The following is a 63,780-nucleotide window of genomic DNA, read 5'->3' on the forward strand; positions in this document are numbered from 1 at the left end:
AGACAGAAAAACATAAGGTCAAGTCAATTACATAAAAGACCACAAAAGTCAACTACATATTCTTCATTTTGTAAAGTAGTTGTCCTATCATAAGACACTATTATGAGATTCTTTCTTTTAATTAACCCCAACTTTTATTTTATACTTTTTATTAAACTTTATATTACAATATTCATTAAATTCCCACCTGATTGTTATGTGATTTGGCAGTATTACTCCAAACTTGACAATGAAACTTTGGAACTAATGTTGACTTATTTCCATTGTACAACCACAATATGGAAGAACATTTTTTGTTGTCTACCCAAACAACTATGCAAACATATATGCTTGGGGGTTAAAAATTATAACAAAGTTTAGGGCAAAAAGACTCATGTGCCCTTCGCAATAAAAAAATAATAAAAAGAAAAAAAAAGAACTTGTGTGTGTTACTAGGTAGGTTAACTTTCCTGTTTAACTTTCCATTTCTTTAAAGTTAGATATTAAATAATTAGTAAAATTAATATATATTTATTATGTAGGAGCCTGCCGCCCTTATGCCCCTATACCTGGGATACAATATGCGCACTGTCTCCGTACTCATACATACGTGCAATGAGTCATTGTTTGGTGGAGTTGCGTTACATGTGACTTAACCCAAAACTTTAAAATATTTCTTAAAGCCCAAAGCAAGGTAAAATTAATATTTTGAAATAAGTAATTCTATTTTTTGAAATTTTTGGCGGGTATTTGGGTCCTATTCTTAGGGTTGGATTGAACATTTCAAAGCTAGATTATTTCAATATTTTTATAGTTGAGTCGGAGCATTTTATGGCTTGATTTTGAGTGCTTTCTGAGTTGAGTTTGATTTGATTATTGATTCATGGAAAATTTTTATTTTAATTTAAGAATGTAGTTTTATCATTTTTTTTTATTTTTTAATGTTTAGTTTTATCAACTTACTCAAATTTATCCCTTAATTTGATAAAAAGTGATACACAAGATTTTTAAGTTTTCATAGAAATTTTCATATTTACATAGCTTCAATATCGACACATGAAGTAAATCGACATCTCCATTTCATGGGACACCAATAAAAAAAATAAAGATATTATTTCAATAAAATATCACTAATGTGGATATAATATTAATAATAAAAATATTTTAACTTATGTTAAAAAGAAAAGATCAAAATGAATAATGTAAATATATCTTATTACTTTTTTTAATGATTTTTCAAAAAAAATATAGATTATTTTCAAAAAAATGATATCTCCGTATTTCAATTAATATTGACATTTAAAACTTCACGATGATAAGATATTAGTTAATTATAAAGTCCAAAAAACTTGTATTAGTAATTTGTAAATAAAATATGTGAAAATAAGACCTTAATTCACTTTTTTGTTTCAAAATGTAAATGCTATTGTATCGTATTTCTTGATGACTGGTGTGATTTTTATTTTACCTTTAGTAAAAGAAAGTAGCATAACAACTGTAAAATTGAAACTCATTAGTGGGATCTTTCCTAAATGTTTTCAATTTTATTAAAAAATAAATCCCGCGGCATAGTTTAATGGGTTAAAACATCTATATTTTCGATTAAATGGACGTGAATTCAAATCCCTACCTTCATATGTTATACTAAAAAACAAAAAAGAAAATTTCGGTATTTTATTATTATTATTATTATTAATTATTCGATAGTTTATATATTTAACATTTCTAATTATAATAAATATAACAAAATTGATCTCCTTTATGATGCGTGAAAAAACCATCATTAAATTTTAAAACCTATACTAAATTTGTTGTTGAATAGCATATATCAGTAGAAATATAATCAAACATTTAAAATTGATTTCTATTATAAATTAAATAAGCTAACAAATATTTTATTTATTGCATTTGCAAATATAAAAATATTGGACTTTTGACCAAAGGCAATTACACACCAAAAAAAACTAAAACACAATTTTTTCCTTAAATACAATATGTGAGGTGAGGATTTGAATTTAGGACCTTCTGATCGAACACAAATGCCTTAACCTATTAATCTATGCTCAGGTTAGCAAAAAAATTAAAACACAATTATAACGGTAGTAAAAAATATATATAATCTATATCAATAAAAGATTACTATGATTATCACAATCCAATATTTAAGTGACTCTATACTTTTTTTTAATGAAATAAAAAAATATATGATCCCTTCAAAATAAACTAATTATCACGAGGAACTGTATCAATAATGGTCAAGTTAACCTAACTTATAGTGAGTTAAGAAATATTATCGATCATAAAATCGAAGATTAAATCCTCAGCTCATTCATAGATTATTGAACTAAAGAAACGTAATAAACGAGGTGTGTTGATGTGATGGATGTCATTGACAATCAAAGAGAACCTTAACATCTAATTAGGTAGTGGATTTGAACTCCAATCTCATCATCCACATACAAATTTTGATATTTCTTCCCATTCATCAAATGCATATGAGATTATGTTGTTTATTTTTTTTACTTTTTTTATTTCACAGTTCTTCAGGTTAAAACCTATAATAAGATTAAAATTGTAATATCTTTTCAAGTTAAGATGTATAGTTTGATGGAATATAAAATTTTAGGTAAAAAATGATTTGTTCCAAAAGAAAAAAATATATATATCCAAAATTAATGAGTAATTAAATTTTTTTTTTTGGAGTTCATAAATAAAAGTTAATTATACACAAATACTTAAAAAAATCTTAGAAATTATTCTTCACCTAACTTAGGTTCGTTCATAATTGCTTTAAATAATCACCTAGAAATCAATTTCATTTATTAAACTCCGCATTCCATAAACTTTAATTAAATATAAACTTTTTTTTTTGTTTTTAATTTGCTCTTCCATCAAATATATTCCATAAAAAGCCGACAATGATGGCATTAAAATCAGCTCATATCATTGAATACTGATCCAAATTTTCCAAAAATTTTGCTTTAAATTCAATTTTCAAAAAAGCTATAAGATATATTAAAATGGGGGAACAATTTTAATTAATTAGATTGTTATGAAAAAAAGTGGGTGCAATTGCATGGAGGGTGTAGGTGAGTGTGTGGCTGGTAACTCAATTAATTGAGTTTGGAAACCCTCTTTCTATAATTTAGGTGGTTAAATTGTCAATTGAAAGAGAGGTTTTTTCAAACTCTAATTGACAACAGATTAGAATTAACCTACCAGATTAATTAAGTGCTAGAATGTACCACTCTATGTTCATATCAACACATAAATTCATGGGGTTTCATTTGTTTCTTTATTGTTTTTTAATTTTCTTAAATTGGTATGAGAAAAAAGAGAAAAAAGAGAAAAAAGAAGAAAAAACCAAAAACTAGCATTATTGTGCTCCGTAGCTTTGTTCTTTAATTATTTTCAAGTTGAATGGATTTGATGATTATTTGTTTTTTGTTATTATCTGTCTTTGTCAATTAAACATAGTTAGTGATCAGCAAATGCAGCAGACCTTGCTCGACTTGGCTTCAACCATAACCGAAGGGTTGGGATATATTTAATGGTAGATGTGAACTTCTAGTGCAAAGGGTTTAAAGATAAAATCAATCTCACATTTATTAAGCTTTATCAATAGTATATATATGCAGTATATATATGCAGTGAGTGGAGACCATAGCAAACCGTAACAGACTAATAACAAATATAACAGATAAATATAACTGCCGCTAACTAGTACACATAATAGTAGAGACGATAAATATAGCAAAACCTTTACAGATTGGAAAGGCTGCTTCAATCTTAACCAACCAAAAGGTTGTGAGATTATATAAAAAGAAATAAAAAAAAATGTTAACCAAATGGTTTAGTTTGACTTAACCATAAAGATAGATGGAAAGGACATGGCTCGACGCGAGCTGATCGGTTGGGTTTGATTTCATTGTAAAAACAGATATAGTGAATTTGATTCAACTAGAATTCGATATCAACCAAATGATTGAATTCGACTTGATTGTAAGAAGAAAAATGTGTTGGGATTGGCAGAGCAAAACCACAATCGAAAGGGAAAAGAATTGGAAGAAGAGGAATGAAGAACCGCATGGGAGCTGGATGGGCACGCTGGTCGAGGAGGCAGCGTCGAGATGCTACATCGCTGCAAAAGTAGGAGATTCACACTGAAGGAGTCGAAGCGTTGAGATGCTGTTTGCATTGGAGGTGCGCGTGTTGAGTTCGCGTCCGTAGTGTTGAGACACTATGGACAGCATCCCAACCCTGCAGCAATGTGTTATAAATACACATCATTTTGCTTCGGGTTTTCTAGCCGTGAGATTAACATCTAAGAAAAAATTCAAGGGTTTTTTTGTGGCATTTTAGAGGCGGCGGCTGAGGGTGTTGGTAGCAAAGGGGCAAAGCAAGATCGATGTAATTTGGGGTAATTGATCTTGTTCTATTGTGAGTTTTTAATTCACTATGTTGTTTTAGGATACTTAAAAGCTAAAGGACTTTTGTTGGGACCTCTAGAGGGTGAATATTTGGGGGAGATATTTGTGAGCGCTTGTACCAACTCTTTATTAGTGGAACCTGCATGTGAGCGGATGACTGGATGTAGTCATTGTTGGGCGAACCAGTATAAAATTATTTGTGTTGTTACTGTACTTCTCAATCTCTTATTTTTGTGTTGATTGGTTTGTATTTTGCTAGATAATTTTGGAAAGAGAAATTGTGTAGGACCTTAATCCTTAAAAAAAATGGTGCTTAAAAGCTTAAGGCATGCACAATTGAATTCTGTTGAAAATTGTATGCTAACTTAAGCATGGAGAATGGAGGCATCCATATGCAAGCTACCGAAGGCTTTATGAAAATATGGATGTCATCATGTATAAATGATGTACCAAAATTAAAATAATGTTAGATGAATGCATTTACAAAGGTGTATTTTGGCCCAATGTCGTGGATGGAAAATGATAAAGCAAAGATGCTCTTATGAGGCGATGTGTATGACAATACATATGCCTTCATTTTGCTTTTACTTAACCAATGAATTTGGCTTTATTAGAATGAGACTTTTTTTTGTTGTGATATAAAAAACAAAACCATGAGAGCTTATACCCAAAGTGGACAATAACATACCATTCTAGAGATGTAGTCGGCCCATTGTTTCCTAACAAATGGTATCAGAGTCATACCCCTAACTTAGCCATGTGGTTATCGAGAAATCTATTGTTGAGCTATCAGACAGGATGTGAGCTCCTAGTGAAGAAGTATTGGCCTTGTTACATGTGATGTGCTTCAGTTAAGCCGAATGACTTGGTAGTACTTTGTTCAAGGGGAGGATTTTTTAGTGTGCGACTAAAGTCACACATTGGCTAGATAAGGTGAAGTTCATGGGTATATAAGTGAGAGACAATATCTCCATTACCGTACTATAAGATCTTTTGGATAATACCAAAAGCAAAATGGACAAGCTAATTGAATGAAGTTTGCATGAAGTTTTTGCAATTGTTGGGCTAGTACTCAATGGTTGGGCTAGGAAAGATAAATTTCACAGGTATATAAATTAGAGATAACATCTCTATTAGAAGGATTTATGCCCAAAGTAGATAATATCATATCATACCTTTTTCTGGAGATAGGATAATAGCAAAGCTCTCAACTAGTTAAAACACTTATTTCCGACCAAATGGTCGTGAGTCCAAATCCCTACTCCCACATATATGATTAATAAAGAACAACCTTTTTTAGAGTTTTGCAACTTAAAAGAAGGGAGTGTGGGATTAAACTTCATCTTAAAAATACATATATAAGTTTGTTATTAGGAACCCTCAGAAGAAGGAAAAAAATAACACTAAAGTGCCTAGAAGTTACTTTGGTCTCTCTTTCTTTTCTTCTACATTTCTACATTACTCTCATTTAAGGCGTTTTGATCTGCCAACATGAACTTAGCTCAACGGTAATTGCTATCTGGCTTTGATCAAGACGTCATTAGTTCGAAATTTTTCCACCCCACTTGTTGTACCAAAAAAGAAAACAGCGTTTCGATCTCTCGAGTATTTTCAACAAAATCTAATGTAGAAAAATCTGGAGATTCATCCTATATAACACACATACATATACATAAAGTTTAGCTTCAATTTTTAGCATATGTTTTACCTTTTTTTTTTCTTTATCTGTTTAGAGCTTTATTAATTCTAATAAATTTCATCAAAGATCTATCAAGTTAAATACTTCTATCTTCAAACTTTCTTCGATGCTCCATCTTAGATGGTGTAACCATATTCCTCTTCAAAAACTTGGGATATGAAAAGATGTAAAAAGGAAGCAAAAACTTCATTCAGTTAGTGAGTTTCTCCTCCATTTTTTTCATTCAAGAGAAAGGTTTTATTGGATGATCATTTTTCTTTTGTTTAAAGTGTCTCGTTTTTTTTTTTTTATCTTTCTCCCAACAACAAAATTTTATATTCTTCTTTATTATTCTTTAATCATAGTGTGATTCATGTCTAAAAAATAAAAATTTCTTATTGGTGAACGATTACGACTAGTCTTCCTTCGAATAATCAATCCCTTCTTTTGTCTTTAGTCTTATGATTTTCAGACTCTTCTAAAAGAAGTTCTATCAGAAAAAAGTTTAAGACTTTTTTCCTTTTTCTTTTTTTAATGAATCGCATATGCTTTTAAGTAATAGATTATAGAAATTATGATTGTAGTTGAAAATTTTTAAATGAAGTGAATAAACCACGAGCAATAAGTCCTGAAATTAAAAATAAAAAAGAAATAACAAATTATTGTCGATGAAAACGATATAGATTCCAAAAGGAATAGTCAAAATAAAAACTAATAAAATTGTCACCTAAAAGCTGGAAGTTCATCTAAATTTGTGTTATAGATTCCATTCGCAATAAATTAGAACGGTTTTTTATATTCATTTTCCTAAATTTGTGAAAAGAAAATTAATTTAGTTTTCATATTTTGTGAATTTTAATTTTACCCTTATTTGTACTAGCATTTTACAATCACATCCCTACATTTTAATATAATAATATTAACAACCCGACAAGTGGTTATTTGGTTCACTGTTTTGCCATGGTTTATTAAGTCAGAGTTTGTATGTCTGTGTTTGGTTGGTGTTAAATATAGGTTTGTTAAGTCTGTGTTTTGTATTTTGTTAATCTGACTTTATTAAACTTGTGTTGGGTTGGTTGGTGTTAAGTGTAGGTTTGTTAAGTCTGTGTTTTCTATTTTGTTAAACTGACTTTATTAAACTTTGTGTTCGGTGGGTTTAGTTTTAATTTTCTTTTAAAAAAATATAATTTATAAATTAATTATTTAATTAAAATAATATAAATTATTTTACAAAAGTCAATTTTCTTATGAAATTAGGAAATACTATTTTGAGGATATATAAATTTTTTTTAATATATTTGTCATCTAATTTTTTTCTAATGATTAATTTTTAAAATAAATATTCAATTATCTATGAAAATACTTTTCAAGTATTCATCAAAGTCTAAATAAGAGAATACAAATTTATTCAAATAAATTTTACTGTAGAGAAAATTTTATCAACAATTTATTTAATTTTCACTATTTACTATCTTAGGTAAAATTGATTACTTAATTATGATGAACATTACTATTAAATTTCACTTATTTTTATTTAACAATTACATTTTATTGCATAGTGAAAATTACCTTTTAAATAATACTGGTTTAAAAACTATTAACTTGATATACAATTAAAATAAATAATTATACAAAATTATAACGTCTTTTACAAATGTGATAGTGATAACAAAAAGTAAATAAAAATTTGTCGATATATGAATTAATTATTTATTACATGTAATTTTAATTAAGTTAATTTACTTATTTATAATTAAAATTATAATTAATTAATTTCCTCATTTATTTAATATATTTTAAAAAAATTATTGTATTTTAGAAAAGGGAATAAAGACAAAATATACACTGTAACAACTTCGGAAGTAGGGATAAAATACCCTAGCAACCTAGGAAGTAGAATAATATTTACTATAACAAACTTTAGGATGAAATAGTATTTATTGTAGCAAACTCGAGTGTATAAAACTGTGAAACAAACCTGGATTTGCGTTCTTACTCCCCGTTTCGAAAACGAGAAACCAAACACCCCTAAAATTTTTAACCGCCCTTGACAGTAAGGAATTATATAAATATTATTTTTTATAGCAAAAAATTATTTAAGTATTTAAAAATAAGGGGTAAAGTCGAATCTACAAAAACATAAAGGTGAAATTGAAAAGAAGGATGTATGGTACATCAAGAAAATTTCTATTATTCACCTTTAAAATTATACCATACCAAATATTATCTCCTAGCCATTATCTCTTAAAAAAAAAGGGCACATCGTGAGTTGGTATCCTCACCTCCAGTTGTTGTATGATATATATATGGTCTCTAATTTTTTTTTTTTTCATTTAATCCCTATTTTTAAAAAATTTTTAATTTAATCTCTTGCTTCTTAACATTTTTCAATTTAATTCATTATTTGGTTCATGTTAAAATTGGTTGATGATAAACTTATCTAATATTTAGTTAATTAGCATAGACTTTAACGGGGGAGAAAGCTAATCTATGAGAGGAAAAAAATATCATTCCACCTCCAAATTTCTAAAAAATTGTTAGAAATTTTGAGTTTTTTTTTTCTTCTCAGTAGTTTTCTTCTCTTTTAAATTTTTGTAAATTCAATAACATATTATGTCATAAAAGTTTATCATCATCTAATTTTAAATTCACCAATAGTGATGAACTAAATTGAAAAATAAAACTCAAGACCCTTGTCATTGCGTCATTCCCCGAAGGATTGATTTGTGTGATAATTTGTTCCCTCAAATTTAAAAAAGATACATGGTATTAGCCAATTTATGGATCTAGAGATCTAAAACATCTCATTACAACTCACTATTAATATTTTCCACTTTTGGACTAAAACATCCCAAAAGTTTAAACTATAAAAATGAGATCGTTACAAAGTTTAAACTACAAAAATCAAATCGCATATTTGCCATTTGATGACAGTTTTTAACCGTCATTGAACAATAAATTTTTTTCCAATTTTTTAATAGTCTTTAACTATCATAAATTCAGAAAATGTGTATTTTTTTTTCTCGCAAGAAATACATCTAAAATAATTTATGACAATTTTTTTTACTTTTACTAGCATTTTTTACCCTTTATCACTGTCATTGAATCCAAGATTTGTTGTAGCCATTATTTTGACATTATTTTGAATTACAATTAATTTGAAATGTTGAAAGAAGTATAGCCAAAATTGTGCAATTATTTAGTATGATTAGTAAGAGAGAGAGGAGAGAGACGACAAAAAAGTTGGGAAGAAGAGAGAATTGTACATCGAAAGGTGGTTGTGAATAAAAGGGAAAAGTATGTACAAAAAGGCACTTTTTTGGTATTGGCGGTTGTTGCCATGCCCCAGAATCTCGTTTCCATGTTCCTTTCCTTTCCTTTTTTTTTCCATTGTCGTTTTGGAAAATACAAAATTACTCATAACTTATATTGAAAAGTTATAATGGATGGTGTTGGGTCGCATAGGGAGACTTTCTACGATGTAGCACCTTCCTACTTCAAGGTTGATGAATTATACTTCAGAATTTTACCAGCTAGACTGACGGCTTTAATAAAAATCGAGTTGAGGTATCAACTGGAACTGGTTTCAACTCACGCCTAAAATCGTATGGTCGTGCGTAGTGACTTTTGAGTGGGTTTCGCATGTCAATACATCTATAAATATAAAAACATACTTTCTATATAGGTACACGATCGATTGGACTTCTTGAACATATTCTTCGAATTCTTTTGGCTTGAGCATCGGAGCTCTTTTTTTTTTTTTTTTTCTTTCTGCATGTTCGTTTGCACCACTTCTTGAATCAAATATCTTGATTCTCTCGAAGATCATAATTTACCACAAACATATGACAACTAATGAACGTTTACCATGTACCATTTTTACATCTAGTCTATCATAATGATAGTCATGTGCAGTTTATACATTCGATCGGGGTCTTTCTAAATTTAAAAAATATTTCTATCTTGTGTTAGATTTGTTAAGTTAGATTGTTATATATGCAATTGCCTCAATTATATATACATAGATGGTTATTGCATGTGCTTTCTAATTTTCCATTCGAGGAATTGTCTATCAAATTGAAAAAAACATTTTGGTTCTTATTTGTAAAATTTAACTCAATATATAGAAACTCTTTTAAGAAATTTAGTTAGGTGAAGAGTCATGCTAAAATGGTGATGAAAAAAATGAGATAAAAATTAAAATGAAGAGACGAAGAAAATTGGTCACTGCTAGAGAATTACAAAATAAAGTTTCATATTCAATTCAATGTCTTAATCTGATACACAACATATCATCCTATTTATAATAGAATGATTCCAAATCATAATAGAAATAAAACATCTAAATCAAAATATAACCAAAATTAAATTCTAAATCTAAAATCATATCAAATCAATTCCTAAATTATATCCATCTCATAACAGACACTTTAAAAAAAAAAGTAAAATAAAATTAATATTCAAACAAACGGATAATATATAAGGTTAGATTTGTTCAAATTTCACCACCAATTCCATTAATTTTCACAACCCACACGAACCATTTCTATATATTGGAATTAATAGCATACAGCCTACCTAAATTAATAAAAATGGACTATCTTCTATTTCAAATTAGCTAATAAACAAATTACTCTTTTTTTTTTCTCATCATTCTCTCTCTTTCTTTCTCCAACTACAATCCACTTTAGATTTCGTCATAAATTGGTATCTTAGTTTAGAAATAAAAAATCTTAGTCCCAATTTTATGGTCCTTTTTCCCAAACTTTTGTCTTTTACACAAAGCGTTTCCTTACAAACAAATTTTGTATTTTGTGTTCTTCCTTTTTTTCTTTCGGAATTTCTTTTTAACTCCTAGTCAAAGTTTAGAATCTGAATAATGTAAATATTTTGGAAGTTTTGTTTAAAATTGTTTTAAAACCGATGTTGATGTTTAATGAATGAATAAAACGACAAAACCAATATATCTTTTAAAACAGTTTGAAAAAAAAAATAGAAAATAACAAAATTTGTTGTTATAGGAACAAAAACGATCCAAACGAGATGAGAGGTCGGACCACGAAAAAATAAAAGCTCGAGATCATCGACAATTGGGGGTCGGCCTATACGTAGCGGCCGACCCAATTTGAAAGCCGACCCACCTTGGCCCTGAGGTGCCGGCCGCCTGTCTTGGCCTTCGGGTCAAGACACGGCCCGATCTCCTCCACCCGGTCCTTACACCAACCGATCGAATACCTCTGCTCTGGGCTTAGTGGACAGTTTCTCTCTGCCGCAGTCTACAAGTCAATGGGCCTGCACAATTAACGTCTAGGGCTCATTTAGAAGGTTCTGGAACCTTCTAAGCGACTATAAAACAATCATGTTGCCTAACCTAAGGTAAGCCGAATTCGACCCTTAAATTCTATTACTCTACTGCTCCCCTTACTAACTTACGCATTGGAGCCCGAGTGACAAGAGTCACATCGGTCTAGCCTTGTTGGGTTTTACAGGTCTTCGAGCCCTGATAATCAAAGTTGGTGCGAAACTCGAGAGGAACAGAGAGAGTATAATCCATCCATCAACCCTTCTTAAAAATACACCCACAATATCCTATCGGTTTCTAAATATACAATTTTCCATATTCAAATTTGATAAATTTTAAAATTTGTTTTTTTTTTATAAAAAGAAGAAACATAAAACAAAATAATTATTTGGTGTTTTGTTTCAAAATAGTGTTGAAAAAGCTTGTCTAATAACTCTAACAATTTTTCCCTTAAAAAAAAAAAAAGCTAAAACGACCAACTTGTTAACATATTGAATTAATTTTAAAGTTGGATTACGATGAGTTTTTGTTAAAATAGGCCTAATTAATTAATTTGAGAGAAACCATCGATATTGTTAAAAGCAACCAAAGAAAAGAAAAAGGGTTGGTAAGTTTTTTTTTTTTGTTAGAATAAAAAATTACGAAAATATAAACTTTTGAAATTATTCTCGAGAATATTTTAATTTTGAAATCATTAAATGATTTTGTGACATTAAATAACATGCTGAAATTGTATTTTTAAGACACGATTTTAGATGTGGTGTTCTACGCATATATAATCTCTTCAAAACACAATTGCTCCAAATAATAATAACTAAATTTCTTGTTGGTTTGCAGTGGCTGTACAATCTTTTTTTGAATCTCTAAAGAAAAAAATGATTAAAAAAGAGAAAAAAAAATTTAACCAGCAAAGAAGCACGGTGCCTCGTACGTTTTAAATAATAGCTTTTAAATCTACAAAAATATTTTTAAAAATAGTTTGTAAAATAAATATTTTTAAAGTATGTATTAAAAATTATAATAAAACAAATCTACATATTATTTGTGCACGGAATATCCTCGACAAACGATCACGCGAATCTTGTTCAAAGAATAGAAGAACTTGCAAGACAAATGGTGAATACTCCTATGCTTAAGTCAGTATAGGTTGGAATAAGTATCCAAATATTCTCGTCATGATTCACTTACCTCTGTTTGTGCTTACTGTTTCGTTTTATAGGTAAGTCGGGAGAGCGTTGGTACAAATCTTCGCGCGATGTACGATGCGTATCAATGGACATAAGAAAATTCCGGACGACATTAACCGTATTTATTTACTTACTTGAATTACAACATCGTAGGAGGTGGTTGGAGACCAAGGATACTTCCCTCGTACGCATCAGTTTCTTCGTTTGAGTGATCGATCAGATCGGGGTACTCTCCTCGTGACAACACGTGGCCGCCAGTCTCACCCCACAACATGTATATTACCATAGCGGCCGACCTATGTAAATTATTGTATTTTTTGTAAACACAATTCTAAAAAAAAAGGAGGTTTTTTATTTTTTTCATGTAGGAAAATTAAACAACTTTTTCTTAGAAAGAAAAATTACACAACTAAACAAGCATTTTTGGTGTATTTTCTTGAAAAAATATATATTTCAAAACAATGTGCCTTTCTATGATTGATGTCCATTGAATGATGAATGATTATAAAATGAATGGTAAATTTAACCACATATAAAAGAAACAACATGAAATCTCTAAAACATTGTTTTGGTTAAAAAAAAAATTCAAGTAACGATTTTTAATCTATAAACTTTAACATATAAGGATGTAGTTTTTGTAGTTCAAATTTTGTAATGTTGAGTCTTAAAACAATTTAGTGTTTATAGTATAAATATTTAGTAAGTAATGATTTAAAATTGGTAGACTAAGTGGTTATAAATTTCAAAGTACTGAAATTAAATTGTCATTACATATTAAAGTTTTAGGGGTATTGGGTAAATCATTATTTTTTTAAACTACAAATACCAATTGTGTTAACTTTAATCTAATAATTTAGTTTTATGTTGTTTTTTTTATTTATTTTAAAAATGATCCTATGTAACAAGGTTTTTAATATTTGTTCTTGCATGAAAATGTTCGTCGAAGCAATCAGGCTTATCCTTTCCGTGAGTCAAGTGACCTGCAAGACAAAGGTGAACACTTCGATGCCTAAGTCATTATTAGTTGGAGAATGAGTATAATATATTCAGAAGGGATTCGAACATATCCGGAAACAGCTTACCAACTAATTTTTATAGGTGAATGTGGGCAAATCAGTGAATTTCAAATACTGAGATTCTCTTGCCAATCTTGGTGGCCAGACTAGTGATGTCCGCTGACCACGCTCAGTCAAATATGCCCTTCTCGTGACTGATGGTGGCAACGGTAAAGCGAGGACGACTTGGTTCATCCGCATGGCTTCACTAACACCTATAGGTTGGTATATCTCACTCGGTTGCTTGTCACATGGATGTCCATTTTTTACCCTCACGACATCAGCCCTCACTTTGTGAGTTTGAAAGTTCCTTTCCCAGCCCTGCAAAGGATTGCTGGTGTTCGAAATGTAGAGTCTTAGGGTTGTCACGTATTGGGATGCATGAGGCGTTCGTAGGGCCATGACGCTTCCTTTAAGCAATAGTGGAGATGTTTGAGGAGGTGATGATTATTAAACTACAACATATGGGTTGTTAACTGTTTGCGTATACGATGACGGTCGGTGTTTTGAGCATATGGATTCGTGCGACTTTGATCTAGGTCGTTCACCGCACCCTAAATTGTGCGGTCCCGGTCTGTCTCCTTCTTTCATTTAAATGCTTCCTCTCCTCTTTTTGTGCTTGTGCGCAATTGATTTTCCCCAAGGAAGACCCCTTCCTTGTCCTTTGTCATTGCTGCTTCCTGCACTTCAAGTTAAGTTATATTCTTTGTTCAGTTGTCTTTTGAACTTCCCCAATCCCCCAACCTGTTGAGTGATGGCTAGGACTAGGATCATTGATGTCTCGTCTCGTGGCGATGGATTATTGGGCAAGGTGGCACCATTCTCCATGAGAGAGTCGTTGAACGTAGAATCCAAGTGTACCAAACTGTTCCTTACCCAGCTTAAGTTCCGATACGATGTTTCAGCAAACGTTAAGATGCACATGCCCCATGATGGTGAGACTATTGAGAATCCCCCTTGTAATCGTCGGATGTTACTCCAAAATGATCAAATTTAGAGTTAGATTACCTCTCTACCCATTCGCCCAACAATTTCCAGGGGACTACAATCTTGCCCCTACCCAATTATGACCAAATGGACCGAGAGCCTTGATAGGCTTTTGGTACCTCACCCGTGGTAAGGAGTTGACACTCTTATTGTTGAGCAAATGCTTGCTACTCACATGTTTAAAAAGATGTCAAAGTATGACGACTTCTTTTATTCGCTCATTTGCCCAGATGTGGGTAACTTGGTTTAATGGTGCTGAGAAGATGAAGGGCTTCAATTCTATGGCAAACGATCCTACTTCCTTAAAGGACTAGCGGGAGAAGTGATTCTTCATCTTGAGGAAATGGTTTGCCCGAAATGCCGACGGGGTCTGATAACTTTCCATAACAGAGTGTTTGTGGATCAAATAGGGAATAATTGTGTGAAAATATGGGGGTCCTTGTTAAACTATCATGAAAAAGAATAGAGATCAAGAAGCTCGAGTATTGAGCTGTTAGAATTCTCAGTTTCATTCATTTGAATTAAGTTGTGCTTAAATAATGATATTTGGAATAGGAATTACAGAATTTGGATGCTGCCAAGTCCTCTGGTGGCGATGCTAGAGCCGGAATGAGAAGAGCTTATGTGTTGGAGCCTAATACCATCGAGTGCACTAGCACCTCTGATTGTGTAATAACTCGTCATATAAGTTTTTACCGTGTCTGTGCATCTTCCAAGTATTGCCCTAGTTTTAAAAGCTCAATATAAAAGGAATTTATGACCTAGACTCAAAAGGAGAAGATATGACACATAATCAAATTAGGACATCAAATTCAGAGAACATTCCTTATCCATTTTTCATCGAAGAAGGGGTTGGAGAGATGGTTGACTTCCTTTTACGTTACTGTTGTGCTGAAGGAGTTTTCACCATTTTTCTGCTGTCTTTTTCCTTGATGGAATACATTTCTTTGTTACTCATTGTTTTCTTTTCTTCTAGCATGAACTAAACCCCACCTTTGGGGGGGGGGGGGTGAGCTTGTTGTATCTTGCTACGGATTATGTTTGGGCAACCCTTAATTTTTGATTTAATAGAAATGTTTTTATTCTTCCATCTTCAACTTTGTTTGGCCATCATTTTTGGGTTGCTAGCTCGTTTAAGGCTCGGGAAAGTCTTTACGTTGCTTGATTGCTAATATTAGCAGTATATTCCTCTCTTTGAACAAGGATGGTGAGTACTCAAGGATGAGACTCACCCTAATGTGTCTATAAACTGGTTTATTGCCTGTTTGAATTACAACAAGATTTGGGTTTAAACATGTTTAAGTATCTCGAGAGAAAACCATGTCTGGTTGGGCAATAAATATTATGGGTCTGCTAAAGCATAGTCGGTAGTGATTGAAAGCATCAGAGAGAATCCTCCTTGATTTGCATTCATATCGCTTCTTATTCGCATTCTGTTTGTTGTTTGAGTTGGATGCTCCAGCATATTATCGCAATCATTTCTATGTTTGGTTATTTCCTGTCTTGTTGATTTTTTTTTACTGCATTTACAAAACTTTAATCAACTTTCTTTTTATTTTGCTTTTTGGTATTTTGATTTGCTAACTAATGATAAAGCTGCAGTCCCTTTGGAAACAACATTGTTTTATATTACAATCGATTAATTAGGTGTATACTTGCACCGATTTTCATATAAGTTGTGGCAAGCAAACAAGGACTCATCTACGACATTCGAATAGACTTCGGTCTTCTAGGTAAGCAGACTTGTTTCCTTTATCTCTATTGTGTTCTTCTGTCGTTTACATGTTCTTCTACCTTTTGTAGTCCAACCCACTATGAGGTCTTGCAAATTAACAAGGAGACACGCTTTGTTCTTGATGAGGCGTTGCACTTTAATAGTACTGATCAATTTGTGTGCCTGATCCTTACTTCCTAGAATATGTAAACTTGTCATTCTCCTTTCTTATTCGAACAGATGAGGTGTTGTCTGTGGCTCATACCATTTTGAACATTGTAATCAGCGATACGCAAAGCCGAGATTTGCCCTTCATGTTTGCCTTACATGGCAGGTGCCTCCTTTAATCGTTAGACTTGATGGTCGATGTAAAATTTACCCCTCCCTGTTTTGTTTACGCTGCACAATACGCAACTAAATCAATTATTTCTACATGTGCTTATCTTTAACTGTCATGGCGTGGCTATCATCAGGTATGAACTTAAAAGACTGGGTAACCGTCGTCAACGTGAGGCTGACCAAGCTGGTGGGAGCGCGGACCTTGCTGCTAGGGCAGAGAAGACCTGACATGCGAACTCGAGGTCAAGCTTACTTCGGAAGACATTTCTGCTAATCTTGAAGCGGATGCTGCTGTCTAGAAGACGGAGGTCAAGCAACTCTAGGCTGGTGCACAAAATTTTGAGTTAGAGGCACAATCGTTGATTGAGAAGGTCTTGGGAAAGAAGTTTAGCAACTTCAAGTTACAGATCGGGATTCTAGTGAGCAAGTAAAAGCACTGACTATCCGGATGGGGGACCTGATTGAGGAAGCCAAGAGGCTCCAGGCTGCGACACTAGACACCGGGGGAGAAGTCTGCATGCTCACGGTTGACTTGTTTTCAAGCATCGGGTTGTCGTAGAGGCTTTGTAGGAGAAGACGACCATCCTAGCCAATTCCCAATTGCTTTTGAATGAATTTCGTTGGTCTATCGATTTGCACAACTATGCTCGAATCTTATCAGTCAACAACTTCTACTACTTGGTGAATTCGCTAAAAGAGAAGGAGTTACCTCAGGCCGACTTGTATGCTCTTATCAATGTGCACATCGCAGAATGTGAGGTTGGTCTTGACTCTCTTCCAGTCATCGAGCCCAACAATGGGGTGTTTTCCAACTTTTCTGTCGACCGACCTAATACCTCCTAGAACGGAAGCGGTTCTCTGTGACTTTTAAGCTTTGATGACATCAATCATTTTTTTACCATTTTTTATTTTAGCAGGTTAACTTCGAGGCACAAACGTATTATATATTTGGCGAGATGGTAGAAATTAGTGACATTGCGATCTTCCGATTGTCGGTGATTAGTGCATTTGGGATACCAAACAAAATACAAGGTTCTTCCAAACAAAGCTGGTGATTTTGGTCTTCGAGGCGCCGTCTTAGTCTTCCCTGACCTGGATCGCTCCCACACCTGTAGCGTTCGTGATCGAGTAAAGCCTTACTTAAAACTTCAAAAATAAATTATTTTATTTGTGACGAACAAGTAGTTATTTATAGTTTATAGGAATCAAAGTAAAAATTCGTAGAATGGTCACTAGGGGTTCAGTTACTACCAACTTTGTGAAATAGTCAACACCCACCATAACGAACTTGGTCTGCCCCTTACTAGTCAGAAGAGACCCAATGAGGATGATTCCCCAATGGGTGAACGACCACGAGCTTGAAATATGGTAGTGTTCTTCCAGCGAGTATCTCAGTACATTTGCGAACCATTGGTACTTTTCGCATTTTCGAACGTAGTCCTTCGTGTCGTGGGGAGGTTTGGCCAATAATACTCCTGTCGCATGACCTTCGCGACCAATGATCTTGTTCCTAAATGATCTTGTTCCAAGAAGACATATTGAGCAGCTCGCTATTGCGTCCTCATAAATGTGATGAATACAAGTGCAAATGTACACTATATTCGTCAATTGTAGTACGAACGAGATCAAATCCATAGGGATTAAGTGTAATAGTTAAAGTTGATGCTTAAGAATACCACAAATACAAGAAAACAAAATAAGATTGTTTTGTATTAAAATCTGTAATGAAAACACCATCAACAAAAGCAGTAAACCATTCCAAAAGTGAACACAACCTACAGATGCTAGGGTAAGAAAATGCTCTATCACAATGAATAAAGAAGGGGTAGCAAATATAGGAAAGATAGGGAAGACTCTTTATGCTCTCACTAAATCTTAACCTCTGCTCTAGCCTAAAATCTACTGTTATTGCTCAACTCGATACGGTTCCCTTTCGAGATACCTAAACATGACTACCAACAACTCCTGCTGCTAGATACCCAAGCAATAAAAACGAGTTCTAAGCATGATTAGGGGATCTCATTCTTGAGTATCCATAAACCCACTAAAAAAAAGTAACTAAATCACAAATAGAGCTGATCAACTAATCTTACATCCTTCCGGATCATACAAAAGCTAGAAAACTAAATAAAGTGGCTAGCAGTGTTTAATAAGATGAAAGTAATCAACACAACTCTATTTAATAGCAAAACGAAATCAGCTAGAATATCAATTGTTAAGAAGTTATAGCACAAAAATCTCCCCCAAAATGGGGTTTCATTCATGGGGGGGGGGGACGAAATGGGTAGGTAGAAGATACAACCCATTTTAAAGAAGAAGACAAAAATAGAGATGAAGAGACACCAGCATGTGAGGACCAACAACAACTTCTCTCAGTCGTCAACTCTCCTTCCGAAAAGGGTGTAATTCTGCTCGTTGTCTTTTCCAGCATGCAAAGAATGTTCTCTATTGGGATCTGTGTGTGTCAGCTAGGTTATTATATCCCTTTTATATCGAGCCATAATTTTAGGGCATCCAACTGGAGCTTGTACGGGCATGGTAAAATATCCCCGCGTGGGATAATTACTACACTGTGAATCCATGCTCCAGCATCTGATTGCTCTAGCTTCTCAAACTTCCGGCTTAGCAATGCTTAACCAACTCCTGACTGGGCTTTACGCTTTCCTCATGCCTTAGTTCTCAACTTTCAGTTATGCACAAAAGAACCAATAATAAAGGAAATCAGCAAGAACTTAAGCCAAAGTATCCAATACAAGGGAATTAAACTCATTTCACATAATCTATTTCCATTTATGATTTTCTAGAGCTAGAATAGACACACAACAACATAAATTAGCACAAGACTATAAATAATGCTAGAATAACTCTATTTTGGAGAGTTATCACTCGCCACCATAGTTTTCGCGCCTCCAGGCAATATTTTGGTAGTCGTCCTTGTACTACCTCAATTATAGAATCCATCCAACATCTAGGCCTGGTAATCACCTGGTAATGTTCGAACTCATAGATGGATGACATATTGAGGATCTCGACCGAAAATGTTCTAGCCAAGTCGGTGTCATAGGCCGATGCCAACTTGGCTAAGACATCAACGCTCAAGTTTTTCAACCTCGGGATCTGTCGTTTGGCGAAGTTCCTGAACTACGCAAGTATTTCCCTTAATACTTGCCCATTCGATCATCTGAAACTCCTCCATTACTAGGTTGACTATTAGTTTTGAGTCACTCAAGACAAGTAGAAAGGCAGCACACATGCCTCGTGCCATGCGCAATCTGATGGAAAAAAATATAGATCAATCAACCCTCATGTAAGTTCTTCAACAAGAACCATTTGATTTCCCCCTTTCACAATCTAAAAGCAGATAAGTAAGTAACAATAACAACGGAATAAGAGATAGGGATAGAAAAAGCTTAACACTACATGGATTATACTAATTTACCCCAATTTTGGGACTACGTCCAGTCTTATGCAAAAAGCAGATTCTACTATAGTTGGAAATGTTACAATGGAAATCTAACTAAAGATATTCAATGACTATTTTGCTTCTAAATACCCTAACAATGGCTACCTAGGATTACATAATTGAAAACACCCTCACTAAACCCACGAGATACAAACTTCTTTTCACACACTACCCATAACCACTTAAATCTCTTTTATTTGGATTCTATACAAATGAAACCTTAGCAAAAGGGTTTTATTTATAAGAGGCCAAATATCATAAACCTTGTAGGAAACAATATTGTAATCTTTATAAGACAATAATATCCTACTCCTTGTACGATTTGGTAGTAGTGTTTAAAATCATTTTCCTTTTAGGACACGGGTCATCTATTTGACTCAATTATCCCAACAATCTTATTAAGGACAACAGTACCTCTAGTACCCAAAATATCTCCACAATGGTATGATATTGTCTACTTTGGGCATAGCCCTCCCGACTTTACTTTTGGTTTTAGCCAAAAGGCCTCGTACCAATGGAGATAATTTCCCTCATCTATATACCATGGATCATGCTCTTCTCTAGTCAATGTTGAACTTTGTTTGCATTACTTTTACAAACCCAACACAGTCCTACAATAAAACACCTAATATTCTGCCTCGTTGTTTAAGTATGGAAGCCAAAATAGATCGCGTATTCGTATCGCACGCCATCCAAAGATTGCAGTAACACACTAGCTCCACATCCTCGTTGATTGGATGATCCGTCTACGTAGTCGATCCATTGCTACTTTGATCCCTCGTTGGTCGTCCATGGAGTGAGTTCTGCCATAAAGTCTACCATGACTTTGAGGGATGTGAATCCTAGAGTGGAAGCAGTAGAACGCGTTCTTAAATTTCTTTTGAAATTTAAAACACAGAAAAATATAAAATAGGGAAGAATGTTGGATTTTACCTTTGAATACTCTTCTTTGTGTAAACCCAATGAGACAACACCACTTGATCTTCCTTGCTAAGTCTCTCGGTCGATAATCCGGATTGTGGGATCGAAATGCAATGGATTCAAAGAGTAAGAGAGTTGAGAGATTTTTAGCCATTGCTTTAGGGTTTAGCTTACTCTTTTATTTATTGAGGGAAAATCCTAAAACCATCAGGATATATTTTCCTTTTGGATATAGGATATCGTCTCCTGAATCTAGGGGAAATTTGAAGACCATCGAGATATCTTCTTCTTTTGAATTTCTGGGAATTCAAAATGTAGAAAATATGGATTTTTCCCATCCATAACATTAGCCTACACTCTCAAAAAACATAGTATTAATTTTGAATCTTTATCCAAAATTAACATATATTTATATAATGTATCAGTATTCATTATATACATTCTCTTATATAATTTGAACATTTCAAATTATTTCATAATACTTGATCCTCGTTTTAACCGTTGTAAGCTAGTAGGGAAACCTAATAGAGCCATAGATCAGAAGTTCTAACAATACGAGATTAATTAGTCAAACTCATTAACCAAGTTAATCAACGTTCGTTAATTGTGGGTCACTCAACTATAGACTCGCAGCTGTACTATTTTCACTGCAGAATATTTTTGTGTCCACGGATGTACGACCATTAACGGCACCATCCATAACATTAGCCCCCACTCTCAAAATACATAATATTAATTTTGAATTTTTATCCAACATTAACATATATTTATATAATGTATCAGTATACATTATATACATTCCCTTATATAATTTGAATATTTCAAATTATTTCATAATACTTGATCCTCGTTTTATCAGGTGTGAGCTAGTAAGGGGACCTAATGGACCTACAGATCAGAAGCTCTAACGATGCGAGATTAATCAATCAAACTCATTGATCGAGTTAATCAACGTTCGTTAACTGCAGGCCACTCCATTAAAGACTCACAGCTGCACTATTTTCACTGTAGAATATTTCTGTGTACATGGATGGTTGAAATCTGTGGCCACAGAAATATTCTATAGTGAGAAGAGCGCAACTGAGGGTTCTTAGTGGAGTAACTCGTAGTTAATGTATGTTGATTAAGGTGGTTAATGAGTTTAACCAATTAATCTCGCAACGTTGGAGATTCTGATCTATAGGTCCATTAGGTCCCCTTGCTAGCTCGTAAAGGGTAATTAAAAACCTTAAATCTTAGAAGGAATTTGAATTGTTCAAATTTAATTAAAGGAAATTTGAGTTAATTGTGTATGACACAATTTAATATAATGTATGATGATACATTATAAAACTATATATTACGAGAGAATAATGTGAATATGATTTATATTAAAACTATAGGTTAAAGTTTAATGTGAATTAGATTTATATTAAATACTATAGATTATGAAGGAAATGTATATTTGAATATGGTTCAAATATTAATTGATTTAATTAATTATTAATTAAATAAAAATAGTTTTAATTTGATTAATTATTTAATTTATTTATTAAATTAAATTAATTAACTATTAAATTTAATTAATTAATTAATTAATTAAATTATTTATTTAATTAACTAACCACTCCCCAGTAACTATTGGGAAGTGGTGAGGTGGAGAGTGGGAGGTTACTCTCTCCCTTCTCTCTCATCCATCTTTCATTGAAAACATAGAAATGCTGTATTTTTTATGTTGATTTTTCCGTGGCAACAGTTGTACATAAAACAAAATTTTCTCCATCTCATAATCACACAAACTCAATTCCCTATGGTTTTCTTTTCCAGGAGATAGGATCCCACAATCCAAGTTCTTATTCTTGAATAGAATAGCAAGGTAACTTCATGGTGGTATCTAACCTTTGATTCATGTGTTTTGTGTTTGTTTGTTTGCGCCGAATCAAAATCCGTGCTTGAGGAAGAAGACTTTCCAAAGGTCTCCAAATGTAAGTCGTCTTCTTCCCTAAGAGGCTTAACCTCTATTTTAGAATAGAAACTGTTATGTTTTAACACCGGTATTGTATTGTTTTTGAAAATCGAGTCGAATCACAAGCGATCAACCGCTTCCACAAGGATTTGATCCCTTCAATTGGTATCAGAGCCATATCATGAGTCAATTTCGTTTAGGACACTACGATACTTGTTTTTGGTAGGTCAATTTTATGCATTTTACGTATGATGGTTTACTAGTAGATGGTTTCGGTTTGTGGCATATAGATTTACAATTTATGCTGATTCTATCAACGTAAGGACCCGTTGTTTTAGGCATTTTTGTTGTAAATCGAGTCTGTACAGTCTGGGTCGTTTGTGGAAAAGTGTTATTGTGAAGAAGGGCAGATTTTCAATCATATTGGAGCATTTTCGATACTGGAACATAGTGCAGGGCAGCAGACCTGCGACAACTTGTTTATATTGGCTAGTTTTACACTTATATTTTTAGTTTATAAAACGATTTAATAAACTAAAACATTATTGCATGCTTTTATACAATATTAACTAATTCAACCCTCAGTTCAGTTCCCAGAGCTGTTCTCTAAACGGTTTGCTTAAATACCTCAACCTATACAGAACCTTGCTAAGATAGGGTTCTCTTATAGGCAATATTTTATAATTAAGTTTTTTTTTAATGAAAAAAACTTTAATCTTATTATAAAAAAAACGTAAGGTTTAATTAATTAATTTTAAAACCCTTTTTAAAACAAATTAATTAATACTAAGCTTTAAAAATACATATAACAATTACACATATAATTAAACTTATAAGCATGCATCAAATAACATTCATAAATATAACAATTATATTTACTAGAGAAATGTCATGCTTAATGCAACTCATTTTTCCATTAATTAACATAACAATTATATCAATTACAAGAAAAAAATACATCATGTTTCATATAATATAAGACTTATATTAATACAATGCATGATCATGCTTTAACCTATGTGGGATTTTAATCTAAATGGCATACGTTATGCATCATATATTTAATTAAACATACATTCATAACGCATAATAATTAAATAGCAAAATTGGACTGAATTTTGGCATCCTAAGAAACCAAAATTAAAAAAAAAAAAAACCTCGAAACAGCTCGAACTCGCGAACCGACGCCTCTGAACCACTAAGGAAACTGTCGTGGTGCGGCGTTGCTGTAGCATACTCCATCACACACTGCACCATGGCACTGTAGCATAGTGTCATGGTGCTGTAGCATAGAAGCGTAGTGCCATGGTGTTGCCGTCGCAAAACTTTGTCGTCTTCTTCGCTGTTGTCTGGAAAAACACGTCTAATTTGTCGTCCCGAATACCTTTAGATCGACCCAAGCTTACATACTCGATACATTAAACGAATGCCTAAAACAACGGGGCGTTACATGTTCAAAATCAAGCAAAATTACAATTCTAAATGCCAAAATTCAAGAATGCCCAATTTGCAAACCCACATTCATTATGTAGTGGAAAACCCCCCAAAATCTATGTAAATTTAAACAGAAAATTCAGAACAAAAAAACCGTGCTCTGATACCAATTGAAGGGATGTGAATCCCTAAGCGGAAGTAGTAGAACACGTTCTTGATTTTCTTTTGAAATTTAAAACACATAATGTATCAATATATTTATCTAAAATTAACATATATTTATATAATGTATGAATATACATTATATACATTCGCTTATATAATTTGAACATTTCAAATTATTTCATAATTCTTGATCCTCATTTTACCTGTTGTGAGCTTGCAATCGAACCTAATTGACCTATAGATCAGAAGCTTTAACGATGCGTGATTAATCAGTCAAACTCATTAACCGAGTTAATCAACATTCGTTAATTGCAGGTCACTCCATTAAAGACTTGCAGCTGCTGTCATCTCACTACAGAATATTATCGTGTCCACGGATGTATGACCATTAACTGAAGTCAATCCTTCACGAGTGCTCGTAACTCTTGGTAGGGTCAAATTATCGTTTTACCCCTAAGTTACATCTTGCTTCTTAAATACTACTGCTCCACTAAATGAACAATCCGGTTATGGTCTGACCAACAACCGACAGTTCCTCTCAGGCCAGTGAGAGTGTGAGACCCCTTATTCAAGTCCCAGAGTCAGCATGTAAGGGAACACTCATCTACTTCCTTAAAGTCGGGAATGAATGAATTTCATCTTGCGTAATTCTGTTCCTAGCTCTCCGGTTGGTCTCGTCCTCAAAATGGTTGGATTATTAAGTCGGCAACCTAGGCCACTCTTACCCATAAAATTAAAGGACGATCCCTTATAGGCAGGAGTTCATAACTCGCTCAAGATTAAAATCGAGTTATCTAGTCATCGTATGAGATAACTATTGACTAACGGTGTTAGAGCCAATGATTAATTATTTCGCAGTCCGGTCTTATACAAACTCATTGTATAAGATACTCCTACTTGCATGTCTCTATATGAACGACCTGGATATAGTCGTTTGTAACTATAACAAAGCGGGTCGTATCCATAGTGTTACCAGGATAAGGTACCCAATCTTATCCATATACTATAGACAATTTAGGTTAATTACCTAAACATGATCCACTTGTATATCGAACATATACTGTATATATACTGTATATCAAATATATACATTGTATATTAAATATATACTATTCTAGTTACATTAAAGAACCTTGGATCTGAGTTTATTCGAATACTAGTAATGCAAAGAAATAATAAAATAACTTTTATTAATAATAAATAAAATATTTACAAATTATAAACTCACGAGCTCATGGCACTAAACCTAACAGGCTTGTCCCTTCAGGGTTGTTCTAGGTTTGAACTAGATGTCTTATTTACTAGGCTGGATCACCCACTTCATGAATCGCTTGAGGCTTTGGGCCGCTAGAACACCTGCCTCAAGGGGAAGTTTGTTAACAGAGTTACGAGATGGGCTTGGAAGTACAGCCACAGTCATTGAGTTGATGTCACCAATGCTATGACGAGCTTTTAGATGCTACGGTATCGGGTATCTGCATCTGTCATAGATTTATTAGAATAATATATCAGGCTCTACCGATTGTCCACTGTCTTGACTAAAACATAGTAGACTGCCATTCTGGATATTACCAAGTTGATGAGGAGGTGATCGCCTAATGAGGTTTCACTAAGAGTGGGGAAGAACATAGATACTCTTTTAATTGTTCGAACTGTTGAGGTTTATGTCCTAAACTCGTAGTTTGTAAATGTAATTACAAATTTATTTATTTCAATAAAATTGTTATTGATGTTTATTTTAGACTGGCAGTAATCCAAATCTAATAAACTAACATCCTAGGTTATTTCATGTAGTCGGGACAGTATATATACCGAGTATATAATTGATATACTCTCGATATATAAGTGGATAATATTCCGATAATAACCTAAAGGGACTATAGTATATGGATAAGGTTGGGTACCTTATCCTGGTAGCACTATGAATACAGCTCACTTTGTAATAGTTACAAATGACTTGATCCAAGTTGTTCGTGTGGAGACATGCCAGTGGAAGTATCCTATACAATGAGTTTATATAAGACCAGACCGCGAAATAATTAATATTTAGCTATAACACTGTTAGCTAATCGATTAATATTTTAATAGGATGACCAGGTAACTCGATCTCAATCCTAAGTGACTTATGGACTCCTGCCTATTAGAGCTCCTCTTTTGATTTGTATGAGTTAGAGTGGCCTAAGTCGTCATCTCAACATTCTTACTATTTTGGGGACGTGACTAAGTGGGGAGTTGGAAATATAATTTCACAAGATAAAATTCACTCCTCCCCGACTTTAGGAGAGTAGATGAGTGTTCCCTTTTATACTGACTCTTAGACTTGAACAAGGTGCCACACTCTCTCACTGGCCTGAGAGGGACTTTCAGGTTGTTCATTAGAGCACCAGTGGTACTTAAGGTACAAGATGTAACATAGGGATAAAACAGAATTTTACCCAGCTTTGGTTATGAACACTCGTCAAGGATTGACTTGCTATTAATGGCCGATATCCATGGACATAGAAATATTTTATAGTGAGATGAGTGTAGCTGCGCGTTTTTAGTGGAGTAAACCGCCGTTAATGTATGTTGATTAAGGTGGTTAATGAGTTTAAACAATTAATCTTGTAACGTTGGAGCTTCTGATCTATGGGTCTATTAGGTTCTCATGCTAGCTCATAATGGGTAAAACAAAGATCAAGGTATTTTTTTAAAGAATTTGAGTTGTTCAATTTAAACGAGGGATTGTAGGTTAATTGTATACGATACAATTAACATAATATATGTACATTATAATATAAAGTTAATTATGAATGACATTCATAATTAAACCATATATTATGAAAATTATATTGGAATAAGATTCAAATAATAATTAGTACGAATTGAATTCATATTACAACTATAGGTTAAAATTAATGTGAATGAGATTCACGTAACTATGGGTTATGAGAGAGATATATATATTTGAATATGATTTAAATAATGTTTTAATGATGATATTTGATTATAATTATTATTAATTAATTAGTTTAATAACTAATTAATTGATTAATTAAATTGAAATTAAGCTAATTTTAATTTAATTAACAATCCATTTCCCTGCATTTTGCAAGGGAGTGGGAAGTTGGTGGGTGGGGAGGTTGCTTCCTCCCCACTCCTCTCCCTCTCTATAAAATGAGAAAGGTTGCATTTTGGAATGGTTGAACAAATTCTCTCAAAAGCTCTCTCTTAAATTCCATCTCTTTCAAAAAGACGGTTCTCACAAATTGATCCTTTCTAGGAGAATAGTGGGGAATACTTTTTGGTGTTGTTGTTGAAGTACGGAGAAAAACGGTCTTCAAAGGTAGGTTCCTCTACATCTTCTTCTTTGCATTGCTTATGTCTTTTCATTGTTGAATTTCTAAGACAAAATCAAAGCACAAGCTTTCACGTGATTCCCCTGCGAGATTCGATCATTTCATGAACGCCTAGTGGCATTCTACTCCCCACTCGAACTACCCTTTCTTCCGTAGGACCTTGAAGAAAAGTAGGCATTTGTTGGTCGCTCATGAGACAAACTTATTTAGGGCTACCAGGCGATCATTGAGTGGTGCTTGAGCTTCGTTGATGGTTTCATGTCCAGGATAACTCTAATTTTATATGGATTTGTTGTGATTCCTCTTTGGTTTACGAGGAATCCCAATAATTTGCCTAAAGAAATTCCAAAGGAGAACTTCGTCAGGTTAAGCTTCATTTAGTACTGGGGCAGGACTTTGAATGCTTCTGCTAGGTCCACGACGTGCTCCTAAGATGTTGTACTTTTCATAAGCATATTATCGACGTGCTCAAAAATACCAATATGCAAAAATAAAATAATATTAAGTAGTACGTTGGTATTTATAAACGATTAAACATAAAAGTGCAAACAAATTACTCCAATAGAAGAAAACATAGCCTAACAGATGTTGGGGCAAGAAAAGCTTTAGCACAGCAGGCAAAATAGGGGAAAAGATAAATGATATTAAGATGGAGGAGATCCCTTAACTTTCATTTCCTTAAAGCCTAATGTTGTTACGGTTTAGAACCCTTTGTGCAAGTGTACACAACCATTGTAGCAAGTGATAAAAAGATCATATCCAGAGAGATTTATAACTAAACCCTTCAACAATTACTTAAGAAAATAAGAAAATTAACAAAATATGTTTTGAACAAGAAAAACTAAAGGAACTCAAGCAAAATAGTGCATATATGAGTTGCTGAGTAAAAACAAGTAAGAACCAAGCAGAACCAAATCGATTAAAGAAAAATATGCAAACAAGAGATTAACTACTGATATTTAAAAGGGTAAGGGGGAAGAGTTTATGTGACTTTTTCTGGGCTACTCTAACGATGCTGCAGCATTAACGATGTTGATATACATGCCAAACAGTCACAAAATCTTCCCAGATTTCCAAATTTTCTACTATTCATGTTTTTAGACAAACTTGACAGCATATATACTCAGTTTATAACCTTGCTAAGTGAGCCTTATTCCTAAGTACCCACACTATAAACTCAAGTAGATCTAGCACGAGTTGAAGCTAAACACTTCCTATTACAATTTTCCAAGAGTTAATAATAAGATATTCCAATATGTTGGCCAAGCACATTGAAAATAAAACGTTAAAAACAACTTCAACTCAGTATATATATCATCATTAAAGCCAAAGCAAAGTTTATAGCCCAAGAACAAGTTCACAACATCCTCCCCCTTACAAATAAACTTAGCTACTCAATACCATACAAGAAAAGAGAAGAAGAAAATACAAAACCCGTGTACTAAATAGTACAAAAGAAAAAGAAAATGAAGAATAGCAATAACCCTCCTCTCTTTGTTATCTTCTTTAACGGTTTATTGGGAGCTTTCTTCAAGCGAGAGTGAAGTGATGAGATGAGGAATCTTGGAGGCAACCCTAATTGCAAGCTTTTATACCCCTCTTGATTTTAGGGCAACACAAATGATAAAGTGGGGCCCAGCTCAAAATATAAGGTATTTTACCGTTTTACTACAGTAATTTCTCGGGTAAAAGCTGTAAATATCAACTCTGTCTTTTTCTGCCTTTTTGACTCTGATGCTGCAATATCAACAATGCTATAGCAAAATATTTAAAATTAGGGTGTTCTTCATAACTCTCGACATTATCATAAAAAATAAGGAGGATAGTGAATTTATAAAATTCTTTATACAAAATAAGTGTAGATTGGGTGTTAGTGATGCTATCCTTAGCTAATTTATATGGAATTATTGCACAAATAGCTCTCTTTTGGAGAGTTATCACCTACACTCTAGTATAAGATTGCGGCTGATGCTTAAGACGACGTGGTTCTCTTCTGAGACACCCAAACATGAATATCTATAACTTCCGTTGTTAAATAACCAAGTAATAAAAGTAGTTTCTAAGCATGGTTAGGGGACCTTATTCCTAAACATCCACAAAATCTACTAAAGAAAAGCAGCTAATCCATAAATAAAGCTATTCAAGCAACCTGTATATTCTTCCGAATAATACAAGAGTTAACAAACTGATAGAAGTGGCCAACAAAAATCAGTAAGATTAAAATATTATCACAGCTCTATTTATTAGCACATAAAATCAACTAGAGTGTTGTTATTTATGAATTACATCATGGAATCTCCTTCGAAAATGGGGTGTAGTTTATTGGGAAGGGGAAAAATACAATGGGTAAATAAACGAAGTAACCCATTTCAAGAGGAAACCAACGCAAGCTCCTAAAGGTTGCCAGTTAAATACAAAACTAGCAGCTCCAGCCCTGGTTGTCAGCTTCTTCCCCGAAAATGAGTGAATATTCTATTGTCTTCATAACCATGCAAGGAATATTTTATCTTTTGGGATATGTGTGTTTATCGACTAGAGTACCTTTTTCCTTTTATATCGGGTCCTAATTTTAAGGCACCCAATTAGTCCTCGTACGGGCATGGCAAAAATTCCCTTGTGGGTCAATTACTACGCTATGATCATATGCTGCTGCATAAGGTTGCTTTAGCTTATACGCTTGGCACAAGAATGCCTCTGTACTCTGTTGGTTCGAATTATGTGACCAATTCTTTATACGTGCAAGTATACACAATTGTCGCAGAAAGTAATAAAAAGTTCGAATCCACAGAGACTAAGTGCCCAAACACTTAATATTCACCTAAGAAATCAGTGTATTAAACTAACTAATTTTTCTTCTGAATATATGCTAAATAAACAGTAATGAAGGAGGTTTAGATATATTTATAAACATACTGAGTATTCGCTTAAACTACCAAACATAAATAATCAACTGAATAACTTTCTTCTAAAAGTAAGGATGCAAGGGGGAGAGAATCGTGCTCTTTCTGGATTACTCTAACGATGCTGCAACATTAATGAAGTGAATCTGTAGTCGAACAGACATGATGCTTTTCTAAACACCCCATATTTTCTGCCATTAGGGTTCTTAGACAAACGATAACAACATATATGAACATTTTATAACCAAGCTAGGTGGTGCTTATCCCTAAGTTACCACGCTCTAACTCAAGTAGAATCTAGCTCGAGATGAAGTTTTTCGCTCCCTAATACATTTTTTCAAAAGTTAATAAGGAGATATTTCAACATGGTGATCAAGCACATTGAAAATAGAATGATAAAATAACTTCTACTCAAAACACACTATCATTAATAGATAATAACAAAGTTACGGCCCTTGAAATGAGTTCACAACATCACCCCCTTACACAAGGTGTTTAGCTAGAAAATGTCATAAGGGGAGTAAAAAATATAGGAAGAAAAACAATACAAATCACTTAAAAGATGAAGAGAGGGAGCTGAAGGTCAGCTCCCAACAATAGTTCTCAGCTTCTTTTCAGCTACGTATGTCTGGTTTTCTTCTCCTCTTGACTTCTTCGAACAGTTGGAGGGTTTTTTCAAAGTGAAGGTTGAGTGATTGCAAGAATGAATGGAATTATCTTGTGTGTATTGAAGGCTTATCTTTATTGTGGCCTTTATATCTCCCTCCAATTTTAGGGCAATAAAACAAGTCATATGGGTCCAAGCTCTCACTCCTAGGTGAAACATTCAATTACTGTGGTAAGTTTCGTTGAGAAGTCTTTTCACTGCAAGCTTGCTGCTTTTTGTTTCTTTTTGGACCCGATGCTGTAGCATCATCAAAGCTGCAGCAAAATGCTCAAAGTTAGATCATTTATGTAACTGCTAGCATTATACAGAAGACCCTTGATTTCTTTGCTACTTTAGGCACAACTCAGTGAATATAGGGGCTAGATGAGGCTATCTTTAGCTATCTTATGCGAATTTTAGACACAAATAACTCTTTTTAGGAGAGTTATCATGCTCCCCTCTGGCTCAACTGCGCTCCCCTCGATTCAATTCTTCACGTTAGTTTCCTGCACACAAGAGGAAAAATAGGGGAACTAAAAAGGAACTTATGCCCAATTATCAAATCAATGAACTAAGACATTACCCTTTTAGTTTTCATTCAATAGATCACTCCTTTGAGCAAATTTAGACACACAGCTTCACTGTCTTGCTCATAGTTACCCAAATAATTACTACAATAACTCTCTTTTGGAGAGTTATCAGTTGGTAGCTGTCCTTTGGAGGACTACATCTTCAAGTTAGCAAAGTCTACACACATCTGCCACTTTTAGTTTTTTTTTTTTCGAGGACTACATTAGAAACCACTCGGGATACTAGACTTCCTTTATAAATTGAGCTTTGAGGAGTTTATTGACTTCATCATCAATTACATTATTGCACATGTCGTCCACAGGTCGACACTTATGCTTTATAGACTTAAACGTCGGATCAATATTCAACCTATGAACCATGACATTTGGGTTGATACCCGACATATATGTTCGTGAGACCACACAAAAAACATTGGAGTTTGCAAGTAGAACTCTATAATGGTTGCTTTGGTTCTAGCCCCTAGGTTTTTGTTGATGTTGACATGTTGTTCTAGTCTAAGTTGGGGTATCATCTTAAGGTAGTGCTTCTCTCGAGGACTGGAGGATCTATGGTGACCTGAGCGATTTTGGGTTGCATTGCCTCTTATGTTGCTAGTGCTTCCTCCACAACACAGATGAAAGTACATTTGAGCGTCATGGCATATCATTCTCGAGATGCGATATGCTCTCCTCGAATACGACCTACCCCTCCCGGGGTCAAGTAATTCATCATTTAGTGATATGTCGAGGGGATCACCTACAACATGTGCAAGAAAGGTCGACCAAGAATGACATTGTGTGCGAATGCCCCGTTGACCACTATGAACTCGATAATCCTTCTCACCTACATATCCCCCTCCTTGATTTTGAACGGTAGCTCGATGCACCCTTCTAAGCTTACGTTTTCCACTGCAAAATCGACTAGAATTATGGGACAACGATTAAATTGAGATCTTTCCCACTCTAATGCTGTGTACGTGAGAATGTTAATTAAAGCCCCCCTATCGACTAGGATTGGGAAGACCTTGACATGGTTGATCAGAGGAATTATGACTAGTGCATCATTGTGCGGCTAATGAACCCCTCGAGGTCCTGATTAGTAAAGTGAGCTTCTCACACACGAGGTGTTGACTTTATTTTTAGATTCCTACATTAACACACAGGCCCATTGTAGATAGCAGGTCACCAACGAGTGGTCAATCACGATAGAACTCGAATTGATAGAACCCGAACTCTAACTGTATATAAAAGATAGAAGAACTACAATAACTACCAAGTAATTCGAGGTACTTGGACCCTCAATTATCTTGAGAATTCTTACTCAAGCCTAAATCATACTCACTAATTGCCTACCTACATTCTTACACCGTCACTCTATTTATAACAACGTTTCTAACAACTTTCCTATCTAATTACTAAGGTACTCTCAATACCCTAATAATATCCCTAACTACCCTAAGGGCCATTCCTATCATTACCGGCCCCTAAAAACACACCTCTTCCTCAAAGTGTGGGTAAACAAAAACCTTATTTTTTTACAACCACAAAAAGAAAAAAAAGGTATCGGGATTCATCCTTCAACAAAAAACTGCAAAAAATAGCCCTAGTTGTTGGCAGCTATTATTATGAAGCGCTTGTGGGACGTCGGTGGGTGGTAGTGTGTGGGGATGCCAACATTTGAAGCGTTAGCAATGTAGGATGAGGAAGATGGCAGCAGGGCGGCGATGACGTTTTCACCGGTGCATGAGATGACAGTGGCTAACAGTCGATGATTGCGGTGGCTGATAATTGGCGGTGGCACGTGGCTGGCTGTTGATAACTTTCCTAAAGAGAGTTAATTGTACCTATAAGTTGCATGAAATAGCTAAAATTAGTCTATTTTAGCCCCATTTATTTAGTGAGTGTGCTTGAATTACAAGATAAATCGATATCTCACATTACTAACAGTCTATATTAGCACTAAATTAAATGATCTAATTCTAAGCATTTTTGCTGCAGCTTTGAAGATGCTACAACATCTATTCCAGATAAAGACAAAAGACAAAAAGTAGTAAGCTAACAATGAACAGGCTTCTCAGCGGAATTTACCACAGTAATTGGAGATTTTACCCAAAAGTGAGAGCTGGGTCACTCAATGCTTGTGTTGTTGCCCTACTATTTAAAGGGGGTATAAATGCAAAAAAATAGGAGAAGCCTCCAAGACACGACACACACATCAAGAAACATTCCCCTTGTTCATTTTTGAAGGAATCCATCCTCACTCTAAGAAACCCTCTCCAAAACCGTTAGAGAAAGTCAAGAGAAAAAGAAGACTCTTCAGTGGCATTTGGGAGCTGATCTTCAGCTCCTTCTCTTCATTTTCTCATCTTTGTATTATTTTCATTCCTACATTTTATTTGACTCTCCTTATGGCTTTGCATAGCTAACTAACTTGTGTAAGGGGGAGATGTTCTAGACTTATTTTCTGGGTTGTAACCTTGCTGTTTGCTTTAATGAAAGTTTGCTTTGAGTTGAAGTTGTTTTATCACTCTATTTTCAATATGCTTGATCACCATTTTGGAATACCTTTTGATAATGTTTGGAAAAATGTATTAAGGAGCGAAACCCTTCATCTTGGGCTAGAGTCTACTTAGAGTTTAGCGCGTGGTGAGTTAGGGATAAGCATCACCTAGCTTAGTCATAAAAACGGTGTATATATGCTATTGATGTTTGTTTATAAATGTTAGTAATAGAAAATCCGAGGTGTTTGGAAGAACACCTTGTCTGTTTGACCACTAAAATACTCCATTAACGCTACAACATAGTTAGAGTGGCCCAAAATAGTCGACTTCCTGTCCCCTTTACGCCCTTATTTTTATACGATGTTATTAGGTGATTGTGGATGCGTGGTACACTAACGGATTTAACCTTGTGTTTCATTTAAAATAATCGCTTAAAATAGTTTTTACCTCAGTATATTTTAGTTATTAGTGAAAGAAGAACTCCTTGGCTTATTGCATTGTTTCCTTGAGTAAATATTGAGTGTTTAAGCATTTAGTCTCTCTGGATTCGATCTTTTATTACTTGCTGTGATGATTGTGTACTCTCGCACATATAAGAATTGGTAGCAAAATTAGTGGACAACAGTTATCGATAACGATAGATAAGGGTAGTGTAGACCATCGGAGAAGGCGATGGCTGATGGTGGTCGAATGGCAGCCATGCAATGGTGGCCGTCTGTGATGGATGGTGACGAGCGATGGCCGTGCATGGCCGAATAAATAGAGGGTGAAGACAGCGGTGGCTAGGGCTACTTTCTTCCCGTGGGTAGGAGATGGCGATTCGGGTCAGCTTTTATGTTATACATAGATAAAAACCCAGCCCAAAACCCATATGCCAAGACCTTCACCTTTAAAAAGAAATGGACCTCACAAACCATATTAAAATTTAGCCCAATTACTCCATTATTTTTTGGGCCCCATTCTTTTTGAGTATTTTCTTCATTCACGTGGGTCACGTGATTAAGGTTTCTTTTACCTTATTTCTTTTACGACCTGACCTGTGACTTGACCCCTTGAACAGTTTCTACCCTCGTTTAGCTTCCATCAATCCCTCCACCACGCTCCTTCTCCGACCACATCTACATTCTTCAACGGTAGTGGTCTCCGTCATTCTTTTGTCTCGCTTTTTTATTCCATTTTCTTCATGGTTATTCACCTCGTAATGAACGTGTCGTCCGCTGAAGCGACTTCTCCCTTGATGCCCCTTTCTCCTTATTCACCTTCTTCTAGCTTTCACCTTCTACCACAGAGTCGGCAGCGACCATCGATCTTTCCACATTACTCTAGCATTCTCCTTGTCTTACGTCTTCCCAGTCTTCTAGCGCCATATCATTGAATTTCGGCGGTCTTCTCTTATTCGTAACACTACAACAAATTTGACTTTTGATGATGAGAGTTGCCCGTCATAAAAAGGTAATGATGATGGCCAAGTGATCGTCATCTATGCGACTGTCCTTGTTTCTTTTTCAATGACGGATAGTTTTAATGATGAGCAACGACCGTCATGTAAAGTCTTTTTTCCATAACGGGCATGCCCATCATGAAAGGGTAACAATGACAGGCAATGACCGACATCTTTACAAGTGTCCTTGTTTTGTTTAACCTTTTATGGTGGTTTTTGCCCGTGTATGCGCGTCATTGTTTGTGCATCATTGTATGTGCATCATTGTTTGTGCGTCATCGTTTTTATGTCATTGTTTGTGCATCATCGTTTCTACATTATCGTTTGTATGTCATTGTTTGTGCGTCATTCTATCTACGTCTCGTATGTGCGTCGTTGAATGACTATATTTCATGACGGGCATTGATCGTCATTACTTCGTGAATAATTTAATTAAAATAATAGTCGGTTGCCGAGACGTGACTAACCAACTATATTTCCTTCAAACCTATGATAATATCTCAATATTGCAATCAAAATAAGCTAATTAGTCTCTTTGCGTACTTTTCTTTCGGTACAACATGAGGGAGTAGGACATTCGAACTCATGATTGTTTAGTGAGACATAGGTGTCTTAATTCATTGAGTTATACTCAGCTTGAAAGTTTCTTTGCTTACTTAATGAAGAGAAATTTTGTCCTTTAATTAATAATGTTTTGGGTAAACTACTTTATATTTGGGTTAAAAAAAAATCATCGCGTTTGGTCTCTAGATTTAAAAATTGTACACTTGGAGGAAATATTTTATTTTATTCATTCGACACGAATCTTATATTAGCTAATAAAAATATAATGTGGCATATTTTATAATTAAAATAGCCAATACGACATTTGAAAAAAAAAAGAATAAAAATCTCTCTCTCCCCCATCCATTTTATACTACATATGAATTCTTAAAATCTAAGCTTTCGTAAATTTTTCCAAAGCAAGCATAGCTCAACAGCAATTGGCATATATCTCCAAGAAAGAGGTTGTGAGATCAAACCTCCACTCCTACATGTTGTACTAAAAAAAATAAACTTGAATACCTTTATTGTGTTTGTCGTTTAGGTGTTGTGCCTTGATCTCCGGCTGTGCAATCTTCCGTTGTTTTTTTCCTTATATTTACCTTTGGAAAAAAAAAAAGCTTAAATTACAAGCTATATTTTTTTCTCCAGCAATAACGATTTGTTTTCAAAAAGTAACACTCTCGTGAGTCAATCTTCGTGTGGTCCAATTTGCTATTCGGGATCCCAAGACTTCTTCCGTCTTCAATTTGCTAGATTCTCTCCCTCTCAAAACTCCTCGCATCGCCTAGGTTAAAATCAGAATCTAAAAACAGAATTTGTTCACAACATCTAGGTACCCAACTTAAGCGCTTGGAAAAACTCTGCTTGAACTTCATTATATTTTCCTTTAAGTTTTGCAATGCCTACACGCCACCTGCAGGCACCCAAATGCCCAACATTATGTTTTCCACTTCAAGTACGCCTACACGCCACCTGCAGGCACCTAAATGCCCAACATTATGTTTTCCACTTCAAGTTCGTAGCATCTTGGTGCCACTTATAGGCAATCTCCCTCTCATTAGGTTAGTCATATTTACGCAAAATCCTCCTCTTGTTCCCTTCCCTTTGTTTGTTGCAGATGGTCTGATACATCTCTACCGTAATCCAAAAAATAGTACTTATTAGATACAAAATAAAACTTATAGATTAACCTTGTTTTATAATGAAATCCAAACATACCCAATACAAATTTAAAATTATAAAAATGATTAAAATTAGTTAGATGTCTAGTTTAGATCTCTCTCTCTCAAGATTGACATCAAAAAACAACTTTTTCTTTTGATGTACTGTCGTCCCCTTGCCTTTTTCTTGGGCAGTCATTCCTGTCCAGGGAGCGGAGCCCATCCCTTTTCCACCCATGATTGCACAAAAACACACCACAGCCTTTGTCTTCTTAATTTACTTTAATTTCCTTTATATAACTCGACAGACCACGTGTCCATCACTTACTTAATATATGCATTTTTCTTCTTCTTCTTCTTCCTCATCATCTTAATCCTTACAACATATCGCCAAAAATACGCCTTATTTAATACACTGTCTCAAAATGGGTGGTTATTGTATCCAAATCCCAACAGATTCTAGAACCACACAAGGTTATAGGTTACACATACAGACAAAACAAATCCCAAAAAAACAAATCATGATTAATTAACTTCTATCAATTAATAAAACAAAAAAAAAAGAAAAAAAAAGAAAGAAAAGATCAATTTGGGATTTTCACACATCTCACCCCATTTGCTTTTCCACTTATTTGTTTTACTTGTAATTTCTTCTCCCCTAATACTAGTATGTAAAAATACGCTCATCACATATGCGTAACCATTTAATTAATTAATTAAAAAAAAAAAAAAAGCTTCTTGTTTCTGTTCTTGTTGTTGCTCTTCTCAAACTTTATATTGGAGTGTCGGACACGTGGCACAATGGGTCGGGGGAGGACAGGGACGACGACAACCTGGCGAAGCTCCACAGCTGATCCGCGTCGGTGGTGTAGTCCACTGCGGCGGCGGCATGGTACGGAGAAGACGACTTCGAGGAAAACGACGCCGTTCCGCGTAGCGCCGTCATCGGCGGCTGGTCGCCGTAGTAGATCATGTTGGAAACTTCCATTTGGCCGTTGAGCTGGGAGGCGACGAGGCGATCGAAGGCGGCCCAGTTGGAGGAGCAGGCCGAGTCCAGTTGGTAGCTCGAAATAATTTGATTGGTGGACCCCACCTGGTTGTTGTTGCTGCTGTTGTTGCTGTTAATTCCCATTTCTGGGTTGATTGGTTGGTAACAGCCGTTCTGGCTGTTTGTGGAATTTGGGCTCTCCAGGCTCGGAAGTTTCGAGAACCTGCCGTCGGGGTAACCGCGGCTGTTAACGACGACGGAGGAAGTGTCGATCGGCCGTAGCAGCAGCCTTCCGCCGCCGCCACCGTCGTCGTCTTCTTCGATCTCCTTGCACGTTCTTCCCATGTACTGAATGATCTGCTCCAAAGCTCCGTCGTTGCAGGAGTCAAGCAAGAGAGACGACGTCGTTTGAGATGATGACGTAGTAGTGGTAATGGGAATGGGAGTGTCTCTGTCTAGGGTTTTGTGGTGATTTTTCTTCTTGAATATTCTGCACACCACCCACCCCTCTTCCTGCCCCCCGTCTCCCATCACAACACTACTCGCCGAACCCTTCATCTAAACGAAAAAAGTAAAAAGTTTTAGACCAAAAAAAACGAGGAAAAAGTTTGGGAATCAATGGTAATAAAGGAAGATATATATACATGAATATTATTTTGTTGTTGGTAGTGAGAGGTGGAGTTTTCGTCGAGGCGATATTCGTGCATGATCCAATCAGACTTCTGGCCGTGAGGGGCGCGACCTTTGTAAAACACAAGTGTCTTCCTCATTCCGATGCGGCGGCAGTTGCTGTAGATGACTTTATCGCGGCCGGTGGCCTTCCAGAAACCGGCGGCGGTGGCCCGATTGGTGCGAGTTCCGGTAGGGTACTTCTTATCTTTGTGGCTGAAGAAGTACCAGTCATTCTGCGGGGTGCTTCCAATCTTGCATTTCTCTGCAGAAACAGAGACGAAAGATTTGTAATGAAAATTGAGAAAAAGACCGATCGAGATCAACAAGAAAATGAAAAGGATCGGACCTTGGATGTCCCATGGCTCAAGCTTGTTGAGATCGACGTCGCGAATGACGTCCAAATCAATGGTGTGGAAGGAGACCTTCTTGCGGAGGTAGTAGTGGAGGAGCTCCTCTTCGGTGGGGTGGAAACGGAACCCCGGCGGGACTTGGGACTGCCCATTTACGGAGATGCTCATCTTTTGCTGCATTCACACATCAAAATTTGTGTGGGGATATTTTTTTGTTTTGGAACACTACGGGAGGAAGGACGTGGAATATATACTAGCTAGGATTTTTGATGGGGAGAGGGCCACCCCAAGTAGTTGTCGCCCCAAATTAAAAAATAAAAAAATAAAATAAAATTTAGGTACTCATCGATGAGTAGCTAGTCATACCTCATTTCTAGAATTTGGACCAAAATTTTGAATCTTCATTCGGCACCTCGTGGTCTTGACATTCTCCTACCACTTGGTTGACTTGGATTGGATGAGAGAGTGAAGAGTGTTCACCAAATCCAAACATGCTTAAGTTTGTAGTTTTTATGGCCAAGACAACTAAAAAAAGGTGTTTATATGTTCCTATCTTACCGCCATTCAAAACTTGACAGCGGTTTATTTTATTTTTTTAATCTTTTCCTTTATGTATTCATCTCTTAATTGTCAATTTTCTAATGGCAAATACTTAGTTCATTTCCAACGAGAACCAACCATTATCCTCATTTCTATTCAAAAATTGACACCTCATTATTTATTTACTTTTTTAAAAAATAACCTCTATTTTTTTCATATTTTTTTTAGTTGCGAAACATTTAATAGCGATTCTAAAAAAAATTAGCTACTCAGCACGTAATAACATAAGTTTTGTGCCACCCAAAATCATGATTTTTTTTTTAATATTTTTTTCTTTAGGGATTAAAAGAAAAAAAGGGGAAAAAAAAAAGAAAAGAAAAGCAGAGTGGTGGGTTAGTTTTTTTACTATGCCTGGAGAAGAGCCAGCTACCTAGAAAGATGGGGAAAGGAAAGGAAAGGGGAAAAGGGAGGAGGGGTGGGCCCCAGTGTATATGATTATAAGAGGAATGGGCCCCACACACGGAATTTGTGGGTACCAGAGTGTAAGGGCGCATGCCCACATCTAAAACTACGACCCTCGACCTTAATATCTCCTTGGAAAACCACCTCTCAAACAACCACTGACCTTTTTTCCTTCTCTCTCCCCCTTGATTAAATTACTATCTTACTCCTATAATTTATATTTCATTCTAATTTTAATTTTTTAATTCGACCCGATACGGGTAGAGACCAAACTATTGACCTTCAAATTAGCAATACACGACTTATGATATCTACTGAGTTATGCTTGATCAACAGTATGTAGATATAATTGAAGATGTCACAGAGAATATGAATTGTGTTGTAAATTAAATTATTGCCTACGTGATGTTAAGAAGTGGGTCACTCCTTTTATTGTTAATTGATTTTGAAATTGAACCCAATGAATTATGATAAACGAGTATTCAGTAAAAAAATAAGATTTGGTCAAGAATTGTGAACCCAAAAGATGCAACATCTACGAGACATGTTAGGAGTGATCTGCTTCTCTAATTGCCAATTGATTTTGAGATAACACTCCATAAATGTTGATATGCGAGTGTATTTTATATGATGATATACACTAATTTTTTAGATGCCAAAATCATCGTCTCTCTCTACAATACTCATAGATTGATATCAATATGCCACTATCAATATGTACATAGTTTAATGGATACAATACTACTTTTACCATCTCAAAGTTTGATGGTTCGATCATCCACGCCTATCAATATTAAGCATTATTGGGGATATTTTGGAAGATTTAGGAAATTTATATGGATTTAATTGATATCCAATGAGAGAAAATGAACTTTATCTTTTTGGTGTTGAAATTCTCTCTCTTGAGGCATCCACAACCACCGCAACAAGAAAAAAGGTGATGGGGTAGGGATTGCGCTTTCATGGCCCGTTAGATGGGACGAAGAGGAAATAAATGTGATGCATGGGAATATATTTTGACAATGGCCTGGATTCTATCACTAATTAAAAAAATAATAAAATAATAATAATAAAAAAAAGAGAATTAAACCCGCTCAAAAATAAAAGAAAAAAAAAAGAACTCGATTATTTAACGGGTGGCTTTTTGGACTATTATACCGCAATTCTCAACTCAACACATATAATATCAACTGTTTTCTTTCTTTCTTTTTCTCTCTTTTTTTTCTCGGGTCTTGTCAGCCCATCTCAAATTTGTACCAAAATTTATATTTACTATAGTTCAATATCTCGCTTTGGTGATGTCAAAAAAAAAAAAAAGAAATATATATATATATATATATATCACTTTTGTGCCCACCTCAGCATGGTTAAGTGATCATATGCCTCGTTTTATGGATGGTAAGTTCAAATAGTCAGATGATCTAATTCGTTCATAATGTAATATATTTCATATTCAAGTAGAAAGAATACAAATATTAGTATCCTAAATTTTTTTAAGTTTTTAGTCTAGAAATGGTGGGACATGAGATAGAACTATCATTGACTTTTGAAATGGTAATACATAATTTACCTCAAAACACTATAAGTTTTAGAATTTTTATTATTATTTTTTAATTTCATTTGAAGCATTTTAGATGTAGTTAGTATATAAACTTTAGCCGATTAAAAAAAACAATTAGAATTTGTATTTCTTTTTTATCATTTTAAAACTGAAAATTTATCTTATTCTTTTGTAATCTTTTGTACGAAACCTTTTGAAATTTTTTAGTTTTTAAAATTTAATTAAGGATTTTTTAATAAGTAGATAAAAAAAACAGAAAAAGAAAGTGAAACGACAAAGTTAATTTATTTTTTTTCATTCTCAAATAATTATTTTATTTACTATTAATAATTTTATTATTACTATATCATTTTCTAATCATCAGTTCAACAATGACATCGCACCATCAATTTTTAAGATAGTAATAGATGTTTTATCAACTAGATTAAAGCTTGAATTGACATTATTATTATTATTTTGTTGGAAATAATACAACGGTCGCGATAGTTTTCCAAATTATATTAGATGGGTTAATTATTTTCACTTAAACGTCACTCTTTTGAAATAAGTCGAAATTTGATTCCCTCAAAAGCGACTGTTGATATAAATGGGAATTGATGAAGAGAAACTCCTCACACCTAGAAGGAAACAAATATATATTCACATGCACAATAAAACTTGATTACCTTTTAAATATTTGCAGTTATATCAAAAAAACAAGCAGCTGGATTCTTGATTTTACATTTTACCAGCAGGTAGTGGTATTGGTATGACATCTACGGTATGAGAAAAACGAGCGAGTCCCTTGATCTTTCTTTTACCTTTTTTGTTTTACTGACAGTAATATATATATATATATATATATATGGGTAACTCTCCTTTTTCAATTCAACTTTGTTATGAAAATATTTAAGTGTGGATCATTTAGGCACGTCCGATAACCATTTTGTTTTTGGTGTTTGGTTTTTGGTTTTTCAAAAACAGGGTTGTTTAATAATCAATTCAATTTTTTGTTTTTTGTTTTTCAAAAACCATTTTGAAATTCTACGTAAATTTCAAAAACAAAAAAAGTAGTTTTCAAAAGTAGGTCTTTTTTTTTCAAAACCTGATTTTTTTTTTAATACTCAACTTTTTTTTTCTTTCTCATATTTATCTTTAAAAAATTTATTTCTCACTCCAAACTTTTTTTATTTTTAAATTTCTCTCTACAAACTTTACTTGTCTCTCTCCAAATTTTTCTGTGTTTTTGTTTTTTTCCAACAGATCAGTTTCATTTCTCTCTCTAAAAATTTAATATTTTTCATAATTTTTTTCTCTCTAAAATTTCATCTTTTATAATTTTTCTTTCTTCTTTTTTTTTTCTCTGTAAATTATATTTTATTTTCTCGTTCAATTTTCTTTCACTGTAACTTTTATTTATGTTTGTATTTATTTATTTTCTCTAAAAATTATATTTTGAATCGTGTTATTATCTCTAAATTTATTTCCACTATAATTTTTCTCTTTCTTTATAATTTCTTTTTTTTTCTCTTTAACATATCTTTTCCTCTCGACTTTATTTTTTTTCTCTTCAATTTTTCTCTTTTTGTCTTTAACTTTTCTTTCACAGTTTTTTTTTCTAAATCTTTATATTCATCTCTCTAAAATTTATTTTCAAAAAGTTTATTTACCTCTCTCTAAACTTGTATTTTCATGGGGGAGACAAAAATTTCCCAAAAATAGGAGATGCATGTCCCGACCCCGTCCCCATCCCCAATTCCATTTTTTTAAATAATTAATATATATTTATTACACTTTTTTTATACTTAAATTCTAAAAATACTTAAAAACAATTATAAAACCGATAATTTTTCTTGAGAACATCTCTCGGACCCAAGGAGTCCGAGATGGAGACGGAGACTAAAAATTTTCATAAGTATGAGAATGGGGGAGAGCATCCTCACTCGCACCCACACCATTATCATCTCTACTCTACATAAAATTTTCTCTCTTATTTTCAATTTTCGAACTTTTTAAAAACAAAAAACTAAAAATGGTTATCAAACATGTATGGTTTTTGTTTTCTAAAAACAGAAAACCAAAAAGCAAAAACTAAAAACGAGAAAAACCAAAAACCAAAAACTAAAATGGTATCAAACGGGCCCTTAGCAGTTATTTCGTGATCACTACTAATAAAGATTTGATAGTTCTTTATTAAAGGAAAAAACGTAAAATTATCAAAAAATGTAAAATTATCAAAAAACGTAAAATTATCTCATTTTTTAATTTCTTTCTCCTATTATTTGTGATACGCGACAACCTAAGTGTATTGGACTACTTGAACCACAAGCCACTTAAATCCAATCGTATAGATGATTTTAACCCAAAAAGCTAAGGGTTAAATGGATTACATTTGCAGTCGTTAACTTGAGTAGACAGAATACTCACTATGCTAAAAGTCGGAAACACTCCACGAGTTTGATAACCAATCAAACAAGCATGTTCCGATAGGTAAAATACGAAAGCCGAAGTTCTACCACACAAAGGGAAACACTCAAATTCTAAACTTCATAACTTGATTACAATGAAGGGAACACACCTATTTATAAGCTAGGGTCCATGACCTTTAGAAGAAACATGTAAAATAAACATAAATTTAAAAATAAAGTAAAACAAATAATTGAAAGATCTTTCCCTTAATTTGCCAACTTGCTAATGAAGTAAGACAATTCTTTTCTTCAACTAATTTTGATAAAAATAAAATAAACTAAGAGAAAATCAAATAAAGACCATCTTTTCCAAAATTGAAAATATTTGCTAAAATTTAAAAGCAAATAATAAAAAGATAATTCCCTCAGTTGTTTTTGGAACAAATTAGGAAAAAAATTTCCCAAAAGGTTCAAAGAGTGGGCGGCAAGGCAATGATTTTTGTGCCAAAGGGGGATGGCGGCATTGATCGATTGGGGTGCCCATAGGGCTAGCGCGGGGGGGGGGGGGGGGGGGGTTGGGTGGTGCTTGACCATTGGCAGTAGGTGGGGCATGACGCGGGCCATGGGGATGCTGGCGCCAGGTGGGGGCGCACTTGGGGGCGTTGGTGGCATGGCGTGGGTGCGCCGGTGTGAGCGCTTGTGAGGTTAGCGCTGCAGGGGGGCGTGCAGGCTCAAGTCGCAATATGTGCGGCTAGGGCACATGCAAAGGGGCATGAGTGCTGGAGGGTGCGTGCGGCTAAGGCAGTAGGCGTGCGAGCATGCGATCATGAAGGTAGAGGACATGCACTAGGACGGAAGGGTGCAGGCGCACACGAGCTGGACGCTGGCGTGTGCGCAGGGGTTGTTGAAGATTATGGTGGGCACCGAGGCAACGCCTTGTGAGGTTAGCCCACTGTTGATGGCGTAAGCGTTGTGGGCAATTTGCGTGCGGTCGAGCTCTCCTCTTGGTTAGACTTGGTTCAAAAGACTTCAGGCCAATTATGATCATATCTCTCCTCCTTTTTGAAAATGATTCGTCCTTCAATTGTCCAGCAGCTTCTGCTTGGTTCGTCCCTAAACCTCATCGTACTAGGAGAGCTTCCGCTCTGATACCATTCTGTAACACCCCAGTCCTAGGATTCAGGCATGTGACGCCCGACTAGAGATGAGGGGTATATAAAGGAACCGATACCACATCCGAATGAGAGAGATCTTGAGACCATGGAAGAATGGTTAAGAAATGGCTTAAAAGAATTGATAGTCACAACCTATACCAACAAGCTGCACCTTCATTTTCAATAACTCAGTCGTAAGAACTCCAAAGTTAAGCGTGCTTGATTTGGAGCAATATTGGGTTGAGTGACATCCTAGCTGCTTTACTAGGAGAGTAGCTCCGAACTTGACGGTGGCGTAACCAGATCACGAATCCGGATTCCAAATCCTGGTCCGAATCCTGGGCCTGAGGCGTTACAGGATGGTATCAGAGCATAAGCTCTCCTAGTACAATGTGGTTCGGGGATGAACCAAGTCGAAGTTGGTGGGCATGTGATGCCCGAGTAGAGAGGAGGGGTACATGAATGAACCGATACCACATCCGAATGAGAGGGATCCTGAGGTTATAGAAGAATTGTCAATAAAGGCTTAAAAAAATTGATAGCCACTACCTATACTAACAAGGTGCACCTTCCTTTTCGGTGGATCAATCGTAAGAACTCCAAAGTTACTCCAAAGTTAAGCGTGCCTTTGAGCAATCTTGGGATGGGTGACCTAGTTGCTTGGGATGGATCAATCCTAGTTGCTTTACTAAGAAGCATGTGAGTGAGGATAAAGCATGCTAGAAGGACATGTGTTGGTCTGTAGGGTAGTCTACGCTCTTGTAAGTAACTTAAAACTAGAAGGTGGTACGGCCGGGTCGCAGGGGAACGCCGGGGCAAAGAGGTGCAGAATCCTGGTTCGAATCCTGGGCCTGGGGCGTTACATATGGTATGAAAGCGAAACCTCTCCCATTAAGATGTGGTTTGCGGACGAACCAAGGTGGAAGCTCGTGGGCATGTGACGCCCGAGTAGAAAGGAGGGGTACATGAATGAACCGATATCACATCCGAATGAAAGAGATCCTAAGATCATGGAAGAATGGTCAAGAAAGGCTTAAAAGAATTGATAGTCAATACCTAAGAACACCAAAGTTAAACGTACTTTACTTGGAGCAATCTTAAGTTGGGTGACCTCCTAGTTGCTTCGATTCTTTTTCCTACTAAAAAAAGATGCTGTCACTCCAATGGTGTTTTACAAATATGTTCTCAACTTAAGCATAATATAAGATCTTCTTTCTTGTTCTATAACTACAAAAGACAAGGTGCTTGCTTGGTTATCTCTCTTTCTTCTTTTTCTCTCTCTCTTCTTCTTCTTCTTCTTCTTTTTTTTTTTGAATAGGGGTCAATGATATATGTGATACCAAAGACAACAAAGAAACAAATGATATTAAAGATACCAAATGATACTATAAAGAAAGAATGAAACAAACAAATGATATATACAAGAAATACAAGATGCAAATCTTGAGCGTAATGCTCTTGGTAACTAAAGACTTGACAACAATGTACAACTTGAAGTCAAAGCACAATAAAGAAAGAACCTTGCAATACAAATATATGAAAACAAATATAACTTTAAAAGATGTACAAAATCCTACTCGTAGTGCAAACACACACAAAAAATTTCTTACCAACAAAACAGTGGACTTTGTGGCAAGAGGGGTAACTTTGGGTGAGGGGTGCGTGCTGTATACGACTCAGATGAGGTTTAAACCAGTGTCAAATGAAAGTACAATGAGTTTAATTGACGCGTGTGAACTGCCAAAAAGTTTTGAATTCATTGGAGGGGCTGCTCTCTCAAAAAGAACTTTGAGGCTGCTCTCTCAGGGTAACTAGTGGGCTTTGCGGCCGTTCTCCTTCTTTTGAGCTGTTTAAAGTTGATAAAATAATCCACAAATATTTTTAGTTTAGAGTTAAACCAATAGGGGGAATACTTGCAAAAAATAATTTGATTTGAGCCAGATTTGATTGCCCAAAGAAAATCTCCAAAATCGTCAAGCTCCCAATATGGAAAGTTTTCTGTCTGAACACTCCGTCTTCAAATGTTGATAACTTTTGTTGCAGACCACGGATAGCTGTGATTTTTATGTGCCTAGAAAGCTCTTTCAAAAACCTTCAATTTGGCATTTGATTTGACTTTAAGGAGCAAAAGGTTAGAGAGATATAAATCATTAAATTTGGTACAGGAAACTCTCAGATGCTGCAGGATTTTTCCAAAAATAGTGCTCACTAAAAACTAGATAACTTCCAGACCACATATCAAAAATTATCGATTCTGGTCTCTCTGGAAAGCTAACTAAGAGTTTGAATGACATCGATTTCACTCAGTTTTGACTTCAGAGTGAAAATTTATGGTATTTTAAAGTCGGCTCTCAGACTGGTGCTCTCTTTAGGTTTCTCACAACTTCTAGGGTTTGAAGAAAATATGATATCTTTGGCTATGAGGCTTGGAGTAACATGAAACTTGGCTTGTTGGAAAGCTTTTGAGGTGTTGAACACAAACAAACAAGTTTTATACACTTCAAAGAAATTTTCGAAATAAAAAACTGGTTAAAAAACACATTTGGTCCCTCTACTTTTAATAAAATAACAACTTAGTCCTTGAACTTTAGTTTGTAACGATTTAGTCTCTGTAATTTCACTAAAGTAACAATTTTGTCCCTGAACTTTAGCTTGTAATGATTTAGTCCCTGTCGTTTAAAATTTGTAACAATTTAGTCCCTATAAAACAAAATTTATTAAAATTAAGTGTTAAATTTTATCATATAACAATTTAATCATTCTAATTTATAAACATATTTGGTCCCTCTTTAGTTTATACATCTATATATATAAGAAACTTAACAAAAAAGATTCACGATAAGGACTAACTCGTAACCAACTTTAAATTACGAAGACTAAATTGTTACATATTAAAGTTCAAGAACTAAATTGTTATCAATTTTAAAATACAAGGACTAAATCGTTACAAACTATAGTTTAGAGACTAAATTGTTACTTTAGCGAAAGTACATGGACCAAAAGTGTTTTTTAACCTAAAAAGTTCTTACGCAAGAGTGATAGATCAAAAATAGCACGCTGAAGAACAAGAACAAGGGGATGAATTTTTTTATGATTTTCGAATAAGATGAAAGTAAAGACAAAACAAGAAATTTAAATGCAAGAAAATAACATATATCCTGATCTAGAGCCTCAACTCTGATACCAAATGATACGCGACAACCCAACCGTATTGGACTACTCGAGCCACAAGCCACTTGAATTCAATTGTATAGATAGTTTCAACCCAAAAGGCTAAGGGTTAGATGGATTACCTTTGCAGTCGTTACCTTGAGCAAACAGAATACTCACTATGCTCAAAGCCGGAAACACTCCACGAGTTTGATGCCCAATCAAACAAGCATGCTCCGAGGGGTAAAATACGAAAACCTAAGTTCTACCACACAAAGGGATTCGGTATTTTTTTTTCGGGCGGGGGGGGGGGGGGGGGGGTTTGTACATGGTAATAAGAGAAACACTCAAATTCTAAACTTCATAACTTGATTACAATGAAGAGGAACACGCCTAAATTGAAAATACTTGCTAAACCCCTCGATTGTTCTTGGAACAAATTAGGAAAACATTTTCCAAAAATGCTCCAAGAATAGGCGGCAAAACAATGGTTTTGGCACCAAGGGGGTTGGCGGCATCAATCGATGGCGGCGCCCATGGGGCTGGCAGGGGGAGTGCTTGAGCACTGGCGGTAGGTGGGGCATGGCACGAACGATGGGGACGCTATGACAAGCGGGGGTGCTAGTGGTGTGGCATAAGCGTGCGGGTGTGAGCGCTTGCGAGGTTAGCGCTGTAGGGGGTGCGACATGCAGGCATTGGTGGCAATACGTGTGGCTGGGGCGCATGCGTAGGGGCAAGAGGGCTGGAGGGCGCACGTGGCTGAGGCAGTAAGCGTGCGAGCGTTCGATAGTGCAGATAGAGGACATGCGCTAGGACGGAAGGGCGCAGACGCACGCGAGCTTGACACTCGCGTGAGCGCAGGGGTTGCCAATGAAACAGGTGAGCGTGCGTGGCGCGACGCCTTGTAAGGTTAGCTCGCTATTGATGGCGTAGGCACTATGGGCAATTTTGTGTGGTCGAGCTCTCCTCTTGGCTGGACTTGGTTCAAAGGACTTCAAGCCAAATGTGATCATATCAATTTGTCAAAAATTTAATAAGGGTAAGGGTATGACAAATTAACTACTGAGTATATTGTTTTGAATTATTATTATTCTTCTTTTGATAACTTGGAATTATAGCTCTTTAGCTTTTTACCTTTATAATCGGGGCATCCACGCCCGCCTCAAGGTTAAGACTTAGGAGACATCTCAAGGGATTTTGATATTAAGCTCAACTTAAAGGTTCAAACACAAGACGTCATGGTAGGTGATACCATAAGGCATCATTACCTTACCAATGAGGCTGTCCCTTGGGGGCTCTTTCTTTCATATTATATCCAAGTATGCGTTTGAAAGCTGACAAAAATTAGGGGTGTAAGTACCCGACCTGACTCGAAATATCAAACGAAACCGATCTAGGTTGTTTTTATGGTGGGCGGGACGGCTCGGTTTTAGGGGTTTTGTTATTTACCTTACTTGTGCCCACATCGTTCTCCTACATTCCTTATTTTATTTGCCGCATATTGTTTTGATTTTTCTTTGACGATGACTGAATGGTCTTCATCTCTGCTGACTCACCATCTAGCACATGGCAAGTTTGGAATAAACACACTAACTCTGTGTCACGTGGTGTATTCAAAGTAGAGAAATGAGTCTGGATATTCTGATAGTTCAGAAGGATTTAACTCTTACAGAATTAATGAAAAAGGGAATATTGATTATCGAACCGGTTAGTCATTGTGGCATTATGTATCCGTTAGACGGGTTTTGATCACTTCAAGCACTTGTTGCCGCCCGAGGTTTGCCACCTTATTTTACGCATCCAGTTGTCGCAGCGCATGTTCATCTTCCCCTTTTTACTCCAATTTTCCTTTATTTAAGAGGGAAGGTGAAGGGCATTGTGGCATTAACTCCCTCCCTCTCCTCTCTTTCTCTAGGATGTTAGATGGTACCACCGGCGTATTCATTGTGGCTACTTATAATATGTCGGATATCGAGTCACTGGCGCATTATTTTGCACCGCCACGGGATTGCATGCGTGAAGGCTGGGGGACTGTTCCATTTGCGACTAAGGGTCACGTCGTGGACTGCATAACTATCCTCGAGGAGGTTGCCTTCTAGACGTGGACTTGATCGTGACTATCCCATTGGAAGAAGCTCTTAAAGACAAAAAAATTCATCGTGACCGGAGGTGGAACTCCATGGAAGTATTCGTGACCTAAAGGAGGCAAATCTGCATATTCGCGAGTGGGTGCATCAATTGGACGAGGTCATTGCTACGAGGGCTCTAGGTTGCAACACTAGTATGATATACTAATTAGCGGGGTCATTTGCCTATGTTATAGGTTTGTTGAGCCTTTTATTTTTCTACTTTGTCCTAGGAGCCGTCGACATCGGTGGCCTTGCTCAGCCCATTGAGGTGCTCATTCTTCCAACCGTTACCTTGCGAGCTTTACTTTTTATATGTGGTTTGCGAGTTTCGGGCTATCCTTTAGGCCATCAAACAAGGTGGTCTCAATCGGCCTTTTAAGGAGAGCCTCGTCTCTCCAACTTTGCCTTTATGGATGTCTTCTTAGCTTATGGTGGAAAAGGGCGCCTCAACTGAGGGCTCTCCCTTTTGACTCTACTTTGGTGCTTTTTGCTTTTTCACTATTTCTCTTTTATCCCCTGGCCCCCACTCAAGTAAGGTAGCCTTTGGATACCTTCTAAGTGTTCAATAAGAATTTGAGAGAAGGAAAAGTTACGACAAGCTCAGAGCAGTTTCTTGCCTGTGATACTTGTTGTTACCTTTCTCATTGGCAGGAGAGGTCTATCGCACGTGGGTGCTCTACGTTCCACGGGTGGGGGAGGTCTATCCCAAATAAGTAGTCAAGCCTATGCATGCCTGAGCAGATGACTTTAGTTACCTTGTAAGGGCCCTCCAAAATCAGCCAAACGCTCCGAGGGTTGACTCCTTGGTGTTCAGCATGACCTTCTACAGCACGAGGTTGTCCACCTTGAAGGCCCTTCCATTTCACCTTGGAGTTGAAGTATTGAGCGATCCAATTTTTGTATGCAGCAACCCTAAGGTGTGCCTTTTCTCTAAGCTCTCCAAGGAGGTCTAGGTTTAGCATAAGGCTCTCATGTTACCTTGCGTGTCGAAGTGTTTGACCATAGGTGACATGAGGTCCAATCCTACAGGAGTGACTGCCTCAACGTCGAAAGCAAGAGAAAATGGAGTTTCGTTCGTGGATGGTGGCAACTTTTTACCATTAATCGCATTGGAATCTTTATGTAGGGTCGACCAGTAGTGAACCTGTCTGATCACCTTCGTAGCGAAGGAGCGGGCCCCTTAATTATTGCTGCAAGCACCCTCATGGATCTTTTTAATGATATAGGCGACCTCTCAAGAGTGAGGCATCTAAGGAGAGGGAGCAAGTATCTGCGGTGGTGTAACCTTCTTTCGTGGAGGATGTAATGTGTTACTTGCCTCTTGAGTCATTAAGCTTCTAAGCAGTTGTTAGTGACCTTTTTATCCCGCATGAAGCGAGTTATGTACCCATCCAGGTTGGCCCTTCTTCCTCACCATAGTTCAATTCCATTACCTATGATTTGTAGACGCGGAGCCGAGCGACAATTTTGACAATGACTACACGTGGCAAGTCTAGTCATAATTCATGGTAAGGCACGCTAGGGCATCTGCATTGGAACTCTTTGATGCGAGATCTGCCTGATTTCCCTTTTCTTGAAGGAGGTAAGTAAAAAGGTAGTTTGCGATTCTTTTATACTTCCTCCGGATTCGTCTATGACTTGGTTGCCGATCAGTTGAGAGTCACCGAGTATCGGAAAGTGTCAGATGTTGACTTTGATGGCAACCGTTTGACCTACTATCAGCGCCTCATATTGGACTTCATTTTTTGAGACAAAAAATGCGAACCACAACACGTATTCAAAGTGCTCGCAATCGAGTGACGTGAGTAGAAGACCCGCCCCACATCCTTTCTCATTGAATGATCCATTCACAAATAGAGTCATGGGTGGCTGCCCGTGATGCGAGCTCTCGGAGTCTCCATTTCCCCCATCTTCTTATGAATCATTTCAGCTATAAATCTAGTACTGCTTGTCCTTTAATGGCGGTTCTTGGTCAAAACTCTATCTCATACTAGTTGAGCTCTATCACTCATTTCATCAATCTCATAAACGGTTCAAACTTCTACAGCACCTGCTTCAAATTATAGTCTACAAAGAAGTGGCACTGTTGCGAGATATTTCTTTATTTGAGGGAAACTTTTAGTCATTCATCCACTTCTACTTGGTGTCATTCCTTAGGATTTTGTAGAAGGGGAGGCACTTATCAGTAGACTAGGATATAAAGTGATCTAGGATGACAAGTTAGCCACTAAGGCTTTGCAGTTATTTTAAGTACTTGAGTGATTCCATTTCCATGACCGCTCATATTTTATATGGGATCACTTCTATTCCACGTTGATAGACCATCAAGCGGGGAAACTTTCCTGAGGTGACACCAAAGACGCACTTGTTAGGGTTCAGCTTCATGTTGTACTTTCTCAGTACATCGAAGGTTTCACTGACGTCTGCCTCGTGGTTGGCAGCTTTCCACGTATACCTCCATATTCAAGCCTACATGCTTGTCAAACATTTTTCACCATTCTTTGATACGTGGCCCTATCGTTTTTCAGAATAAAAGACATTACCATAGTAGAGTTCGAGAGGTGTGCTCCTGGTTTGGGATGTGCATTTTAATCTAGTTGTAACAAGAGTTCGTCCATGAACGTGAGTATCTCATGGCTTGCCATCACGTTCACCATTTGGTCTAAGGGGAAAGCTATATTTAAGTTACGTCTTGTTTAGGCTTGTAAAATCGATGCATACCCGCCATTTTATGTTGGCCTTTTTTAACAAAGACGACGTTGTAGACCCAATGTGGGTAGTGAACTTCATGTATGACGTCAGATTTTAAAAGCTACTGGACTGATGTTGTGATGGTTGCGTTCTGTCCAACATTCACGGAGCATTACTTCTACTTCACGAGTTTATCTCGGGGTCGACATTAAGTCTACCTACCATGATTTTTGGGTCGATTTGCAATATGTCATCGTTTGACCATGCGAAGATATTTGCATTGTTTTTCAAAAATTTTATGAGGCTCTCTCTTTAGTTAGGCCCCAACTTTGTCCAGATGTTGACTTTTTTCTCTTCAGTCAAAAGAATGACAAGCTCTAGCTCTTCGGCGGGGGAATCTTGTGCTTCTTCTTTTTTCCAGCTGTGGGCTCCTATGGGAATGGTCCCTTTGTAGGCGTGAGTCTTTATGGAGTCGTCATCTCGTCGGGACTGGTAGTTTGCTTGTTGGTCATCCCTAATTAGAGAAGGTTGAAGGGGTAGTAGAGTTCATTAGCCATAAACTCGCTTTCCCACATACAAGCCAATTATTGTGTTGATTTCTTGGTGAGGCCCACATAGGTGTAATTCAAGTGCTGTGTACGCCTTCGTTTCCTAAGTCCTGATGCATGCACAAAGAAGTATAACACCAGTGTGGTGATTTATCGAATGCACTCTAATGCTTAAGTTATAACTAAAGTAGGGAGCAAACAAGTATGAACCAGAAAGAATAAAGAGACAGTAATTTAGAGGGCAAGAAGGCTTCTTGAGGGCGTGTGTCGAAGCCTCACAAAGAGTTATGTAGGGGAATGCGGCTATTAGGGTTGCTCTTTTCCTTATATATGAGGAGAGAGAGACTGATAGATTGAGAGGTCTTTTCCTTCTTCGGTGTCCACATGGGAGTTGTTTGCCGCGTCAAAGGTCCATGAAGACCACCGACATCCTCTGCTTCCCCGTGTATCACAGATGGAGGCACAACGACGTCCTGAATGGTTCTTGAGGTGCATTGTGGTTTGGTTATAGAGTGTAAGAACACACTGGTGATCCTGAGTATAGGGTGTCCAATAGTGATTCGCCTTATGCCAATGCACTTGGGTTATCACGATGCGCTCAACTATTTCAGGTTCTTTGCTTGACCCGGTTCAGATGCTTTGAGGGGCTGCCAACGTCTGTCACTTCAATTTTTCCTGATAACAGCATCATTAATAGAGGTAGCAATGACTTCTATCCACTTGGACACATAGTCTACAACAAGAAGTATGTATACATTACCAAATGAAGGTGGGAACAGACCCATAAAATAGATGCCATAGACATAAAAAAAAGGATAGGGTTGAGAGACATCCAATTCGTTGAAGATATATTACTTATACGTTTCCATCTATCATAAACCTATACAAATTGATCAAAGGCCAAAAAAATATCTTTTGCAGTACTTTGGTTGTAGTATTTCTTCTTGGAAAAAATCATACATAGGGGGACATATGACATGCATCCAAAATTTCCCTCTGTTCCTCATAAGCTACACAACACCGAATAATTTACATAACAAATTAAAATTTTCTGCAAAGTCTTTTATCAATCGACGGTAAAAACCCGCATGATCTAAAAGACTACTAACTCCTTTTACAGATGATGGTGGGGTAATTTAGCAATAAAATAAATTTTAGATCTACCTTCATTCCTTCATTAAAAATTATGTTAACTCTTCTGAACAAGATTAGTTTTTTCACATCTTTCCAAAATTTTCAAAAAAATTTAAAAAGGTTCACCGAATACAATGACATCAAATATAAATATTTCAAGGGTTTGTTCTACCATATCAACAAAGATTGTCATCATGCAATGTTGAAATATTGCGGGGGCAGTGCAGAGACCAAATGACATCCTCTCAGAGGCAAATGTCTCATAAGAACATGTAAACACGATTTTCTCCTGGTCGTATTGTTCTATGATAATTTGATTGTATCTTGAGTAACCATCCATGAAACAATAATATTCCTTACTTGCTACATTGTCCAACATTTGACGAATAAATCTTAATCGAAAGTAATCCTTTTTTGTTGTCTTATTAAGTTTAAGATAGTTCATACAGACTCCATAGCTAATTATAATTATTGTTTGGATTTTCCTTGGAAATCATCATCATGCCTCCTTTCTTTGGAACACATTGCACGGGGTTTACCAGTTGGTGTAAAATATTGGATAGATTACTCTTCAATCAAGCCCCTTCAAAATCTCCTTCTTAACTACTTCCTTCATCTTGGGATTGAGCACCTTTGATTTTCAACTTAATTGCTCGTTCCATCTTCTAGGATGATTTTGTGCATGAAAAACGAAGTGCTTATTCCTGTCATGTCTACAATTGTCCATCCTAAAGGGATCGAGTCCCCAGCGGAAACGGTTGATTGCTTGTGATTTGACTCGATTCAAAAGATACAATACCGGTTTTTAATAACAGAACAATTCTATTACTTACTTTTGTGGATCGGTGGGAATTCTTCTTCCTTGAACCCGGGTTTTAATTTGACACGATCAAACGTTCACCGAAAGCACGAACGAAAGAACACAACCACAAAATAACCTTGCTATGTCTCAAGGAGTAAGAACCAGATTGTGGGATCTTCCTTGGAAAGAAACATACATGAAAAAAAAACAGAGATCGTGAGAGAGATATGTGTTCTACAAGGAGGTTAAACAACCAACACCAAAAACACAAACTTTTCGTATACCTCTTTTTGTGTGTTGATAGAACATAATAGAACATTCATATTGCCCCCTGAAAGAAATAGAACTGTAAAAGAAATTATTTTGATTCGACTGTCCTTTTTTCGACTTGCCTTGAGTTGTCTATTTTTGATACCAACTTATTACATTACAATATCCTTATTTTTATCTCTTTTGTGCGATTCGGGAATAGTAACCAATTCCCTAAATCTATCTAAATCTATGGAGTTCCCCCCAAAATTGATTTATTATTAATCAAGGATTTCGTATAGAGCTAGAACAACCCTCACAAATTGCAAATACTTCTGTATTTTCAACAAAAGAGGGAGGAGAGGGAGGAGTGTGAGAAACCTCCCACTCCCCACCTCACAACATCCTGCCATTTTGATTAATTAATTTAATTAATTAATCAATTATAACATATATATATAGATATATATAATTATATTTAATTTAATAAATAAATTAAATAATTAAATTAAATAATTAAATTAAATTAAAACTAATAAAATTTAATTAATAATTGATTAAATTTTATTTATTTAATTAATTAAATAAACACAGTTTACTTAAATCACATTTAATTCAATCAATTAATATTCGAATTATATTCAAATATACATTTTCCCCTAACCTATAGTATTTAATATGAATCTAATTCACATTAAATTTTAACATATAGTTTTAATATGAATCCAATTCACATTATTCTCTCATACTATATAGTTCTGTAATGCATCATCATACATTATATCAAAATGTGTCACACACAATTAACTCAAATTGTCTTTAATTAAATTTAAACACTTCAATTTTGTTCCAAGACTTAATGTTCTTAGTTACCCTTTACGACCTATAGATCAGAAGCTCCAACGTTACGAGATTAATTGGTTAAACTCATTAACAACCTTAATCAACATACGTTAACTACAGGTTATTCCATTAAAAACTCGCAGCTACAGTTTTCTCACTATAGAATATTTCTGTGTCCATGGATATCGACCATTAACGACAATTCAATCCTTCACCAGTTTTTGTAGCCACAGATGGGTCAAATTACCATTTTACACCTTTGTTACATCTTGTACCTTAAGTACCGCTGATCCTCTAGTGAACAACCCGATTATGGTCCGACCTATAACCGGAAGTCTCTCTCGGGCCAATAAGAGGGTGGGGCCCCTTGTTCAAATCTTGGAGTCAGCATGTAAGGGAACACTCATTTACTTCCCTAATGTTTAGAGGAGTGAATTTCATCTTATGTAGTCGTGTTCATAGCTCCCCACTCGATCTCGTCCCTAAAATGGTAAGAATGTTGAGTTGGCGACTCAGGCCACTATCACCCATACAGATCAAATCACGAGCCCTCACGGGCAGGAGTCCATAACTAACTCAGGATTGAGAATGAGTTGCCTGGTCATCCTATGAAGTAGCAATCTATTAGTAAACGGCGTTACATCTAAATATTGACTATTTCGCGGTCCGATCTTATATAAACTCATTGTATAGGATACCCCCACTCGCATGTCTATACCCAAACGACCTGGATCGGGTCGTTTGTAACAATTACAAAGCGGGCCATATCTATAATGTGTCTAGGATAAGGTACCCAAATTCCTTGTACTATAGACCCTTTAGGTTTTTCCCGCGACATTATCCACATGTCTATCGAGGGTATATAAAAAATATACCCAGTATATATACTATCTCAGTTACATGATAATAACCTTGAATGTTTAGTTTATTGGATTTGGATAATGAAATGTTATAAATTCAACAACAAACTGATTGAATATAACTTTACTGAATATAAATTTGTTTTTACATCAATACAAACTACGAGTTTAGGGTAACACACCTAACACATCTTATATATTTCTTATAATGGGACAATACCTGAGAGGTTGAGCTTTCTCTACTTAAGTTAGCTACATTACTACGAGGTTCAATTTCATTCAATTCTAAATAACATATTTTAAATGAGAGGGTAAAGGGTTATACTCCAATTACACATGCTCAATAATAGTTAGCTGCACTGCCTTGAACTCATATTCCTGTAGATCCATCTCACTCAAAATTTTCCACTAGCAACTGCACTGCATCTGCCGCTTCAATATTTTCCTTCTCTGCACTTCCAAAATTGCATCATTTCTTATAATTAGCATTTCATATAACTATAAAATGAGAAGGGTTAATCAATGACTTTAATTGATGCACAATCCTCCTCTTCCTCAGATTATTAACATTACAAGTTACTTTTCGAATTTACACACATGGTATTGTTGGAACTATCAATTCATTATGCAACGGAGTTTTGATTTCTAAACACTTTAAAATTCTTGGATCGACATTGAATTTATATTTAGAAATTAAAATAAGTTCGAATAGGAAAATACCTTTATAGAATTCTCAATTTGATGCTCCGCAAGATATTTCTTGTTATGACTTGAACAACAGACCAAGGTTGGTAGGAGTCTCCTTGAAAGAAACTCAGGAGAAAATTTTCCTCTAAGTATTAGAAATACATTAGAGAGAATTATTATAAATATTGTGTCATTTGGCTTACCACAAGCTTAGTGTACAATTTTTTAATATCTAATATGATAAATTTTATATTATTTGAATCTGATTTAAATAAATATTAATTAGTATACCTAATATATAAATAAAATATTAGGTTTTCCTTTTAATATATCAAATCCAGTAATTAGGGTAGAATATTTAGCCAGGTAATATACTTCATATATTAAAATTTTATATTATTTGAATCTTATTTAAATAAATATATTAGTAGTATATCTTTTCATTTTAATGTATCAAATATATTAATGAGAATCTTTAGCAAAAAAGTATATTTAAAAATCTCATATATTTAAAATTTTATATTATTTGAATCTTATTCAAATAAATATTTTATTAGTATATCTAATATATGAATAAAATATAATTTTTCCTTTTAAGGTATGAAATACACTCCAACGTTCTTATGAGCTAGCAAGGAGACCTTATGGATGTACAATTTATAAGCTCCATTGACTCAAAATTGATTAATCATCATTCATTAACCCAAGGTTACTCCATTATAAACTTGGAGTTGCGCTCTTATACACTGTAGGATAAGTTATGTCAATGAATATAATTACTACATGCAAGTTGTCTCTTCACGAGTTGTTCGAAATTACAACTCGGTCAAAAGTCCATTTTCCCTTGTAATTACGTCTTAAACCTTAATTACCATCAATCCTTTAATGAACAATCTGTTTATGATCCAAAAATAAACTAAGTTCCTCTTGTACAAGTGAGAGGGTAGGCCAGATTGTTTAAATCGCAAATTAGCACTTACGGAACTACTCATGTACTTACTTTATAATGAGAAGGTGGGAATTCCATCTTGTGGATTCTGTTCCCAGCTCCCTTTTTGGTCATTTTCTCAAAATAGTAGGCTTATTGAATCATTTGTAAAGGTTAATCTCACCCATGCATATCAAAGGACATGCCCTCACATGCATGTGTTCATAAATCACATAAAATGAAGATTCAGTCGCATATAATCATAGTATGAAATAGTTATCTTATCTTTAACAAATTTTAAATATTTCACGGTCCAGTCTTATACAGAATCATTGTATATGATAACTCTACTCACATGTCTCCACATGAAGATTTGGATGAAATCATCCATCACATTTACAAAGTGAGACGTTTTAATAGTGTTACAAGATGATGCACCCAACTCGAACTTAGGTTATAACTTGAACATGATTCTCTTGTATGTTAGCTACATACTGTTTGATTACGCTTGTTTACATGCGTAAAAAGAAGGTTTTAGATGCTGTTTTTACAATGTTTCAGCTTTGTTTCGGATTTTTCTCGATCGTTTGAGTTCCAATTCATGCAAAATTCATATATTATGGTTTGTGGTTGGCTTATATTGTATTTATGACATTTTAGGACCATTTGGGAGTGCAAATTAATCAAAAGAAGCAAAAAGACGAAAAAAGCATCATGGGAGGCGCCAGGCGCCTGGGAAGCCTGCAGAAAAACTGGTTTTCTTCCAACTTTGCCCTTAATGAAACGCGTCTTCCAATGCGTTTTGGTGGTTCCAACCGATGCATACGTGTAGAAGAAGTGTTCCACTATCAGTTTGAGCACGATTTGGTCAGTCAAAAGAGTTGGAAATGGGTGATTCACCATCGTTTTAGGACCTACCTAACCAATTCTGCACAGCTATAAATTCCAGCAACTTCTCCACCAAAATCATCAAGCCTTGCTTCCTTCTCTTGATCATTTTTAGTGTTTCTTTGTTGCTTTCTAAGTACTTTTGAGTTGCTTTCATTAGTTGCTTTCGGTTTTTAAATCCCGAGTACTTTACATTCTTTTATTGAGCTTTGTTTTGTTTCCATTTGTACTTAGTTATTTTCTACTTATTCAAATATATAAAAATCTAGCACTTTGCTTATTCTCTCTTTGCCTTTACTTTATTTTTAGTTAAGAGAGTTGTGTTTTTGGAGGAAAGAGCACGTGACACAACCCCTTGCTTGAAAGAGAAGGGCGAAGCTCTCAATCCCGACAAAAACTCTCCGTTAGTTAACTTTTGTTTTTCACACATGCATTCCACATTCAACCATTTTACTTGCTGTATTTTCTTCAATATGTCTTTCTAAATTCCCGTCTCTAGCCTGGTTATGGATAGTTAGCCTTTTATGTCTAAAAAGGGTTGCTAAGAAGTAGTGTTTTTGCTTTCCATTCATTGCTCAACATGTTTTCCCAAAAAGTTAGGATTTAGAGAAGGCCACTGTAAGTCTTAACAAGTCAATACTGAAAAGGTTGCTTATTTGCATTGTTGAGTGGTTAAACCGAGGAGAGGAGCGCCTTAGACATAAGGGTTCCGCTTAAGTAGCCTAGACATAGGACCTTAACCCGAGGTTGCGACTATTTCCATCCTAAAACTAAGATATCTCTCATAATAGACATATTAGGGAATGTCTTAGGACTTTGAACTTGCTTAGACATAAGTCAAGTGAGAAGCGTAGTCGTTGGTTTCTAAAGTAAAATGCATATTGTCCTTAGCATGTCCTTGATTCTTTGATGGCTAACTTGAAGTAATTCGGGCTAGGTTTTATTATTATAAGTCCAAATCCCAAATCCAAACCATTATTTGTGACCACTTCCCATTTTACAAGAATCACTCATTCCAACATTCACTATTCTTTAAAACTTTAGAGTTTGGAAATTGTTTAGAAGTCCTTGAGGATCGATACTTGGATACTCCGTCCATTTTATATTACTCTGACAGGTGTGCGCTTGCATCTATATAATTGTTACCACGCTTAGCGCGTGCGTTCAGCATAAACGCCCAGTCAGTGTGCAATGCCTATGACGGGTGGATGAAGGCCAATGTCTACATCTTCGCGAGCATATCTGATGTGCTTGCTAAGAACCACGAGAAATGGTCACCGTCAAGGAGATCATGGACTCACTGCAGAGCATGTTTGGACAACTGTCCTCACAGGCTCGATATGAAGCCCTTAACTTCATCTATAACTCTTGCATGAAAGAGTGTTCATCAGTGCGATAACACGTTATCAACCTGATGGTCCACTTCAATGTGGCGAAAACGAACGAGGATGTTATAGACGAGCAGAGTCAGGTTAGCTTTATTCTGGAATTTCTTTCGAAGAGTTTCCTACAATTCCGTAGCAATGCAGTTATGAATAAGCTGGAATACACTCTTACCACGCTCTTAAATGAGCTATAGACCTACCGATCACTTATGAATAATAAGGGATAGAAAGGGGAGGCAAATGTTGCAACCTCCAAAATGTTCCATCGAGGTTTGACCTCTAGAACCAATATGCATCCTCTTCTTCTGGATGTAAGACTTTCAAGAAGCAGAAGGGTTGTGGTAAAGGGAGCAAGCCTGACTCTGCTACTGCCGCTGCCAAGAAAGGCAAGGCTAAGTTTGCAGACAAAGAAAAGTATTTTCGTTGCAACGTGGACGGGCATTGGAAGTGCAACTACCCGAAATACCTAGCCGAAAAGAAGAAAGTCAACGAAGGTAAATACAATTTACTTGTTTTGGTAACATGTTTAGTGGAAAATGATGAATCCACTTGGATTTTGGATTTAAGAGCCACTAATCATGTTTGTTATTCATTTCAGGGAATTAGTCCCTGGAGGCAGCTTGAAGCTGGATAGATGACTATCAAGATCGGAACGGGAGAAGTCGTTTACCTGTTGCAGTAGGATAGCTTAAATTGTTTTTACAAAATAAATCATATATTTTATTAGGTAATGTATATGTTGTTTCTAAAATTAAGAGGAACTTGATTCCAATTTCTTGTCTATTAGAACTATTGTACTCTGTTTCTTTCTTATTAAATGTAGTGTTCATTTCTGGAAATGGTTTTAACATTTGTTCTGACAAATTAGAAAATAACTTGTATGTGCTAACACCAACTGTAACTAAAACAATTTTAAATACTGAGCCATTTAAAAATGTTAAAACTAAAACTAAACGGTAAAAAGTTTCTCCCAAATAAAATACCTATATTTGGCACGTAAGATTGAGTCACATTAATCTCAATAGGCTTAGGAGGTTGGTTAAGAATAACCTTCTAAGCGAGTTAGAAGATGACCCTTTACAATCATGTAAATATTGTCTTCAAGACAAGATCACTAAAAGACCTTTTACAAAAGAGGTTATAGAACCAAAGAGCCCTTAGAACTTATACATTCGAACCTTTGTAGTCCGATAAATGTTAAAGCTCGGGGAGGGTATGAATACTTCATCTCTTTTATAGATAATTATTCAAGGTATGGTTATCTATACCTAATGCAACACAAGTTTGAAGTCCTTGAAAAGTTCAATGAGTACAAGACCGAAGTTGAAAATGAATTAGGTAAAACCATTAAAACAATTCGATCCGATCGAGGTGGAGAGTATATGGACTTGAGATTCCATAACTATATGATAGAACATGGAATCACGTCCCAACTCTCGGCTCTTGGTACACTTCAACAGAACGGTGTATCAAAAAGGAGAAACAGAACCCTGTTACACATGGTTCGATCAATGAAGAGCTATGCTCAGTTGCCTAACACGTTTTGAGATTACGCAGTGGAGACTACAATTTATATTTTGAACGTAGTTCCATCGAAGAATTTTTCTGAAACACTCTTTGAATTATGGAAGGGTTGACGTAAAGCTAGTTTACCGCATTTGGAGATGTCCGG

At 35.5% G+C, this 63,780-nt stretch overlaps 1 protein-coding gene across 1 annotated transcript; it reads right to left on the minus strand.

Moving 5' to 3' along the window:
- Nucleotides 1-38,085: 38,085 nt before the first annotated feature.
- Nucleotides 38,086-39,941, minus strand: LOC111024363 (NAC domain-containing protein 43). Its single transcript, XM_022302018.2, has 3 exons — nucleotides 39,707-39,941; nucleotides 39,333-39,622; nucleotides 38,086-39,246 (listed from the first exon to the last, which is right to left on the minus strand). The coding sequence occupies exons 1-3, from the start codon at nucleotides 39,888-39,890 to the stop codon at nucleotides 38,473-38,475; spliced, it is 1,248 nt and encodes a 415-aa protein (XP_022157710.2). The 5' UTR covers nucleotides 39,891-39,941; the 3' UTR covers nucleotides 38,086-38,472.
- Between the last annotated feature and the right edge of the window lie 23,839 nt (nucleotides 39,942-63,780).

This window comes from Momordica charantia (assembly GCF_013281855.1).
Source record: "Momordica charantia cultivar OHB3-1 chromosome 7 unlocalized genomic scaffold, Mcharantia_2.0 BLBB01000007.1, whole genome shotgun sequence".
NCBI lineage: Eukaryota > Viridiplantae > Streptophyta > Magnoliopsida > Cucurbitales > Cucurbitaceae > Momordica > Momordica charantia.

What these genes read in the sequence shown, in the direction of transcription:
- LOC111024363 (XM_022302018.2), bottom strand. Translation starts at nt 39,890, where the DNA reads ATGCAGCAAAAGATGAGCATCTCCGTAAATGGGCAGTCCCAAGTCCCG. An exon ending in TGAGCCATGGGACATCCAAG is followed by an intron (nt 39,623 to 39,706) that starts GTCCGATCCTTT and finishes CTGTTTCTGCAG; the next exon opens with AGAAATGCAAGATTGGAAGC. An exon ending in AACAACAAAATAATATTCAT is followed by an intron (nt 39,247 to 39,332) that starts GTATATATATCT and finishes TTTTTCGTTTAG; the next exon opens with ATGAAGGGTTCGGCGAGTAG.